The sequence below is a fragment of the Tachyglossus aculeatus genome, chromosome 21 (genome assembly GCF_015852505.1).
Source record: "Tachyglossus aculeatus isolate mTacAcu1 chromosome 21, mTacAcu1.pri, whole genome shotgun sequence".
Lineage (NCBI taxonomy): Eukaryota > Metazoa > Chordata > Mammalia > Monotremata > Tachyglossidae > Tachyglossus > Tachyglossus aculeatus.
Window position 1 is genome coordinate 23588316 of NC_052086.1, and position 72089 is coordinate 23660404.

At 45.0% G+C, this 72089-nt stretch overlaps 1 protein-coding gene across 1 annotated transcript; it reads right to left on the reverse strand.

The window, feature by feature from the left end:
* Positions 1 to 214: 214 nt before the first annotated feature.
* ANAPC5 (anaphase promoting complex subunit 5) lies at positions 215 to 50860 on the reverse strand. Its single transcript, XM_038763697.1, has 17 exons — positions 50644 to 50860; positions 39093 to 39172; positions 35494 to 35603; positions 33355 to 33550; positions 25787 to 25853; positions 20619 to 20720; positions 19053 to 19243; positions 16370 to 16451; positions 15609 to 15698; positions 14888 to 15069; positions 13691 to 13826; positions 7818 to 7892; positions 5545 to 5666; positions 4749 to 4856; positions 3941 to 4088; positions 997 to 1159; positions 215 to 581 (listed from the first exon to the last, which is right to left on the reverse strand). Exons 1-17 carry the CDS (start codon positions 50851 to 50853, stop codon positions 370 to 372), a joined length of 2274 nt encoding a protein of 757 aa, XP_038619625.1. The 5' UTR covers positions 50854 to 50860; the 3' UTR covers positions 215 to 369.
* Between the last annotated feature and the right edge of the window lie 21229 nt (positions 50861 to 72089).

Consider the following 72089-nt stretch of genomic DNA (forward strand, 5'->3'; position numbering starts at 1 on the left):
AACGCTAGTTTCATAAGGCTGAATTTACAGAACCGTTTATGTAGCTGTGCACAATTTCCACTAAGTTTCTGAAATTTATGCTCAGTGAGAAGGCACCCTTCAGCACTTGCCACGCACAGTAACTTTCTAACAGTGCAGATGGTCAAAAAAAATCTAACTATTTTTAAACAGCACAAAACAGGCTGCAAGAAAAAAAACAAACTTTCCAAAAATCAAGAAATGAGAAACCTGTGCTACAGATTCGTTTATTGATAATCAGGTTTTTAGATTTGCACAAGTGAAATATCAGAGCAAACGCATTACTGAAAGTTGGAGGCAGCCAGGGAGATCAAAACTCTGACATAGAGGGGCCAGGTTGACCTTTTTCTCTTAAAGCTGGTTAATTAAGGGGACCCCGTGGGAGGGAAGCTCTTGATGTAACTGCCGAAAGAGCATTGCACACTTGTTTCTTTCTTGGTTCCTTCCCAGGGTGTGGTATAACCTGGCCTGAAAGTAAAGAATGTCTCGGATTTGCTCTTTGCAGTCCACTTTAGCAAAGTAACTCTTAGCTTCGTTAAGGTTCAGGATGGCCGACTCCAGGGCTGAGAAAAAGAAAAGACAAACCCATAGCGTTTAACTCAGGGAAACTTAAATGTACAGTCCCTTAGGTGATCCTGTCCCGATACCAGATATTATTTGCTTGAAGAGCATTATTTCACTAAATACATCTCACTCTTCTCGAAAATAAACTTGTTAAAGAAGCATGTCTTCTCTGTGCCTGAAAACATTTATGGCTGCAGGCTCTGGAAGGATACACAGCCAACCATCTGCTTCCGACCCCCAGACACGAGCTTTTGTGCGTGCACTCCCAATTTTGCTTTCAACACGCAACGGAAATTTTTGAAGGCTGGTGGTTCAATAAGTCAAAGTGGCAGCACAAAGCTAATTGTCTGTCTTCTGCTGATACAGACAAGAGTCGACTTGAAGGGTTTTCAAGTGAAGATTTTTAGCTCTTACCTTCTGCTTTCTTCGGGGGAGCATAGGAAGCGGCAGAAGCAACTTGGCATTTAGCCACCAAAAACATGGCCCGGCCCTTGTCCAGAACAGCCCCATCGGCCAAGATAGGTTCGATGGCCATGTGCAGGATATTCAAGGCCTGTTCGGGGACTCCGAGGATGAGCTGGAAGAGAAATAGATTGTCCTGGGCATCTCTAAGCAACGGTTTTGTGTGCATGCTCCTGGCCCACCACGGCACTACCTTCCCTCTCCTTGCCGAAAGCGGTAGTGGTATTTATTAGACTCCTCTGAGCTTCACTAGAGTGGGACCCCAGCACCACCCACTCAGCCAGAACCCAGAATGCAGTCGAAGACAGACAGGTCTGATTTAGAATCCCAAATTCCCCTCCCTCTAGTCCTACCTGAGCATTGGGGTTACCCTTCACCCCCTTGGAGAGCCGGAGAAGGGAACGCCATCAGTCCCAAGGCCCTGGGGAAACAGGCTGGCCCCACTTAAATGGCGACATGCTAATGGGACCTCCCAAAGCATCTCCTCCCAGGTTTTCCACTGTAGTTGACAACACTGCCAACATCCCCATCTCTCAAGACTATTACCTTGACATTATCCTTGACTCCTCCCTCTCTCTCTTTCAGTCACCAAACCCTTTTGGTTTTTTTCTTCACGGCACCTTCAATATCAGCCCCTTTAATTCCACCCAAACTGCTACCAGGCTGTTCCAAGCACTTGTCACATCCTGACTGACTTCTGCATCAGTCTCCCCATAGACCATTTGCCTCTAGTCTCTGCCCTCTCCGGTCCATACTTCATTCTGCTGTCCAGATAAGCCTTTTAGAACACTACTCTGAGCACGTCTCTCCACTCCTTATACATCTCACCCTTTTATCCCTCCCAGCGCTTAGAACAGTGCTTTGCACGTAGTAAGCGCTTAATAAATGCCATCATTATTATTAACAAATGCCATTACTATTATTACTATCATTATTATTATCTCCAGTGGCTGCCCGTTCCTCTCTACAAGCAGAAACTCCTGACCACTGGCTTTAAGGCACTCCATCGGCCTTCTCTCCCCTCTGCATCACACCCCAGCTTGCACGCTTCGCTCCTCTCAAACCAATGTACGCACTGGCCCTTATTCTCATCTCTCTCGCTCTTGCTCACGTGCTCCTTTCTGCCTCTCTCCCTGTTCTCATCTGGCAGCCCACTGCTCTCCACATCTTTCAACGCCCTTCTGAAATCACATCTCCAGGAGACTTTCTCTGAATAATCTCTCATCTCCCCACTCCTATCCAACCTCCTCCACTACCACTTCAACACTTAGACATCACCAAAGAAGCACTTGGATATTCACCCTCCCCCGCTGCCAGAGCACTTATGTACATATCTTGAAACTCTACTTCTTCCCTTTGCCCATCATTTCAGTGTCTGACTACTCCACTACATTGTAAGCTCCTGGAGGACAGAGATTGAATCTATTAATGCTATAGTACTCGCTTAAGCATTCATTAAGGCGCTCTTCACAGCATAAACACTCAAATACTACTGAAGGATGGCTGGATGAGGAGGTCCCAAGTTCTAAACCCATAGAGAGGTGCAGTTTCTTGCAGTCCATTGTCCACTCTCAAGCACTTAATACAGTGCCCTGCACATAATAGGCATTCAGTAGCATTTTTTGAGCATCTTCTATGTGCAAAGCACTGTACTAATCACTTGGGAGAGTACATCAGAATTAGTAGACATAATCCTACCTTTAAGAGGTTTATAAATACTACCAATTGATTCGTAGGATCCCAATGACTATTTGTTTCTTGACCCTTAAGCCCCTAAAGGGCTTCCTTTCTGTGGCTCAAAAAGGCTACTATCGGCACATCCTCATCAACCCGTTCCTCCACTTAGAGGCACAGGCTATAAAGAAAAGCCAAAGAACTCACGCACTTTTTTTTTTAATGGAGTTTAAGCACTTACTATATGCCAGGCAATGTACTGAGTGTTGGGGTACATACAAGCTACTCAGGTTGGACACAGTCCATGTCCCACATGCGGCTCACAGCTTTAATCCCCATTTTACAGGTGAGGAAACTGAGGCACAGAACTGTTAAATGACTTGCCCAAGGTAACACAGCAGACAAGTGGCAGAGGCAGGATTAGGTCCTCGGAATTTCAGATAGGCCACGCTGTTTTTTCTATAACAGAAGTGTCACATGCCCACTTACAAACTGCAAGTATATACTTTCTGAGATGTTTTGAAATATGTTAGTAATAATTTATGGTACTTATTAAGCACTTAATATGGGTCAAGCACTGTTCTAAGCGTTGAGTAGAAGCAAGTTAATCAGGTCAGACACAGTCCCTGTCATCATCATCAATCGTATTTATTGAGCGCTTACTATGTGCAGAGCACTGTACTAAGCGCCTTGGGAAGTACAAATTGGCAACATATAGAGACAGTCCCTACCCAACAGTGGGCTCACAGTCTAAAAGGGGGAGACAGAGAACAAAACCAAACATACTAACAAAATAAAATAAATAGGATAGATATGTACAGGTAAAATAAATAAATAGGGTAATAAATATGTACAAACATATATCCATATATACAGGTGCTGTGGGGAAGGGAAGGAGGTAAGATGGGGGGGATGGAGAGGGGGACGAGGGGGAGAGGAAGGAAGGGGATCCCACATGGGAATGAAGTGTCCCACATGGGGATCACAGTCTAAGTAGGAGGGAGAACAGGTACTGAATCCCCATTTTACAGTTGAGGAAACAAAGGCCCAAAGAAGTTAAGTGACTTGACGAAGGTCACCACAGTAGGCAAGTATGGAGCACTGGTCCTCTGAGTCCCAGGCCTGTGCTCTTTCCATTGGGCCACGCTTCTTCCCAGGCTAATCGATCTGAGCACCAGTTCCACTGCACAAGTATGTGCTCCACAAATAGAAATGAGCTTACCTGAGAGAAGGCCAAATTGAGCACCGTTTCGGAGGCCAGGTACTGTAAGCGGTATTCCCGAGACAAAGCCAGGGCCTGCAGGAGGACGGGCAGTGCAATGGTGTGACAGCAGGCCCTCCAGTACAGCTCAGCGGTAGACAGGAGAACACTAACCAGAGGAAACAGCGCTACGATGAGCAGAAAAAGTAACAGCCAAAAAATCCTACAACAGTCACTTCAACTCACCAAATCCCACCCCTCTAAGATCAGAATTCCTCTGACCACTCTTCTTACTGTTATCACACATCTGAGTTTTAAAATTAATTTTTTTCCCCTCCCCTTTAGACTTAAAGCTCGTGGTCTACCATCTCTGTTGTATTGTACTCTCCCAAGTGGCTTAAGTACTCTCCAAACGGTAAGCCCTCAGTGCTCAATAAATACTACTGACTCCCTCTCACAGACCACTGGATTTGCAAATTGAATTGTTTTTATTTCACATGATTTCTTTTTTGCGGGTATTGTAAATGAGCTGGACTCCATTTCAAGTCCTGCTTTGCCCATCTGAGGGGGAATAAAGATTCTGCAATTTCTAATGTAACCATTTTCACTTTAAAACAAATTTACGCTCAAAAGTATGGAATCTCAGCTCACAACCCCTAATGTTTAAGCTCTTGGGAGTCTGTCACACAATTTTCAATCAAACAACTGATTTCCTAATTGAGAGATAAGCAACTACTTGACTGAATCCCAACACAAGCTTCACTGTGATTTATATCATCATAATGCAGCTTTAACATTGTCAAACTCCTGAAAAGACTCACAGTCTTACCTAATGACCATTTCTGTATTCTTAATTTTCTGACACTGAATCAACAATTTCTGCAGGAGTTTATGAGCCTCTGACATTTGGTTCTGAGCTTTCAATACAACTGCTTTTCTGGAAAAAAAACAACACATGTATATTTACAGTATATGCTTTAAAAACAGAAATCCTCCACCACAAATATGCAGTATGAAGAGATAAAGTTTGCAAATAAGTGTTAAAAACTAGAAAACAAATGAGATTTGGAGGGTTCAGTGTTGCAAACACTCTCCCCCTCGTTCCCCTCTCCATCCCCCCCATCTTACCTTCTTCCCTTCCCCACAGCACCTGTATATATGTATATATGTTTGTACATATTTATTACTCTATTTATTTATTTATTTTACTTGTACATATCTATTCTATTTATTTTATTTTGTTAGTATGTTTGGTTTTGTTCTCTGTCTCCCCCTTTTAGACTGTGAGCCCATTGTTGGGTAGAGACTGTCTCTATATGTTGCCAACTTGTACTTCCCAAGCGCTTAGTACAGTGCTCTGCACACGGTAAGCGCTCAATAAATACGATTGATTGTAAAAAGACATTAGAAAAATATTTAACACAGGTGCTGGAATTCATTTAGCAGGTGGGATTATACGAGTTACATAAGTAAATCCAATTCAGATTGAGTTTCAATGTAATGAACTGAAGTTAAATGCATTATAAACTGATCATCCAAAAACACATTATCTCAAATGAAGATGTAGCCAGAAATGTTCTGCCCAAGTCCCCAATAATGAGCTTGGGGATTTCAATATTTCTTACCTGTATACACCCTCTATGCTATTAAGGGCGGTAATTCCTGCCACAAGGGAATCTGCAACATGATATTTGCCATCGTTCATAGCTCTATCAAACTGTATCTTCTGATCACACAGCATCCACAACTAAAGAAAAAGAATTCAACAAATTGATTGAACAGAAAAGGCTGATAATGATTTGGCTGGTAATCTAGTGAGATTCAGAGATGGGGCTTTTTTTCAACAGGATGTCAGTGATTCATACGCATGAGGAATTCAAGGGCCGGTACCAGTATAGCGTGTATTGGCGAAGCATCACGGAGCTCTCCAATTTTGGACTCTCCCACAAACATCGGGAGTAAACTGGAGAGGGCAAGGAAGAAAGAGCAGCACCCCTGAGCATGACTTTATTGGCATCGATTGAGGTGTGCAGCAGTGGAAAGGGGAATGGAGGGTTCTGGTGCTAACCTAAAGCTCATTCCCTACCTAGAGAATATATGGAAAAGTTTTTAGGGAAAGGTTAGTGACTTTCCCCGCTGGTGGGCAGGGAAAAGGGAGTAGTTGCTGAGGAGCAAGACCTCTTGGTTTCTGTTATCCAGCTCTCAGGAACTGCATCCACTACGTTTTAACTACCAGTCAATCATATTTATTGAGCACTTACTGTGTGCAGAGTCAAACGTACTGTACTAAGTGCTTGGGAGAGTACAGTTTAACACTATAATAGATACATTCCCTGCCCATAATGAACTTAGTCTAGAGGGGGAGACAGACATTAATATAAATAGGTGCCCGACTCCTAAAGCCATAGTAGACCCCTGCCTCTCATAGCAGCTCTAAAGCTGAACTCTTACCTCTCAAAGGCCTTCTCCTACTTCTAAAGTTTCCATCCTCCCTTCTGGCATATTCTCTGTCCTGCCCACTCTCCCTATTAGCAAACTTGGGATCATCTCATCTTCAGCAGCAGCAACAACAGCCCTTCACTGAGCACCTAAACCTTTGGCTCTTATCTCATTTAGCCTTGACAACCGGTTTGTCCCAAGTGCTGATGATTTCTCCTTCTGAATATTTTATAGCTTCATCTGTTCCTCTCCACTCTGCCTGCAACAGTCCTAATCAGTTCTCAACTTGATGACTGTAACAACCTCCCGGTCCCAGTCCCATTTCTAGGCCTTTCCCCACTCGACTACCCTACAAATCACATCCCGTCATTCCCTTCCTCTACAGCATAAAATGGCTCCCAATGACAACTTGCACCCAGAGTGCAATTATCTCAGTCAAAACTCTAGATCCACTGGCTCCCTCCCTCATTCCAGATGATCTGCTCTCCAGCCACACCCAGCTCATACTCTATTGTAATTAAGCAAATTGACTTTCCCCATCTTCAAAACCCTGTTTATACTATCCCCCCCAGGCTGGATACCCTATCACTCTGATGCTCCCCACTGTGCCCTCCTTCAAAGCCCAATCAATCAATGGTTTTTATTAAGCTGTTACTGTTTGCAGAGCACCACAGTAACTGCTTGGGAGACTACAATATAACAGTGGTGGCAGACACATTCCTTGCCTACAACGAGTTTGCAGTCTTTAGGGGGATATAGACAATATAAATACTTTATGATATATAATTTAAAAAGTCCACTTCCTGGGTGAAGCCATCTCTGATCAATTTGATAGGCCTAATCAATACAACTTCCTCAGCTTTATACTCCCATAAATGATGAACACATTCTTGCCATTTGTGTTCTTTTTACTTTCTCTAGTTGAATATTCATGTTTGTTTGTCTCCCCTTTCATCAAACTGTACATACCTCAATTATTCTTTTAGTATGCCTACTACAATACAGAACAAATAATGTAGAAGAGGATAATAAATCCTCAGATGGAAAAATAATAATAATAATAATGATGGCATTTGTTAAGCGCTTACTATGTGCAAAGCACTGTTCTAAGCGCTAGGTTATCTCATTTCAAGAAGAGAAATTAAATGTTCCCATTTTCATTGGAAGAACAAGAACTTCTCTCTCTGAATTTGCTAGAATTTTATCATGTTTTCATGAATTTCACACCTGCTGATGCCCCTGACCTATCACTGTGTCCTACCTGATTATCATGTATTTATCCCAGTGCTTAGCTTGGCATGTAGCAAGCACTAAACAAACAGCACAATTATCTCCAAGTGAATTGTTTTGGATAGCTAGTAGAAATATAGTCTACGTAAGCCTGGCTAGTTTTGAAAACCTAGAAAGCATTTAGCATTGTATACTGTACCGTTTGTTTAAACTTCTCACGACAGATTACCTGGGCATGCTGGCTGTTGGGTGGGAATCTCTCCTTTAAATGTTTCAGGATTTCTGACGCAGCAGCAAAGCAGCCCTGAAATATAAAGGTACCATTTGATCAGCGTATCAGTCTCTAAAACCATGACACTGCTGCAGAGCTGAATTACAGATAAGAAGGTCTGACAGTCACCCATTCTAGGGCAACCCTCTTGATCACCCCTAGAGAATGACAAGCCTCTTCTCTCGGATGACAAAAGTTCCTTTCAGTTGTCCATCCAGACCTTTAGCTGGGGGACTAGAGGATAAACATCTTCAGTCGATAATAAAAGACTTTAATTTATCATGAGCACTGGACAGAATCTAGGGCAGGAGGTACCTGTGGGACAGTCAATCTACAAAGGGACTACAACTCAATAATTAAGCGTTCTTGCTAGGGGAGGGCGAGGGGAAGAGGCCAAAAAATAAACCACACAATACAAGCATATTTAATGTTATTCATTCACTCATTCATTCAATCAAATGTATTGAGCACGTACTGAGTGCACAGCACTGTACTAAGAGCTTGGGAAAATTCAATACAACAATAAACTGACACATTCCCTGCCCATAACACGCTTATAGCCTAGAGGGGGTAAAAAGACATCAACCCAAACAAATGAATTACAGATATATACATAAGTGCTGTGGAGCTGGGAGGGGAGAAGAACAAGGGGAAGAAATCAGGGCGATGCAGAAGGGACTGGGAAAAGAGGAAAGGTGAGGGGGGCCAAGTCTGAGAAGGCCTCTTGGAGGAGATGTGCCTTCAATAAGGCTTTGAAGGGAGGAGAGTAACTGTAATTTTAGAGAGTGAAACTTTGAAAAGCTGTGGACCTCAGTAAAAAAAAATTTGAAAAGAGTGGTCTAAGTGACTTGCTGGAAGCCTAAAAACTTTTAGCAACATTTAGCAACATTTTAGAGGCTCAAAAAGCAACATTTTAGAGGCTCAAATAATATGGGGCGCCACAAACACAGCAGGCATCTAAACAAACTTTGTATGACTAACTGACAGAAGGAAAAGGTCATTTGAGAGAAAAGTGGTAAAAAATAGAAAGTTCAACCAACTGAAAATTGATGAAGAGTGGGAGGCCAGGCATAAACAGGAAATTAAGTGAGCCAAAAACATGTTAAAGAGCACCCAGAAAGAATGCCAAACCTAAAACAAGGGACTCTTCAGGGAATGTATCTACAAACTCTGTTGTACTGTATTCTCCCAAGTGCTTAATACAGTGCTCTGCACCCAGGAGGTGCTCAATAAATATCATTGATAGATTATAACCATCAGGCTTTAGACCAAGGGAATCAAATGGGGCCACTTTCATTCATTCATTCAATCGTATTTATTGAGCACTTTGTGCACAACACTGTACTAAGCACTTGAGAAATACAAGTTGGCAACATATAGATACGGTCCCTAACCAACAATGGGCTCACAGTCTAGAAGGGGGAGACAGACAACAAAACAAAACATGTGGTCAGGTGTCAAGTCATCAGAATAAATAGAAGTAAAGCTAGATGCACATCACTGACAAAATAAATAGAATAGTAAATATGTACAAGTAAAATAGATAGAGTAATAAATCTGTACAAACATATATTCAGGTGCTGTGGGGAAGGGAAGGAGGTAAGATGGGGGGATGGAGAGGGGGACGAGGGGGAGAGGAAGGAAGGGGCTCAGTGTGGGAAGGCCTCCTGGAGGAGGTGAGCTCTCAGTAGGGTCTTGAAGGGAGGAAGAGAGCTAGCTTGGCAGATGGGTGGAGGGAGGGCATTCCAGGCCAGAGGGACAATTGCAGGATGGCAAGTGGAAAGAGCATGGGGCTAGGAATCAGAAGGACCTGGATTCGAATCCCAGCTCCACCACTTGTCTGCTGTGTGACCTTGGGCAGCCAATTTATTGAGTGCTTACTGTGTGGAGAGCACTTAACTAAGCACTTGGAAGAAGACAATATAGCAGAATTGGTAGACAAGTTCCTCCCCACAAAAAGCTTACTTAACTTCTCTGTGCCCTAATTTTCTCATCTGTAAAATGGAGTTAAAATCCTATTCCCTCCTAGTTAAGGCTGTGAGCTCCATGTGGGGAAGGAACTTTGTCCAATTTAATTGTCTTGTATCTAATCCGCCAAGCTAGCTCTCTTCCTCCCTTCAAGGCCCTATTGAGAGCTCACCTCCTCCAGGAGGCCTTCCCAGACTGAGTCCCTTCCTTCCTCTCCCCCTCATCCCCCTCTCCATCCCCCCATCTTACCTCCTTCCTTTCCCCACAGCACCTGTATATATGGATATATGTTTGTACATATCTATTACTCTAATTATTTATTTATTTATTTTACTTGTACATATCTATTCTATTTATTTTATTTTGTTAGTATGTTTGGTTTTGTCTCCCCCTTTTAGACTGTGAGCCCACTGCTGGGTAGGGACTGTCTCTATATGTTGCCAATGTGTACTTCCCAAGCGCTTAGTACAGTGCTCTGCACACAGTAAGCGCTCAATAAATACGATTGATGATGATGATGAGGATACTACTTACCAAGTACCATTTTTTATTTTATTTATGGATTTTGAATTTTTCATCAAATTGAAAGGATGTTTGGTTTTTCAGCCTTTTAAATTTGCAGGAATCACTCTGCAACTAAGCAGAAGAGGCAAATGAATTGCATTTCCCAGGAAGGGTTGAACTGAAATTCAAACAGCCACAGAAGCATCACCATCATCATCAATGGTATCTATTGAGTGCTTACTTTGTGCCGAGCACTATACTAAGTGCCCGGGAGGGTACAATACAACAGAGTTGGCAGACACAGTCCCTGCCCACAATGAGGTTACAGTCTAGAGCACTGCACTGAATACATTTGCTAGAGACTTCCCCTGTACCATTCTTGTCTTGACAAATTGCCTCTGGAACTGTTTCTGTAGCTGCTGCTACGCTAAACACTAAAGCACTAAACACAAGAAAAGTTTCACTGCTGAAGTTCTGCTGGATGAATTGGATGGGAACTGATATTTTTAATAGCTTTTCAAGTAGGAAAAAAGAAAAGATATTTTTTCCACACTGCGTAACTCGAAAAAAGGCTGAAATGGCAGAGATTTTGCTCTTCTAATTAAGAGGGTGGGGGCAGGGGGATGGCAGCCCAGCTTTCTTAAAGCTGGAGGGAACTTTAAACCAAAAATCTGAATGAAGCTTTCATGAACACATTTACCATCACAAAAGCCGTAATTAACGGTATGGCACCAGGAGAAAGTCAATGGAGAGGCAGGCATAAGGCAGTCTAACAAATGGATCTCATATAATACCCTCAGGAGCTCTCACTGGTGATGAGGGGACACATCACCTCTTCACTATAGTAAGTATAAGAGTGTGGTAGCAGCATCCTGAGGGATTTGAGTGACTCCTTCTCAGGTTTTTTCTGGCACTAAATAAGCAACAAAACTCCAGTAAAACAAGGTTAAGGTATGAAAGTGAATAAATGAGCAAGATGAGATTTTTATGCCTAAGCTATCTTTTCCATACTGAATAGTTTATATATCAAAAGGGCTACAGGAAATGTGGCACAGAACATGACAACCTGCACTATTACTCTGAGGTTTCCTGCTTCTCCCATCTCTGCCGGCCTTCCAAGTCCATCAAGTCATACGAGGGGCTCCCACTCTTCCCAATCCTCCCCGGCCTTCATCTGGGAAGGTAGTAGGGACACGTAGCCGAGGGTGCTTTCAACTATGGTGACTGTAAGCTCGCTGTAGGCAGGGAATGTGTCTGTTATACTGTAGTCTCTCAAGCGCTTAGTACAGTGTTCTGCAAACATCATCTGTTTAATAAAAATGATTTGACTGGAAGGAAGACAGGAGAAGGATGAGGTGCGGGGAGGACAGTGCTTAGAACAGTGCTTGGCACATTGTAAATGGTTAAGAGATACTACAGTTACATATATACACCTGTATATATGTATATATGTTTGTACATATTACTTTATTTATTTATTTATTTTACTTGTACATATCTATTCTATTTATTTTATTTTGTTAGTATGTTTGGTTTTGTTTTCTGTCTCCCCCTTTTGGACTGTGAGCCCACTGTTGGGTAGGGACTGTATATGTTGCCATCTTGTACTTCCCAAGTGCTTAGTACAGTGCTCTGCACACAGTAAGTGCTCAATAAATACAACTGATTGATTGATTGATTGATTTGACTGACTAGTAGCAAAATCACCAGACCAGTCCTTTTCTGGGTTTGGCACCCTTGCCAAAAAAAGTTAAAGGTTTAACACTGACATCTTGTCATATAGTCCACTCTAGCATTTCTTAGCTCTTAGGCTATTTATACTCTCAAATTCAACATTTTGTGAAAGGAATTTTCTTCCTTTGAAGAAAAAGTGGGGTGGAGGGAAGAAAGGAAGACATGAAAACCAATAGGCCACATGATACTTTCCCTTTGGGTTGTGAATGAACACTCCAGGAGTCCCGGATAAGGAGTTGTCAGGTAATAGGGCCAGTGGGTTGTTTATTCAAACCCAGAGCCAGAAAAAGAGTGAAGTAGCTGGAAGCCTTCAAACTGCATGACTCCTTTATATAATCATTTTAATTTACTCCCAGAACAACTCAGCAGAGCCTTTCACAATAAGCACTAAACACAAGAAAAGTTTTACTGCTGAAGTTCTGCTGGATGAATTGGATGGGAACTGGTATTTTTAATAGCTTTTCAAGTAGGAAAAAAACCTGATATTTTTTCCACACTGCGTAACTCAAAAATAGGCTGAAATGGTAGAGATTTTGCTCTCCTCATTAAGAGGGTGGGGGCAGGGGGAAGGCAGCCCAGCTTTCTTAAAGCTGGAGAGAACTTTAAACCAAAAATCTGAATGAAGCTTTCATGAACACATTTACCATCACAAAAGCCGTAATTAACGGTATGGCACCAGGAGAAAGAAAGCCACTTTGAAGATGTTTAAGTGCCATAAGGGGAGAAAAAGGAAATGAAAAGAATGTCTGACATCCATTACAAATGTTCATGGGGGAAAATAAAAAGACACACTCCCAGCTGGTTTGATGGTTTAATGCTAGAAAGCTTGGGAGCGCTTCTCTTGGTCTGGAAAATAGCTGGAGAGAGCACATGTGGAAGCCATCAGCTAATAACTCACCCCACATCTCTTCCAACCCCTTTGTTTTATAAAACAGTTTGAATGATTGTAGAAAGCCAAAAAAATGCTTTTAAAACAGAGAGATGCATCTGCAGACTTCCTAAAGGAGTGGAAGCCACCCAAAGTTCTTTAGGCCACAGATCAGGATAAATTGAGTGTCATGAAACATTCTGTCTAATGAGGATGCAAACCACAGAAAAATGGCAGAGAATAACACGGTCTGTTAGTTGAAGAGAGCATTTAGAGCAAAAGAAGTGTTGACTGGGTTAGGGAGGCCAAGACAAAAGTGTTTCCCTGTACAGAAAAATGTTTCTGGAGTTTCAGATTTCCTATTCTGTCATAACATGGAAAATTACCACCAGGAGAAATTAGATGCACATCCTATAATCAAAACCAGGTCACTCTCACTTTTAGGCTTGAGGCTAAACGTCTCCTTCCTAGTCTTCAGCAACCCCCCTCTTTGAAAGGAAGACAACCCGTTAACGGAGGCTCCGAAGAGAATGAGAACCCCACCCCCTTCTGTGAACTGGGGAACCGTGAAGTTCATTTTTCCCATTTATTTTCTTGTTAGTTTTCAGCACTTAGAGCGCTTAGAACAGTGCTCTGCACATAGTAAGCGCTTAACAAATGCCATCATTATTATTATTATTATTATTATTTTCCCTGCTGGGATTCTGATCTCTTGCCTTCGCACTCTCAACGGTGGCGGGTCTTGACCCCCACTCACCTGTCCTGCATGCAGCTCTGCAAGGTGGCACAGCACAACAGCGAATGACTCGGTGTTATTCTGCTGCACGCCTACGTTCACGGCTTCCAGGCTGTTCATGCTCAGCAGCATCTGGGCTTGCTGAAGTGCCATTGTGCTAAGGAAGAGAAGGACGTGATTGATCTCCATTCAGAAAATCCTACATGTGCCTTTTCTAAGTTCTAAACTTAATACAGTAGGCGGGAACAGTCAAATGCCTCTCCTGGCTTTGTTTAGCGATCAGCTGCTCCCCGAGACCTGAGGGCAGTGAAAACAAACTGTTCCTTGAGTAATACGGCTAAACTGGAATTTCAAGTCACCACGGTATAGGTGGGCCATTCTGTCCTAGGAAACTTCAATCCTTTCAATCTAGACCCCCAATTTGCAGTTCGATCTCAGTAGTTTAATGACTGTTAAACGGAAACGCAAACACAATTGTCTTCGGCCACAGGTTAGTCCAGCTAGGGTAGAGATCTCTGGTGTCTGCAACTCCTACACATGAAAGAGACCATCTAAGATAAAAATTACACTCGTTTCCCCTAGTGTGGATGTCTTTGAAAATGAGTGAATTGACATGGGAGGGAGCTAGAGGAAGGCCAGGGTCTGCAAGGCCTATAGATTTAAAGACGAATCCCAGAGTCTCACTTACATGCAGGAGGCTGTGGGTTTGGCTGACGGAAAACCAAGTGATAGGGTCTAACGCTCCACCAGGCAACAACCTACCTGGGAAAAAAAAGTTGCCTCCCCCTTTCAGAATAGGATGGGAAACAGAATGAACTCAGCAGTGAGATCGATCAATCGGTCAGTCAGTGGTATTTACTGAATGATTACTCTGTGCAAAGCACTGAACTCAGCGTTTGGGAGAGGACAGTACAAAGGAATTAGCAGTTACATTCTCTGTCCACAACGAGCTTACTAAATTTCAATGCAGTCTACCACTAGGGTAAAACAAATTTTGGTTTTTTTATACCCCCAATAGGAAATAGGGTCACTTTCTTTAATCCACTGCATAGAGATCCTAACTTCACTGAAAAAAATAAAAGTCTCTTGCTAGCCTTTCATCTCCACAATTTGGTAGCTCTGCCTGTGTCAAATTGGAGGAAAGAAAGCTTGATTTCCAGAGGAAGTTTGAACATTTACAAGTTAGCCTAACCAATATCTGCTTCAAGAAAAATCTACCTGCGCCCATAGAGTCTCCAGATTGCTGTCTTCTGTGCGATGCTAATATCAATTAGCTCTGACAGGCTGTGTTTCCAGTGCAAGAGGTCTGAGTCCTTTAAGGCATCCATTAACTTATTTGCAGTCTTCCCAGCAAAAGCCCTTTGTTGAACTAAAGATTGTATTCCTAAGGATGCTAAATACTGGGGAAATGTACATATAAAACAGTTACATTACAGAGTCATTTTCACTACAAGAGATGTGGCACATTAATTAATCACTCAATCGTATTTATTAAATGCTTACTATGGGCAGAGGACTGTACTAAGCACTTGGGAGACTATGATATAACAGAGTTGGTAGCCCTGTTCTCTGCCCACCATGAGCTTACAGACTAGACAGTCTAAATTTCAACCATAACCCAACTTTAGGGCTACAAAAACATAATCCTTAAGTTCTGCTTTAAAAACCACAAGTGAAACTTCCTCTGGCCTTAGCAGGATCAGAGGATAGTGGCAGGGCATGATAAGCAAAACCTGGTAGTTTAATTATTTCTTCATGTCATAAGAAAACAACAGGGGACTAAAATGAAACATCCAAGTTTCCATTCTAAATCTGTGGTTTGTGTGATCTCATAGTGGGTGGAAGTATATACAAAGATGCAGGGCTTTTTAATGGGAAACAAACAAAAAAAGCCTCACAGGCTGTGGGGCTTTTGGGCTGTACTGAAGAAGATGCTTACCGGTAACCCAAAATGCACAGCTTTCTTCACAGAATGTTCCAAAAGGACACAGCTATCTGATCGCTTCTGCTCCAGAATATAAAGCCAACTCTGGTAAGAGAATCATTGAAATATATCATTGCAAAGATAATGGCTAATGTTCTCCTGAAGTATCATTGTGTGGCCATAAAAAAGAATTAACAGGGGACAAAATAAATCCTCTAAAATACTCTTTCAGAAACCATAAACCAAAATGAAACCTGTGTGACACATTGAAACTGTCAGATTGGAATAAATGGCCCACTGATCTTTATCAGGATACCATCTCCAATAGCAACCAGTGGTGGATGATCCAGAGGAAAGTGTAAAGCCCCTACATGGCCCCTAACTGGGGAAATAAGAGTCTCAGATGCTTGTTAAATGAGATTTGTGTTCTGCTACTGCTTTCTTGCTGATTATGGGTCTTGGAGGACAAAGTTGGAGCACAGAATGCCTATTTTATCTAACTTCTAGGCCTGACATATGTTCCTGTTCATATTTGAGAGGCCGATGCTAACTGGGGTTGTTAAAGGTGCATCTCTGGTTCCACAGGCAAGGTTAACTATGTAGTTCAAGAAGCCACGAAGGTGGAGTAGGGGGTCCCAAATGAAGACCTGTCGATGCCATCCTCCTGCCGATAACAGTTTACCCATTATCACTCCTCCCGCTTAAAGCACCCCAGCAGGTAACAAGGGCAAAATCGGGGAGGAAAAAATACTCCTGGCACAGTCAGGCTGCCTTACCAAGCAGTGTTGGAGGCACACATGATCATTCGATTCCTGAGCAATCCTAATTGCTTCCTGCAGGGCCAGCTCTGCCTGTTGACTAATGACAAACTGAATGTTAATTTCCCATTAACACCAACAAACACATAAACAAACAAACACTCCCAGGATATCCTTCCTAGCCTTGTCTTCTGGTGCCCTGTCCTACAGGAAACTCTCCCCACCACCCACCCCCAGCAGCAGATTTACACTTCACTTGGTTACAGTGGTGACATGTTCGAGGGCAGATTTCCTCTTCTCAGACAGGGAAAGTCAGCTTTCCTTCAACTCCGTTTCTAAGGAGAGTTTATTCAAGATTTGGCCTTGTTGGTGGTACTGAGACTGCCAATTCAGAAAACTGGCTAAAGTTCTATTTTTTTAAAAAGCTCCGGGGAAAACTTTAACAAGGATACGCCGCACGCTGGCAAGAGTCCTGCATGTCTTGTTTCAACCAATCCAAACTAGATTGGGGCTGAGTGGCTCCTATGTTACAACTAATTGAATAAAAGACCAGATACATTTATCTGCCTAGCAGCCAGCTTAGAGAAAACAGAGCACATAGCTGGATCTTAAAATGTAACCACAGGGAAGGATTTTAGGTCATCCGAGCAGAGAGTGAGTACATCAATTAACGGAACTTGGTACAGTGTGTGTTTCTCTGTGCTATGGGAACCAAGAAAATTGAAACATCACTGTTGATGGGTGGATCCTTGACTGCTTAGAGAACACACCAGGGAATTTGGTGTGATGTAATGCGGCCAGTCAAATGTGATGCCTTAAAAGAACAGGCCATTTGCGTTCTTGGCAGTACTCCGGCAGAAAGCTCCAAGGGACTCAAGCAGTAATAAAGGTTCTCTCACGAGCGCTTCATCTCCAATTAGCTGAGCCTAGCAAATCAGTTCGTAAGACCTGGGCCAGAGAGAAATTAGGCTGGACAGAAAAGAAATCAGTCATTTGCCGGGGAGAGGGGTGAGGGAAGGGGAGGAGGGAGAAAAGAGGGAAGGAAATGAGCATATTCACATAAAGAAAAAATATGAACTACAACACTAAATCTCGACTTCTTAAATCACTTGTATTCACTGCCGTACAAAATCTCCCCAGAAAGGGCTCAGGAAAATTCTGCCTAACAGATAAAGATACAAACTTGGGTGGAAAGCTGCATTAGCATTTTCAAGTTGTTTTTTTTTTAGAAGTCATTTTAACCTTAGAATAGACTATCGAAGTCTTCTCTGGTAAAATATTAAGGATTAAGCGGAAAATAATATGATCTCATTAGACCCCAACATAAACTAGGCTGGGCAGGAAACCCAAGCGTCAGGCTAGGTTCAGATCTCTTGGCCCCCTTCAGTCACTATCACTTTGGTCAGAGAAATAATAATAATAATAATAATAATAATAATAATAATAATGGATTTATTAAGCGCTTACTATGTGCAAAGCACTGTTCTAAGCACTGGGGGGATACAAGGTTGTCCCACGTGGGGCTCACAGTCTTCATCCCCATTTTACAGATGGGGGAACTGAGGCCCAGAGAAATGAAGTGACTTGCCCAAAGTCACACAGCTGACAAGTGGCGGAGCCGGGATTTGAACCCATGACCTCTGACTCCAAAGCCCGGGCTCTTTCCCACTGAGCCACGCTGCTTAGGAGGCACAGCAACTGAGATGCTGACAAACTAAAAGAAAGCAGTGCCCGAAGTGAAAGCGCTCCAAGGATTTGGGGAATTAGCAGACCTCTACTGAGTCTGGCTTGACACTGACACCAGTTCACTGCATGAATCAGACTGTAAGATCCTTGAGGGGAGGGATCATGTCTTATAATTATTAGAAATTTGATATTTGTCAAGCGCTTACTATATGACATATACTGTTTTACGCACTGAGAGAGATACAAGTTAATCAGATTGGATTAAGTCCCTGTCCCACACGGGGCTCCCAGTTTAAGTAGGAGGGAGAGCAGGTATTTCATTCCCATTTTACAGATAAGGAAACAGTCACAGAATTGTTAAATGATTTGCCCTGCCCAAGTGCCAGGGACAGGATTAGAACCCAGGTCCTCTGACTCCTAAATCCAAGTCTTTCCCCTGGGCCATTCTGCTTCCCTCTAACTATACTGTATTCTCCCAAGTGCTTTATTACAGTGCTCAGCACACAGCAGGCCCTCGGTAAATACTACCAATGGAGACGCAGCGTGGCTCAGTGGAAAGAGCCCGGGCTTTGGAGTCAGAGGTCATGGGTTCAAATCCTGACTCCGTCGATTGTCAGCTGTGTGACTTTGGGCAAGTCACTTAACTTCTCTGTACCTCCGTTCCCACACCTGTAAAATGGGGATTAAGACTGTGAGCCCCACTTGGGACAATTTGATCACCTTGCATCCCCCCAGTGCTTGGAACAGTGCATTGTACATAGTAAGCGCTTAACAAATACCATTATTATTATTATTATTTAGTCAGGTAGTTAAAAAAAAAAAAGAAAAAGCACATAAACTGACACTAATCCTAAAAAGACCCACCAGGGGCCAGACTAGCCAGGCTGAGGGCTCCAGTTTCTTTCCAAGCCCAGAGCTTCCCAATAAGACACTTTTTTTGGAGTGGCTAACGGAGGGGAACGAATAGCAATTTGATTTCCTCAATTCTCACAGCAGTCAAGATGCATGAACTTACTAGTGGCCAAATCGGCAGTGTAAGGCTGCTAAATTCAGGGCGGCATATCTCAGACTCCGCCCATAGCCTTCGTCTCCGTTGCTTTTACTCTCGGCTCCAGTGAGAATCAACCGGTCGAAATAGTGGAGGAGGCTGTGAGTTGAACTGAAAACGTCCTGCACCCGAAGGCTATTCAAGTAGCTTAAATAATGCTAAAATAAAAGACAAAGGTTCACTGCAAACAAATGCAATCATCAGTAACTTCCCCCTTTAAGACCATGAGCTCGTTGTGGGCAAGGAATGTGTCTGTTGTACTCTCCCAAGCGTTTAATAATTCTTTTAGACTGTGAGCCCACTGTTGGGTGGGGACTGTCTCTATATGTTGCCAACTTGTACTTCCCAAGTGCTTAGTACAGTGCTCTGCACACAGTAAGCGCTCAATAAATACGATTGATTGATTAATACAGTGCTTTGCACATAGTAAGTGGTCGATAAATACAATTGAATGAATATAAGCTCCTTGTGGGCAGGGAATCTGTCACTCAGGACTCTGTGCTTCTGAAGCATCAAGTCTAGTCCAGTGCACCGTATTCATTCATTGTCATATTTATTGTGTGCTTACTGTGTGCAGAGCACTGTATTAAGCGCTTGAAAAGTACAGTTCAGCAATATATTCCCTATCCAACCATGTAAATGCTGCTGCTACTACTAGTATTACCAATACATTCTAAAACTGCATTTTTCTAAAATTGGGCTTTGAGTTTGAGTCAGATCATGTCTGGAGGATGCCTTTACTTCTAAATACCAATCTCTAGATATACCTTACTGCTCTACGATTCTCATATTCAGTCCTGAATTTTCCCCTCACGTGGACAAAGTTGTATAGCAATGGTCATGTTCAGCCCAGTCCCCAGGCAGGGATCTTCAAGAATCCCCCGTGAAGCTGGATGAAATTTCGCACTAAAATGTACCCCAGGCCGAAGAAATTCAGTCACAGTAGAATGCCGACTACCCAAGCTACTTGGGACAGATAATTCTTTTGGAAATTGAAAGATGGCAAGGATTGTAGGCAGAGGCAAATCTCGGGCCAACCTCCCAATCTGCTCCACTGATAGGCTCAAAGAGCTACCCCGCTAAATAATTTCAGAGTCCTCTCTTTCCTCTCAACTCCTAGCACACTCCTTTGTCAGAACCCCCGGGTTCTGACTCTCTCTCTCTCAAACACCCACTGTTTTACAGTGGCTTTTCCAGGTTTTGGAAACCATTCAAAATAGTTCTGAGATGCCAAATGATGAAAGACTGCAGGATAATCATCATTAAGGGAAACTGGCCTGCCAATAGTTAAGTATCTTCCAACCCATTAAAACTTTGGCCTGACAACTTTCACTCCTGCATTCTCCATTTCCACTAGTGTCACAGTGATGAGGCTTCTGATGCCAAGAGCTAAAGAAATACAGACCTGATAACTAGTGTTTGTGCACACCTTTCCCAGTCAACATTATGATTTAATTTCACCCTGGTTCTTTGGGCCAGTACAAGGCTAGTATAGTTTAAACGGTCTTCATTATGTTTTCGGAAAATACTTACCGCCTCAGCAAAATCAGGATTAAATTTCAGCAAGTTGTTCAGTTCTTTCTGTAAAGATGCTGGAGTGAGAGCTCTAGTTTCATCATTCTTTAATAAAGAAGCCTGAAATGAAAATGACAGATTAGGATCAAGAAATCAATCAATCAATCAATCGTATTTATTGAGCGCTTACTGTGTGCAGAGCACTGTACTAAGCGCTTGGGAAGTACAAGTTGGCAACATCTAGAGACGGTCCCTACCCAACAGTGGGTTCACAGTCTAGAAGGGGGAGACAGACAACAAGGAAAAATGCCGAATAGGCAAAGAAATTGTATTTTTTTGTGGATAGAGGGGTCCGGTATACGCTTCTCCAGTCCGACAGGAGTATTTAGTGAACATCCACTGTTGCTTATTCTAGGCTACTGTACTCTCCCAAGCACTCAGTACAGTGCTGTGCACATGGTAAGCACTCAATGAATATGGTTGATTAACTGGAGGGGTGGAGTTACAAAGTAAGCATATTACATGGTCCCCAACCTCAAGAAACTTACATTCTTATGGAGACCCTAGACGGGCGGCTCAGGAAAAACCCTAATACAAAACAACCAGCTGAGAACCATGAAACATTCATGGGATATAATAATAATAATGATAACAATAATGGCATTTGTTAAGCACTTACTATGTGCCAGGCACTGTACTAAGTGCTGGGGTGAACACAAGCAAATCAGGTTGGACATAGCCCCTGTCCCACTGGGGCTCACCGTCTTAATCCCCATTTTACAGATGAGGGAACTGAAACCCGGAGAAGTGAAGTGACTTGCCCAGCAGACAAGTGGCAGCGCAGGAATTAGAACCCATGCCCTTCTGAATCCCAGACCCATGCTCTATCCGCTACGCCATCCTGCTCCCCCTCTCTTCCATCAATCGTTATTTATTGAGCGCTTATAGGGTACGAGCACTGTATTAAGCACTTGGGAGAGTACAATGTAACAGAGTTGGTAGACATGTTCCCTGCTCACAAGGAGCTTACAATCTCCCCCTTTTAGACTGTGAGCCCACTGTTGGGTACGGACTGTCTCTGTGAGCCCACTGTTGGGTAGGGACTGTCTCTATGTGTTGCCAACTTGTACTTCCCAAGCGCTTAGTACAGTGCTCTGCACACAGTAAGCGCTCAATAAATACGATTGATTGATTGATTGGAGGGGGATCTTACAGTCTAGAGTCTCTTCCCATCTCCCCTAATTTCCCCCCAGCTGGGCCACCACTACTTTTCCCCCATTTCTCTCTCCCTCCCTCCCACTCACTCTCCCTCTCTCCTCCTATCTCCTTCTGTTCTTCCCACTCCATCCCAGTGGGAAGAACAGAAGCAGCTGCACAGTCCTAAGGCTCCCAATCCAGCAGTTGGCCAAACCATCGTGTCACTTACTCCCGGTCCCCAAATCCCACCTTGTCATCCTGACCTGCCTGGCTCCTGGTTCATTTGTTCATTCAATCGTATTTATTGAGCACTTACTGTGTGCAGAGCACTGTATTAAGCGCTTGGGAAGTACAAGTTGGCAACATATAGAGACGGTCCCCACCCAACAACGGGCTCACAGTCTAGAGGGGGGAGACGGACAACAAAACAAAACATGTGGACAGGTGTCAAGTCATCAGAATAAATAGAAGTAAAGCTAGAGGCACATCATTAACAAAATAAATAGAATAGTAAATATGTACAAGTAAAATAAATAGAGTAATAAATATGTACAAACATATACAGGTGCTGTGGGGAGGGGAAGGAGGTAGGGAGGGGGAGAGGAAGGAGGGGGCTCAGTCTGGGAAGGCCTCCTGGAGGAGGTGAGCTCTCAGTAGGGCTTTGAAGGAGGGAAGTGAGCTAGTTTGGCGGATGGGTGGAGGGAGGGCATTCCAGGCCAGGGGGAGGACGTGGGCCGGGGGTCGCAGCGGGAAGGACAAGAAGCAGCACAGCACACGCCGCCACCACAAAACGTCAAATACCGGACAAAGCTCCAGTCATGGCTCTAACTCTGGCTGCGACTTGTAGCCGGAGTCATGAAAACCCCGAAGCTCAGCTCTTCTATCCATAGTATCTTGTGGCTTTTATTTCACTTTTGTATTTAGCCCTTGCTTCATCAAGCAGACTGGCATCTAGGAACCAAACCTCAGCGTCTCCTCAGCAAGATGAGCCAAACTGAAACTAAACACTTTTGGGGAGCTTAATATAAAACAAAGCAGAGGAGAAAGAACCAAACAACTCCCTTTTTTTCCAGCAAGTGCTTCAAATCGCTGAAGGGAGCTATTTTTTTTTTTAAATGGTATTTGTTAAGCGCTTATTATGTGCAGGTACTGTTCTAAGGTAATCAATGAATCGTATTTATTGAGCGCTAATAATAAATAATAATGGCATTTGTTAAGTGCTTACTATGTGCAGAGCACTGTTCTAAGCGCTGGGGGTGGATACAAGGTGATCAGGTTGTCCCACATGGGGCTCCCAGTCTTAATCCCCATTTTACAGATGAGGTAACTGAGGCTCAGAGAAGTTAAGTGACTTGCCCAAGGTCACACAGCAGACATGTGGTGGAGCCGGCATTCGAACCCATGACCTCAGACTCCAAAGCCCGTGCTCTTCTCCACTGAGCCACGCTGCTCCTCTGTGTGCACAGCACCGTACTAAGCGCTTATCTGATTGAACATGGTCCCTGTGCCATATAGGGCTCAGTCTTAATCCCCATTTTACAGATGAGGCACACCTCAGGCATAGAGAAGTGTCCAAATAGTCTCAACTGATAAAAGAGCAAGTCAACTTGGGAAAACATAATGGCCTATTTAGGGGGGATACCGAAAGCCAAAGCTTATTTGCATTAAGGCCTACTCGGGCTAGCTTGGACCCCTTCTAGACTGTGAGCCCGTTGTTGGGTAGGGACCGTCTCTATATGTTGCCGGCTTGTACTTCCCAAGCGCTTAGTACAGTCCTCTGCACACAGTAAGCGCTCAATAAATACGACTGAATGAATGAACGAATGACGCCTGCCCCTGTTCCTGTGAGCCCACTGTTGGGTAGGGACTGTCTCTGTGTGTTGCCAATTTGTACTTCCCAAGCGCTTAGTACAGTGCTCTGCACATAGTAAGCGCTCAATAAATACGATTGATTGATTGATTGATTGATTGCCCCTGGGTGGGTTCTTTCCCAGCTGCCGGCCAGAGATTTGAGGTAGAGGCAGCTCAGCATTCCGGTCATTCCCTGGAGAGGCTGACGGAGGGCAGGAGCAAGGGAATCAAAAGAGAGATGGGGGGAAATCATGGGATGAGGGTAATGGGAATGCACAGGACAAAAGACACAGCACAGCACCGCAGCACCTGTATATATGTATATATGTTTGTACATATTTACTACTCCATTTATTTATTTATTTTACTTGTACACGTCTATTCTATTTATTTTATTTTGTTAGTATGTTTGGTTTTGTTCTCTGTCTTCCCCTTTCAGACTGTGAGCCCACTGTTGGGTAGGGACTGTCTCTAGATGTTGCCAGTTTGTACTTCCCAAGCGCTTAGTACAGTGCTCTGCACATAGTGAGCGCTCAATAAATACGATTGATGATGATGAAAAGACAACAGGATGCTTCCAATCTCTCCAGTCCCATTCACGTTTTAAATACTAAATAAATATCACTGACTGATCGATAAGTGCTTACTGCGTGCAGAGCACTGTACTAAGTGCTCGGGAAAGTACCATCCGGAGTTGGGAGACATGATCCCTGCCCACAAGGATTAAGACTGCAAGCCTTATGTGGGACAGGGGCTGAGTCCAACATGATTATTTTGTATCTACCCCCCAACTTAGTACAGTGCCTGGCACCTAGAAATCACTTAAATACCATTACCCCGGCCCACGTCCTTCCCCTGGCCCGGAATGCCCTCCCTCCACACATCCGCCAAACTAGCTCTCTTCCTCCCTTTTTTTTTTTTTTAAATGGCATTTGTTAAGCGCTTACTATGTGCAAAGCACTGTTCTAAGCGCTGGGGGGATACAATGTGATCAAGTTGTCCCACGTGGGGCTCACAGTCTTAATCCCCATTTTTACAGATGAGGTAACTGAGGCTCAGAGAAGTTAAGTGACTTGTGCAAGGTCACACAGCAGACTTGTGGCGGAGCCGGGATTCGAACCCACGACCTTTGACTCCAAAGCCCATGCTCTTCCCACTGAGCCACGCTGAGAGCTCACCTCCTCCAGGAGGCCTTCCCAGACTGAGACCATTTTTTCCCTCTCCTCCTCCTCCCCATCACCCCCCAGCCCTACCTCCTTCCACTCCCCGCAGCACTTGTATACATTTGTACAGATTACTCTGTTTCTTTTATTTGTACATATTTACTACTCTAATTATGTGCATATAGCTATAATACTATTTATTCTGACGGTTTTGACACCTGTCTACATGTTTTGTTGCCTGTCTCCCCCTTCTAGACTGTGAGTCCATTGCTGGGTAGGGACCGTCTCTATATGTTGCCGGCCTGTACTTCCCAAGTGCTTAGTACTACTCATGGCATTTATTAAGCGCTTACTATGTGCAAAGCACTGTTCTAAGCGCTGGGGGAGGTTACAAGGTGATCAGGTTGTCCCACGGGGGGCTCACAGTCTTCATCCCCATTTTACAGACGAGGTAACAGGCATAGAGAAGTGAAGTGACTTGCCCAGTGTCACACAGCTGGCATTTGGCAGCGCCGGGATTTGAACCCATGACCTCTGACTCCAAAGCCCGGGCTCTTTCCACTGAGCCACGCTGCTTCTCTAGTACACAGTAAGCGCTCAATAGATACAACTGAATGAATGAACTTAAAAAAATTAAGAAGCTAAAAGTGTACAGGAGGAGGCAGACCTTAAAATAAATGACAGATAGGGTAAATGGGAGATAGAGTATAAATACAGTACTTAATGCTCTCTTTTCACTAATGTATGAAAAATATGAGTGCCTATTTTCCAGGGAATCAGTGGTTCCTGAGAAAAAAACCCAATGCTTTCTAAAACCTCAGATATAGTCTTCTGTGAAGCTTTATTCTAACGGTAAGGCTTACAGTTGTACACATTACGATTACTGTGGAAGAGAAGGGAAATATTGACATCATTTACAGGTCCCCTTTACACAGTAAAGAGGGCAGTCAAGGCAATACTTTGAAATTGACATACCTGCTGAGAAAGAAAATATTCTGCTTGTTTTTGGGAAAGAGGGCCACTGCATGATATCTCCTCTTCCCTAGAAAAAAAAAGTTTAAAAAGCATAGGTTAGAGAATTTCCCTATCTCAAAACCAGTAACTCCACAACAGCACAGCGTTTGCCATCAGAAGATCTGAAAGCTCTTAAAGTCAGTTTTCTTTGTCTTACACGGAGATAAGAAGAAAGACGCTGAATAACTCACAAAGTTCACAGATGGAAAAAAAAAATCACAGGCAGGAGTCAAAACTTCTCACTCCCACTAGCCACTAGACGGTATTTACCAGAAGTGGGATTTGAAAAGACCAAAAAATATCTTAGGGTCTGGTGCTGTACCGTGTGTTGTCAAAATAAACTTGCAAGCCCACAGCAAGAATAACATAATTGTTTTCCTCTGAAACCACTGAAACCCTGGAATTAAAGCAAGCCCCGTAAAAATCGGTGCAATTCTTATTATTACTATGGTATTTGTTAAGCACTACCATGTGCCAAGCACTGTTCTAAGCACTGGAATAAATACAAGTTAATCATGTTGGACTCAGTCCCTGCCCCACTTGGGGCTTACAGTCGAAGGAGGAGGAGAACGGGTACTGAACCCTCATTTTACAGTTGAGGAAACTGAGGCACAGAGAAGTGACTTGCCCAAGGTCACACAGCAAGCAGTTGGCAGAGCTGGGATTAGAACTCAGGTCCTCCGACTCCTAGGCCAGTGCTCTTTCCATACAGTACATAGCAAAATGGCCCAAAATATTTAGTTTATTTAATTAACCACACAAACATATCTATTATTTTTTGAGTAGTATGACAACCAACTTTCTCTTCCATATGTCTTCATCACTTTCACTGAAGCCTACACTGCTTTCCCCATCCCCTCTCAACCACACCACCCCGCCACAACACCCAGATGAACGTTAATCTCCTCAAACTTACTTCTCAGAGTAGAGGTATGTAATTCTCTGAGAATAAAATGACTTTGGAGATTGAACTAACTAAATTCAGAATCCCTCCGGCTTTTACAAAAAGGGACCTGGATCCAGTTCAGGAAATCCGGGCCTTTTTCAATAGTTGCTTGACATTCTAAAATCTGCACAAGAATGGTTTTTTCTTCCTAGAGAGGATCTTTGAATTTTCAATTATCTGCATGATGGCACCCCTCCATCAGAGCAGGAAATTGAAAATATACAATACTTGCTTAAATTGGGATTTTATAGAAACCTTTTACTTTTTACAGCTAAAAATAGAGCCGGGGGGGGGGGAAGTTGGCTTGTTTCCAGAGCAATGCAATACCTAAATCCTAGCTTTTAGAAATAAGAAAAATAAAAATGCAAGGGTCTACAGTTAATGGTGAGGAGAAATATTATTGCTGTAAATTATAGGGTAGCTCAGAAGGGTCTCAAAAGTCCCAGCATTTAGGCTACAACCTGTTACTAACAATCCAGTTGGAAACCTCTAAAAAAGATCATCGTCCCTGCCATTACCTATCAATACTCATTGAGAACTTTTGGGGATGGTGTTGGGGAAAAGGTGAATAAGAAGAAAAATCATGGTATCTATTGAGTCAAAAGCAGTGTGACCTACTGAAAAGAACACAGGTCTAGGAGTCAGAGGATCTGGGTTCTAATCCCGCCACTTTTCTGCGGTGTGACCTTGGGCAAGTCACTTAAATTCCCTGTGACTCAGGTGCTTCATCTGAAAATGGGGATTAAAATCATGAGACCTAAGTACGACAGGAACTGTGTCCAACCTGATTATCTTACACCTACCCCACTGCTTGGTACAGTGCCTGGCACATAGTAAGTGCTTAAAGAAATACCACAGAAACAAACAAAAAAAAGTGCTTCGTGTACGACAAGGCACTGTGCTAAGCACTGAAGTAGATAGAATTAATCAGTATCAGTGTGAACACAACTCTGTCCTTCACAGGAATCACAGTCTAAGACGTTGGGAAAGCAAGTATCTTACCCCATTTTACAAGTGAGAAAATTGAAGCTCAGAGAGATTAGGCACCTTGCCGAAGGTCACACAGCAGGTTATAGGCAGAGCTGAGGCTCTCCTGATCCCCAGTCCGATGCTTTTTCTACTAGAATATGCTTCCTATTAAAATTAAAACAATCATTAACTGTTTCTTTTCCAACTGGATTTTTTTGCTTAGATGTCATCAAACTGCTTAAGGTCACACAGCAGGTTATAGGCAGAGCTGGGGCTCTCCTGACCCCCAGTCCGATGCTTTTTCTGCTAGAATATGCTGCCTATTAAAATTAAAACAATCATTAACTGTTTCTTTTTCAACTGGATTTTTTTGCTTAGATGTCATCAAACTGCTTAAGGTCACACAGCAGGTTATAGGCAGAGCTGGGGCTCTCCTGACCCCCAGTCCTATGCTTTTTCTACTAGAATATGCTGCCTATTAAAATTAAAACAATCATTAACTGTTTCTTTTCCAACTGGATTTTTTTGCTTAGATGTCATCAAACTGCTTAAGGTCACACAGCAGGTTATAGGCAGAGCTGGGGCTCTCCTGACCCCCAGTCCGATGCTTTTTCTACTAGAATATGCTGCCTATTAAAATTAAAACAATCATTAACTGTTTCTTTTTCAACTGGATTTTTTTTGCTTAGATGTCATCAAACTGCTCAGCCTGGTCACCTGAATCACCACATGAAAAGTCTCACATATGCAAAACTGCTTTATTAAGGAATCACATTAAAAAAACTGGATGGCCTTCCCAGACTTCCTTCCTCTCCCCCTCGTCCCCCTCTCCATCCCCCCATCTTACCTCCTTCCCTTCCCCACAGCACATGTATATATGTTTGTACATATTTATTACTCTATTTATTTACTTATTTCATTTGTACATATCTATTCTATTTATTTTATTTTGTTAGTATGTTTGGTTTTGTTCTCTGTCTCCCCCTTTAAGACTGTGAGCCCACTGTTGGGTAGGGACTGTTTCTATATGTTGCCAATTTGTACTTCCCAAGCGCTTAGTACAGTGCTCTGCACATAGTAAGCGCTCAATAAATACGATTGATGATGATGATGACGAAAAAACTGGATGCTTCTTAAGCTGCAGCTGCTTTCTTGTTTACGAAGCTTGTTTTTGCTGCTGCCCCAGAGGTTCTGAAAGAATCAGTATTTGCTGAAGAAAGGCTTGGGGTGCAAGGCTACTTTATTTGGGGTATTGCACTGGAGAAGCAGTGTGGCCCAGTGGAAAGAGCCGGTGCTTTGGAGTCAGAGTTCATGGGTTCAAATCCAAGCTCCGCCAATTGTCAGCTGTGTGACTTTGGGCAAGTCACAACTTCTCTGTGCCTCAGTTACCTCATCTGTAAAATGGGGATTAAGACTGTGAGCTCCCCGTGGGACAACCTGATCACCTGGTAACCTTCCCAGCACTTAGAACAGTGCTTTGCAGCACTTAATAAATACCATCATTAGATAGAGAGTGTGTGTTTGTTTTATTCGTTTTTGTTTTGTTTTTAAAGTCCTAAGCCCTGTAGGAAAGCTCCTAGTTTGGGCCAATATCAAAATGAAGGTTTTGATTGACACCAAACAAAAAGACTGACTGCTTTTGTCCTCTCACACAAAAGGGTACAATTATGTGTGTGATCGGTCAGTTAAGTGACAGACTCGGAAATGTAATCCTCCCTTTTCCAGTCATCAGATCTCAGGGAAACTGATGTGACTGTGAATAATTACTTTCACTTTAAATTACATTGTTCTTGAAAACCTGCAGCTTCAATTTAGGCATTTGTATACTCCTTTCACTCCAAGAAACTCAGGACCCTGTGACAGCCCCTGTAACTGTACAATCAAGAACAAAGCTAAATTCCAACTGGCCCAAGCCAAGAGCCAAATTAGAGTAAAGGCCGGCCCACAGCAAAGAAAGGAGTTAAAAAGATTTGGGTCCAAAATCTCAGTTGCCAAAAAACTGAGGAAAGCACTTGGGCACAAAAAGCAAAAACTATTCTTATTGAAGATTGTTTAAATTTCAGACATCCCCTATACATTTCCATAGGTCCTGGAACAGAAAGAAATTAAGGTGGGCATAAAAGAAAACAGACCGTGGAAAAGTTGGTAAAAATTAAACTGAGCAACACAGAGAAGCAGCGTGATCTAGTGGAAAGAGCACAGGAAAGAGTCAGAGGACCTGGGTTCTAATCCCAGCTCCGGTACTTGTCTGCTGTGTGACTTTGGGCAAGTCACTTAACTTCTCGGTGCCTCGGTTACCTCATCTGTAAAAATGGAGATTAAGACTGTGAGCCTCTTGTGGGACAGGAACTGAATCCAACTGAATCGTCTTGAATCTACCCCAGCTCTTAGTACGGTACCTGACACATACTAAGCACTTAAACACCACAGTTATTATTATATTAACGATAATCATCATCATCACAGCACAGGTACAATACTTCTTTGAGCCACAGACTCATTCTCATGTGACCCTCCACTATGGCATAGGAAAGTGATGAAAATTTTATAGGTTGAATGGATTAGGTAAAATGAAGAGTACATTCAGTCAGAGGAGGGATTATCTTCAGTGTTTCCTTATTCCCCAGGTGGCTCAAGAGCTTTATCTGCCTGTATGGGGAAAAACAAGTACAATTCCAAGTAAGTCCGTAAAATTTGTTTAACTCTGGGGAAAAATAAAAGAGTTGTTATACTTTTGCTATAGCGATTCAGTTGCTCTATTTTACCTGATGTTTCCATGTTCTGACATTTTAATGATGGATCTGTCCCCTCCCTTCTCCTACTTTAGAGGGTGTGAGCTGTTTGTCAGGGACTCTAGCTGAATCAATGCCCAAGTATTCTTCCCACCAGTTAGCACAATGCAAGCATCTGAAAAATGCTACGAATATAACCACGTACTACATCCGACTTCATCAGCAATGTTTAATTCATTCAACCATATTTATTGAGCGCTTACTGTGTGCAGAGCACTGGACTAAGCGCTTGGGAAGTACAAGCTGGCAACACACTAGGGAGGCACCGTGGCCTGGTGGAAAGAGCACCGGGCTGGGAGGCAGAGGACCTGGGTTCCAATCCCGGCTCTGCCGATCGCTTGATGTGTGACCTTGGGCAAGACACTCAACTTCCTGGTGCCTCAGTTTACTCAACTGTAAAATGTGGACTAAATACCTGTTCTCATTCATTCAATAATATTTATTGAGCGCTTACTGTGTGCAGACCACTGTACTAAGCTCTCCCTTCGTGATCCCAGTGCAGGACCGCCTCCAACCCAATGATCATGTACCTACCCCAGCGTTTAGGACAGTGTTTGACGCATAGTCTGCACTTAACAAGGACCATTAAAAAAAAAATTGTACAAGAGTACTGCTTTCTCTCACCTCTGAGGCACTGATCTGCTACCGCTGCTTAGTTTTTGGCCTCATGAGCTGCCAAACGTTAATGCCACTGGATTATTTTATATCTCTTCCAGTGCTTAGTTCAGTCCTTGGCACATAGTAAGTGCTTAATTATCATTATTATTATTACTACTACTTCTGAGGCTTCCTGCCCTTTCGGAGCCTCCATTTTTCGGCTTTTTGGCCTCTTTGAGCAGCACCCCTTCCTCTGATTTCTCAGTTGAAGTTGGTCTCTCCCACAGTTCCTTCCCTGCAGCCCAGACATTGCAAAGATATTAGGACAGGGTGATAATAATAATAATAATAATGATGATGGCATTTGTTAAGCGCTTACTATGTGCAAAGCACTGTTCTAAGCACTGGGGAGGATACAAGGTGATCAGGTTGTCCCACGTGGGGCTCACAGTCTTAACCCCCATTTTACAGATGAGGAAACTGAGGCCCAGAGAAGTTAAGTGACTTGCCCAAAGTCACACAGCTGGCATGTGGCAGAGCTGGGATTTGAACCCATGACCTCTGACTCCAAAGTCCGTGCTATTTCCACTGAGCCATGCTGCTTCTGGTGATGGCTGATGACAGAGTGTGAAGTGATTATTCATAATAGCCCAGCCTGATAGAAGCACCTTTCTTCTCTGGACCTAAAGAGCTTTCACATCTCTGATTTCCCTTTATCCTCAACCGATCTTAGGAAGTAAGGCATGAGAGGGAGAATATTATCCCCATTTTTCAGGTGACAAAACTGAGGCCTAGAGTGGTGAAGGGATTTGCCCGATGTTGCATAATGAGTCGACAGCATTCTCTCTCTTAAAACAACCCGCAAAGATACTGGGAGTTGGGATTCAAAGAGAAGGTTGTAGCACGGACTTTTAGAAATCAGAAGTGCTATATTTTTTTCCTCTTTTAAGTCAAAGAGGCTTTTTATCACTACAGAATTGCTCAGTACTCGAGTTGACTGTAAATCCGACCCAACCAGCAGAGAGGAGTATGCTCTGTCGATTTATATGGTAACACATTAGATGGGAGCAGAATTGCTTATGGCATATTGCAGGATACAAATGCTTCCATTTAGAGATAATGGGCAACTAAAATCTGCCATTCCCATTATTAAATATCACAAGTCCAAGTCTCCCCGCTTGTGCTTGCAGAGAGGGAATAACCATCATCTTTTTATCTTCCTTCCCACGGTGACATTTAGTGCCCATTTCACCGAGAGGGACTGTTGAAGTTCTGGAATAAGAAATCTTCAAAATTTCATAATAGGATTGCTGAATGGATTTGTCATTGCATTCTAGTTTTAATAAGGTTTGTTAGTGCAAGAAAAATGATCCCTTTGAAGGGCTTCTGCTTTTAGAGTTGGTTTTTTTTTTAAAGTGAGAAGCAGGATGGCCTAGTGTAAAGAGCATGGGCCTGGGTCCAGAGGACCTGAGTTTTGATCCCAGCTCTGCTGCCTGTCTGCTGTAACCTTGGGCAAGTCACTTCATTACTTGGTGCCTCAGTTTCCTCATCTGAAAAATGAGGATTCAATACCTGTTCTCCCTCCTACTTAGACCGTTAATCCCAGTCTGATTATCTTGTATCTACCCCAGGGCTCGGTATACACTAAGTGCTTAACACTATCATTATTATTATTATTTGTTAACTGAGAAAGTTTCCATTGGGAAGTAAAATTCTGCATAAAACCTCGGGGAGTAGAAAATAAAAATGTTCTAGTTCCAAGAGGTGCCTGGTTAGAGAGTGATGACAACAAGCGGTACAATTTTTTTTTAAATTGTGAATCAAAAACTGTAAAGACTGTACTACTAAGAAAACTATTTGGCAGTTAGAGAATTAAACTGTGGTATGATTCAGAGTACAGAAGAGTCTGGAATGACAATTTTATGCCCTAATGCCTACAAAGCAGCCTAAGTTACATTCAAAACCTGAAAGAAAAAAAAATACATATATATATATATATACACACACACAGTACTATATAAATATATGTATACATTTATTTATATATATATATACACGTACACAGTACTTAAAATATTGTTTCCAAGGAAAAGGTAACATTTAATGACTGTCTCTATATGTTGCCAATTTGTACTTCCCAAGCGCTCAGTACAGTGCTCTGCACATAGTAAGCGCTCAATAAATACGATTGATGATGATGATGATTTAATGGAGACACAGTTTACCTTAAAGGACCATCAAGTTCTTCTTTTTCCATTTTTCCTCCAAGTTCCTCTGGGTTAGTCAGCTCCATATCTGTCTCTTCCACTGTTGCCTTTTTCTCACTGTCCTTAAAGTACTGCTGAAGGGCTGTGTATAACTTATAGACCTGGCTGAAAGAGAGCTTGTTGTAGGCCAAGATCATGTGACGAAGAAATAAGCCTACAAACAGGAAGAATGGTGTTATATTGCTAGTGAGAGAGAGAGAGAGAGAGGTTTACAGTACAAAAATGACACTTCCAGATTTTACCAGGAATTATCAACTGCCATTCATTGGGTATCTTTGGCATAAGATGCCAGCCACACTGGGAAATAAACCGGCCTAGCCGGGGCCTGCGAGTTGGAGAACCTGGGATCCGGTTCTGGCTCCGCCACTTGCCTGCTGTCTGACCCTGGGCAACATTTAACTTATCTTTGTCTCAGTTTCCTCATCTGTAAAATGGGGATTCAAAACCTATTCTTTCCCTCCCACTTAGACCGCGAGCCCCACGTGGAACAGGAACTGAGTCCGTCCTGATTATCCTGTATCTACCCCAGTATCTGGTACAGTGCTTGGCACATCGTAAGCGTTTAACATATACCATTATGATCACCACATTCCTATTACTTTATACGTGAGAAAAGCAAAAGTAATAACGTAAAATTGTCTACAAGGAAAGTTGTGAATCTTATTGAAATCTGAAAGGATTAGAAACCTATCTGGCCAGGCTGAAAGAGTGTTATTGGATGGATAGGAAATTTGTGTAGAACAGAAACTAAAAGCCATTAATCTGATGAACAAACCAGTCCACTATCTCTTCAAAGGGAGTAAAGATAACTTCACCAGTTATTCTGTGTAACCTTTCAAGTGCTTATTTTGTAATGAAAAAAGTGTCGGGGCTGACACGATTATGTAATTCTCCATTTTAAATCTATAATGATTTCAAAGCCCTGAAGTGCTACTACTACTACTAATAATAATAATATTTGGCATTTATTAAGCGCTTACTATGTGCAAAGCACTGTTCTAAGCGCTGGGGAGGATACAGGGTGATCAGGTTGTCCCACGTGGGGCTCACAGTCTTAATCCCCATTTTACAGATGAGGTAACTGAGGCCCAGAGAAGTTACGTGACTTGCCCAAGATCACACAGCAGACATGTGGCGGAGACGGGATTCGAACCCATGACCTCTGACTCCAAAGCCCGTGCTCTTTCCACTGAGCCACGCTGCTTCTCTGAACTAATATGAACTGCCAACAAAATTCTGTTGTTTTTCATGACCATGGCGTTTTTGATTAGCTCACTTTGCTTATAAAGTCAAAAACTGGCATCTGAAAAAGATGGTCAAGACAGAATCTTAGACCTTGTGCAACGCAAGGTTTCACTTAGGCACCATCACAGAGTTCTATAAAATCAGTGAATTCTCAAGCTTCACCAGACACGAATAAAGAAAACAATTCTGATGGAAGAGACCACTGTAATAATGTTGCAAAAACTGGCTCCACCTGCTGTGTGACCTTGGGCAAGTCACTTCACTTCTCTGTGACTCAGTTACTTCATCCGTAAAATGGGGATTAAGACTGTGAGCCCCTTGTGGGACAGGGATTGAGTCTAACCCCATATGCTTGTATCCACCCCAGCACTTAGTACAGTGCCAGGCATATAGTAAGCACTTAAATACCACAATTATTATCATTCATAATTACATCTCACAGAAAAATGGATTGTTGTTTTCATGCTTAACGTATAACTAATATTTCTTCTTTTAAAAAAACTAGTGCAATTGAGTGGAATGCTCTCTGAGGCCCAACCACATCCATCTCTGTGATGTTATATTTTAAGGTGTTTCCTCTTAACCCCCACATAAGAGCAACATACAGAAAAGTGATTAGAATTATGGTTTTTCTATTCTCCTTCACATGAACATGAATGAGGAAGCCGGTACCCTAACCATCCGTGATTAAGTTTGTAAACTGGCCGTGGCTAACTAAAAATAAAACGAACAAGTCAGATACTAGAGGTTCAATGGTGGTGTATTAGATTCAGCATATTCAACATTCCTGTCATACCCATAATTTCCATTCAGTAACAGTTAGGATTTTGTCCTCCTTGGAGAGATTCATACCTATTACACTTGTTTTGTGAACTTCTGGTTCAGTTCCAGTAAATGAATCTGAAAGGTCATCAAAAAATTGTTCCATATCCTTTAGTTCTCCTTCTGCCATCAATTTGATCCTGAATGAGAAAATTGAAATAGTTTTTTTAAAATTCCGTTCACATCCATCCTACCTGTTTGGTGAGTCCTAAGTCATTTTCCACAATAAATCTGAGAAAAATGAAAAAAAAAACCTATTCAAACAATGGGCCAAAACACTATTTCTATATGCATTAGCGCAAAGAGCTGCCCTTCAGGTCAAAGGTGTGCTGCCAATGGTGAGAAAATATTCCTCACGTATCTCTGACAGAGAACATCTTGCACTCTGTCCACAAAAGAACATTATATCAAGAGGCAAACAAGCAGGTAGTTTTTTTGAAGGAAAATGGGACTACATCCCCATAAACACCCAAAGTACCCACAATGAAAACTTTCTCAGTTAACAAATAATAATAATAATGATGATAGCGTTACGCACTTAGTGTATACCGAGCCCTGGGGTAGATACAAGATAATCAGACTGGGATTAACAGTCTAAGTAGGAGGGAGAACAGGTATTGAATCCTAAATTGGGATATTTATTTTGATGATTTGACACCTGTTCGCATGTTTTCTTTTGTTGTCCGTCTCCCCCCTCTAAATTGTGAGCCCGTTGTTGGGTAGGGACCGTCTCTACATGTTGCCAACCTGTACTTCCCAAGCACTTAATACAGTGCTTTGCACACAGTAAGCGCTCAATAAATACGATTGAATGAATGAATGAATTTGACACCAAGAATTTTCACACCTTACTCTACTTCTAGACTGTGGCACATAATTTGGGGCTTAAAAAATAACTGCTAAAAAGGAGACATCAGACATTCCCCCCCACTTTAGGGATCTGATAGAATATTAACTGATACAAAAGTATCAACCTACTCTAATATTGAAATCTGGGGAAACTTGAAAATGAATTATTTTCCATGTCCACATGGTCTTTTCACCGCATCCCACACAGTAATAGTGGGAATCGTAGTAATACTTATTTAGCCCTCACGTGGTGTAATACACCATACTAAGTGTTTGGGAAGTATAAAAAGAAGTGACATGTTCCCTGCCCACACGAGCAAACACACTAATAAGTGAGACAGACATATAAATGTTTGTAAATCGTCATGATAAATAGCTGAAAAAGCATACATACCACAGTGTATACGCTGGGTATAAAATAAGGTCATGAGTGCTAGAGATGGCTGATGGGTTTATATGACTTGAGATACTGAGAATGAAGAGAGTTGTTGGGAGAGATGGGATTTTGGAAGGGGCTATCAATGAGGGGAGAGCTATGATCTGTCAAATTTGGGGAGAGATGGGTTGTCCAGACAGGGGAAACAGTGTGAGCAAGGAGAAAGAGGCAGGAGAGTTAAGCACGATGTACGGTTAGAAAGTTGGCTTAGGAGGAACAACAAGAGTTGGGGAATAGCAGGTGAAGGAAGCAGAACGATAAACTGGGCCAAATCGGTGGAAAGCCCCAAAGTCGACTGAAAGGAGTTTTTATCTGATGCATAGGAACAACAGAGGCCAGTGAAGGGTTTTGAAGAGAGGATGTCCAAGACTGAACTCCTTATCTTCCCTCCCAAACCCTGCCCTCTCCCTGACTTTCCCATCTCTGTTGACGGCACTATCATCCTTCTCGTCTCACAAGCCCGCAACCTTGGTGTCATCCTCGACTCCGCTCTCTCATTCACCCCCCACGTCCAACCCGTCACCAAAACCTGCCGGTCTCACGTCCACAACATCACCAAGATCCTCTCTTTCCTCTCCATCCAAACCGTTACCTTGCTGGTTCAAGCTCTCATCTTATCCCAACTGGATTACTGCATCAGCCTCCTCTCCGATCTCCCATCCTCGTGTCTCTCCCCACTTCAATCTATACTTCATGCTGCTGCCCGGATCATCTTTCTGCAGAAACGCTCTGGGCATGTTACTCCCCTCCTCAAAAATCTCCAGTGGCTACCAATCAACCTACGCATCAGGCAAAAAATCCTCACTCTTGGCTTCAAGGCTGTCCATCACCTCGCCCCCTCCTACCTCGCCTCCCTTCTTTCCTTCTCCAGCCCAGCCCGCACCCTCCGCTCCTCTGCTGCCGCTAACCTCCTCACCGTACCTCGTTCTCGCCTGTCCCACCGTCGACCCCCGGCCCCCGTCCTCCCCCGGGCCTGGAATGCCCTCCCTCGGCCCATCCGCCAAGCTAGCTCTCTCCCTCCCTTCAAAGCCCTACTGAGAGCTCACCTCCTCCAGGAGGCCTTCCCACACTGAGCCCCTTCTTCCTCTCCCCCTCCTCCCCAACCCCATCCCCCCTCCTTACCTCCTTCCCCTCCCCACAGCACCTGTATATATGTTTGTACATATTTATTACTCTATTTTACTTGTACATATTTACTATTCTATTTATTTTATTTTGTTAATATGTTTTGTTGTCTGTCTCCCCCTTCTAGACTGTGAGCCTGCTGCTGGGTAGGGACCGCCTCTATATGTTGCCGACTTGTACTTCCCAAGTGCTTAGTCCAGTGCTCTGCACACAGTAAGCGCTCAATAAATACGATTGAATGAATGAATGAATGAATGAGAGATGTTAGCCAAGCAAAGTTTTAAGAAGATGATCCGTGCAACAGTGCATTGTGTAGATAAGCACTTAGTACAGTGCTCTGCACACAGTAAGCGCTCAATAGCTCTGAGTAAGCGCTCAGAGAAGCAGCGTGGCTCAGTGGAAAGAGCACGGGCTTTGGAGTCAGAGGTCATGGGTTCAAATCCTGATTCCGCCAATTGTCAGCTGTGTGACTTTGGGCAAGTCACTTCAATCAATCAATCGTATTTATTGAGCGCTTACTGTGTGCAGAGCACTGTACTAAGCGCTTGGGAAGTACAAGCTGGCAACATATAGAGACAGTCCCTACCCAACAGTGGGCTGTGTGGGACAGAGAATGTGACTCAGTGGAAAGAGCCCGGGCTTAGGAGTCACTGGTCATGGGTTCAAATCCCAGCTCTGCCAATTGTCAGCTGCGTGACTTTGGGTAAGTCACTTCACTTCTCTCGGCCTCAGTTACCTCATCTGTAAAATGGGGATGAAGACTGTGAGCCCCCCGTGGGACAACCTGATCACCTTGTTACTTCCCCGGTGCTTAGAACAGTGCTTTGCACATAGTAAGCGCTTAATAAACGCCATAAAAAATAAATAATAAATAAGACAATGAATGAATGGGAGCAGCGAGAGGCTTGGAGCCCATGATACAAACAAAGAATTTGTTTAACCACAATCTGACCATCAACATAAATTGTTACTCCTTGGTACCAATTTTAAAATTCCTAAAACGCTGTATACGGTTCTCTTTTAAAAGCTCAAAATCATAAGAGCAGACAATGCATTGGAATCACAAGGCACTGGAACGTTGCATCTCACAAAAAATGATTTCTGTGCGCCTTAGGGTCATTTCTCAAGTGCTTGGTACAGCGCTTTGCGCACGGTAAGCGCTCAGTGAATACGGCTGAATGGATTTTCCCAACTTTTGGTAGGGAATGATGAGCTTTACCTGATTTGTACGGAATTTCCCAGCTGGGGACAGGCCTCCTCGATTGCCTTGTGTAGTCGTGACAACGTCATATCTGGACCCTAAGTAACATTTGGAAAGAAAATGTGGTTGGAGGATGATGAGAAAGAAAAATTGGACGTTTTGTTCACTGCCAATGAGTTAATGTATTAATCCCGGCTCCGCAGTCCCTACACCCTGCCCGCACGTTTAGCTCTTCTAATACTAATCTATTCACTGTCCGTCGCTCTCGCCTCACCTTGCGCCAACCCCTTGCTTCCACCCTCCCTCCTTCCTGGAATTCCCCCTACCTACCTGACAGATGGGTACTCTCCCCCATTTTCAAAATCCTGCTAAAACCGTATCTCCTCCAGGAAGCAGCGTGGCCCCCTGGAAAGAGCCCGGGCTTTGGAGTCAGAGGTCGTGGGTTCAAATCCCGACTCCGCCAATGGTCAGCTGTGTGACTTTGGGCAAGCCACTTCGCTTCTCTGGGCCTCAGTTCCCTCATCTGGAAAATGGGGATTAAGACTGTGAGCACCACGAGGGACAACCTGACTACCTTGTAAATGCCCCAGCGCTTAGAACAGTGCTTTGCACATAGTAAGTGCTTAATAAATGCCATAATAATAATAATTATTATTATTTGGAGTCAGAGGTCGTGGGGTCAAATCCTGACTCTGCCAATTGTCAGCTGTGTGACTTTGGGTAAGTCACTTACCTTCTCTGTGCCTCAGTTCCCTCATCTGTAAAATCGGGATTAAGACTGCGAGCCCCCTGTGGGACAACCTGATCGCCCTGTAACCTCCCCAGTGCTTAGAACAGTGCTTGGCACATAGTAAGCGCCTAATAAATGCCATAATAATAATAATTATTATTATTACTTGGAGTCAGAGGTCATGGGTTCAAATCCTGACTCTGCCAATTGTCAGCTGTGCGACTTTGGGCAAGTCACTTACTGTGCCTCAGTTACCTCATCTGTAAAATGGGGATTAAGACTGCGGCCCCCTGTGGGACAACCTGATCACCTTGTAATCTCCCCAGTGCTTAGAACAGTGCTTGGCACGTAGTAAGCGCTTAATAAATGCCATTATTGTTATTATCTGTAAAATGGAGATTGAGACTGTGAGCCCCCATGTAGGACATGTACTGTGTCCAACCTGATTATTTTATATCTACCCCAGTCTTAATCCCCATTTTACAGATGAGGTGCCTGAGGCACAGAGAAATTAAGTGACTGTCCCAAGGTCCCACAGCAGACAAGTGGCGGAGCTGGGATTGGAACCCATGACTTTCTGACCCCCGGACCCGTTCCATACTGCTTCTCTGCTGGTACAGTGCCTGGCACAAAGCAAGTGCTTAACATATATCATCATCATCATCAATCGTATTTATTGAGCGCTTCCTAGGTGCAGAGCACTGTACTAAGCGCTTGGGAAGTACAAATTGGCAACATATATCATGAGAAGGAAGCCTTTCCCGCCCAGGCTTTCATTCTTCCTTCCTTCCCCTTCCTTCCTCTCCCCCTCATCCCCCTCTCCATCCCCCCATCTTACCTCCCTCCCTTCCCCACAGCACCTGTATATATGTATATATGTTTGTACATATTTTTTTTACTCTATTTATTTAATTGATTTGTACATATCTATTCTATTTTATTTTGTTCGTATGTTTGGTTTTGTTCTCTGTCTCCCCCTTTTAGACTGTGAGCCCACTGTTGGGTAGGGACCGTCTCTCTATGTTGCCAATTTGTACTTCCCAAGCGCTTAGTACAGTGCTCTGCACATAGTAAGCGCTCAATAAATACGATTGATGATGATGATGATTCTCACCTACCTAATTTTCCTCCCCTGCCTAATTCTTGCACTTAATCGATGGTATCTGAGGGTCTACTATGTGCAGAGCACTGTACTAAGCACTTGGGAGAGTACAAAAGAGTTTATCAGACACTTTACCATTAGAGTTCCTCTTCTTGCCCAGCACTACGATACTCATCCCACACCCACAGCATTTATGGACAATAAGCACTCAATAAATATCATCGATTGAATGACCGGCCCCTTCCCCAATACAAGAGAGTGTAGTAGACACTTTCCCTGCACACAATGAGTTTACAGTTGGAGTTTCTCCCCACTCCCAGCAAATACGGCATAGCGGATTGAGCCGGGGCCTGAGGGTCGGTAGGCCACGGATTCCAATCCCAACTCCTCCACCTGTCTGCCTTGTGGCCTTGGGCAAGCCACTTCACTTCTGTGTGCCTCAGTGCCCTCATCTGTAAAATGGGGATTAAGACTGTGCGCCCCATGTGGGGCAGGGACTGTGTCCAACCCCATTTGCGTTGTATCCACCCCAGAGCTTAGTACAGTGCCTGGCACATAGTAAGCACTTAACAGATACCATTATTATAATATTATTTATCCCACCCCCGCACAGCACTTATGGACGATAAGCGCTCAGTAAATGACGATGGTATCTGTTAAGCGCTTACTTTATGCCATACTCTATTTTTTACTTGTACATATCTATTCTATTTATTTTATTTTGTTAATATGTTTGGTTTTGTTCTCTGTCTCCCCCTTCTAGACTGTGAGCCCACTGTTGGGTAGGGACTGTCTCTATATGTTGCCAACTTGGACTTCCCAAGCGCTTAGTACAGTGCTCTGCACACAGTAAGCACTCAATAAATACAATTGATTGATTCTAAGCGCTGGGGTAATAATAATAAATTATGGTATTTGTTAAGCACTTACTATGTGCAAAGCACTGTTCTGAGCACTGGGGTAGACACAAGGCTATCAGATTGTCCCTCGTGGGGCTCACAGTCTTCATCCCCATTTTACAGATGAGGTAACTGGCACAGGGAAGTTAAGTGACTTGCCCAAAGTCACACAGCTGACAATTGGCAGGTAGATACAAGGTTATCAGTTTGTCCCACGTGGGGCTCACAGTCTTAATCCCCATTTTACAGAGGAGGTAAATGAGGCACAGGGAATAATAATATGGTATTTGTTAAGCACTTACTATGTGCAAATTTATTTATTATTTATTTATTTATTTATTTTACTTGTACATATCTATTCTATTTATTTTATTTTGTGAGTATGTTTGGTTTTGTTCTCTGTCTCCCCCTTTTAGACTGTGAGCCCACTGTTGGGTAGGGACTGTCTCTATATGTTGCCAATTTGTACTTCCCAAGCGCTTAGTACAGTGCTCTGCACATAGTAAGCGCTCAATAAATACAATTGATGATGATGATGATGATGCAAAGCGCTGTTCTAAAAGCTGGGGGGGATACAAGGTGATCAGGTTGTCCCACGTGGGGCTCACAGACTTCATCCCCATTTTCCAGATGAGGTCACACGGCTGACAAGTGGCGGAGTCGGGATTAGAACCCATGACCGCTGACTCCCAAGCCCGGGCTCTTTCCACTGAGCCGTGCTGCCAAGTCTTCAGCCCCATTTTCCAGATGAGGTAAGTGAGGCCCAGAGAAGGGAAGCGACTTGCCCCAAGTCACACAGCTGACAAGTGGGAGGAATAGAACTCACGACCTCTGACTCCCAAGCCTGGGCTCTTTCCACTGAGACACGCTGCCTCATAAGTTCATTCAATCATATTTCTTGATCAATCAATCAATCAATCGTATTTATTGAGCGCCATCGATGTGCAGAGCACTGGACTAAACGCTTGGAAAGTCCAGTTGGGCAGCAGATAGAGAAGGTCCCTGCCCAACAACGGGCTCACAGGCTAGAAAATTCATTCATTCATTCATTCAATTGTATTTATTGAGCGCTTACTGTGTGCAGAGCACTGGACTAAGCGCTTGGGAAGTACAAGTTGGCAACATATAGAGACGGTCCCTACCCAACAACGGGCTCAGTCTAGAATAAGTTAGAGACGTCTAGAACTTAGAGAAGCAGCATGGCTCATTGGAAAGAGCAGGGGCTTTGAAGTCAGAGGTCATGGGTTCAAATCCTGGCTCCGCCAATTGTCAGCTGTGTGACTCTGGGTAAGGCACTTCTCTGGGCCTCAGTTACCTCATCTGTAAAATGGGGGTGAAGACTGTGAACCCTCCGTGGGGCAACCTGATCACCTTGTAACCTCCCCAGCACTTAGAACAGTGCTTTGCACATGGTAAGTGCTTAATGCCATCATTATTATTATTCTCGGTGCCTCAGTTACCACATCTGTAAAATGGGGATGAAGACTGTGAGTCCCCCGGGGGACAACCTGATCACCTTGTAACCTCCCCAGCGCTTAGAACAGTGCTTTGCACATGGTATGCGCTTAACGCCATCATTATTTTAGACTGTGAGCCCACTGTTGGGTAGGGACTGTCTCTATATGTTCCCAATTTGTACTTCCCAAGCGCTTAGTACAGTGCTCTGCACACAGTAAGCGCTCAATAAATATGATTGATGATTATTATTATTCTCTGTGCCTCAGTTACCACATCTGTAAAATGGGGATGAAGACTGTGAGCCCCCCCCCGCGGGGCAAGCTGATCACCTTGTAACCTCCCCAGCGCTTAGAACGGTGCTTTGCACATGGTAAGCACTTAATAAATGCCATCATTATTATTATTCTCTGTGCCTCAGTTCCCTCATCTGTAAAATAGGGATGAAGACTGTGAACCCCCCGTGGGGCAACCTGATCACCTTGTAAGCACCCCAGCACTTAGAACAGTGCTTTGCACATGGTAAGCGCTTAATAAATGCCATCATTATTATTATTATCTGTACCTGTTACCACATCTGTAAAATGGGGGTGAAGACTGTGAGCTCCCCGTGGGACAACCTGATCACCCTGTAGCTGTGTGACTTTGGGCAAGTCACTTCACTTCTCTGGGCCTCCGTTCCCTCATCTGTAAAATGGGGATGAAGACTGGAAGCCCCCCGTGGGACAACCTGATCACCTTGTAACCTCCCCAGCGCTTAGAACAGTGCTTAGCATGTAATAAATACCATTATTAATAATCATGGCATTTGTTAAGCGCTTACTATGTGCAGAGCACTGTTCTAAGCGCTGGGGTGGATACAAGGTGATCAAGTTGCCCCACGTTGGGCTCACATTCTTAATCCCCATTTTACAGATGACGTAACTGGGGCTCAGAGAAGTTAAGTGACTTGCCCAAGGTCACACAGCAGTCATGTGGCGGAGCCAGGATTTGAACCCATGACCTCTGACTCCAAAGCCCGGGCTCTTTCCACTGAGCCACGCTGCTTCTCTATTATTATTATTATTAATATTATTATTATTATTATTATTATTGTAACCTCCCCAGTGCTTAGAACAGTGCTTTGCACATGGTAAGCGCTTGATAAATGCCATCGTTATTATTATTCTCTGTGCCTCAATTACCATATCTGTAAAATGGGGGTGAAGACTGTGAGCCACCCGTGGGACAAGCTTATCACCTTGTAACCTCCCCAGAGCTTAGAACAGTGCTTTGCACATGGTAAGCGCTTAATAAATGCCATCATTATTATTATATATGTATATCCTGTATATATATATATATATATACATATATGTTTGTACATATTTATTACTCTATTTATTTATTTATTTTATTTGTATATATCTATTCTATTTATTTTATTTTGTTAGTATGTTTGGTTTTGTTCTCTGTCTCCCCATTTTTAGACTGTGAGCCCACTGTTGGGTAGGGACTGTCTCTATATGTTGCCAATTTGTACTTCCCAAGCGCTTAGTACAGTGCTCTGTACATAGTAAGTGCTCAATAAATACAATTGATGATGATGATGATTATTCTCTGTGCCTCGGTTACCACATCTGCAAAATGGGGATGAAGACTGTGAGCCCCCCGTGGGACAACCTGATCACCTTGTAACCTCCCCTGCGTTTAGAACAGTGCTTGGCATAGTAAGCGCTTAATAAATGCCATCATTATTATTATTATTGTAACCTCCCCAGCGCTTAGAACAGTGCTTTGCACATGGTAAGCGCTTAATAAATGCCATCATTATTATTATTCTCTGTGCCTCAGTTACCAGACTGTGGGCCCCCCGTGGGGCAACCTGATCACCTTGTAACCTCCCCTGCGTTTAGAACAGTGCTCGGCACATAGTAAGCGCTTAATAAATGCCATCATCATTATTATTATCAGAAGGGGGAGACAGACAACAAAACCAAACAGGGCGCAAACGGCACAACCTGATCACCTTGTAACTTCCCCTGCGTTTAGAACAGTGCTTGGCACATAGTAAGCGCTTCATAAATGCCATCATCATTATTATTATAAGAAGGGGGAGACAGACAGCAAAAGTAAACACGAAGCAAACGGCATGGCCTGCTGGGTTGTAGCCCAAGCTGATAATAATAATAATAATGATGGCATTTATTAAGCGCTTACTATGTGCAAAACACTGTTCTAAGCGCTGGGGAGGATACAAGGTGATCAGGTTGTCCCACTTGGGGCTCACAGTCTTCATCCCCATTTTACAGATGAGGTAACTGAGGCACAGAGAAGTTAAGTGACTTGCCCAAAGTCACACAGCTAATTGGCAGAGCCGGGATTTGAACCCGTGACCTCTGACTCCAAAGCCCGGGCTCTTTTCCACTGAGCCACGCTGCTTCTCTTGATCGCCTTGTAACCTCCCCTGCGTTTAGAACAGTGCTTGGCACATAGTAAGTGCTTAATAAATGCCACCATCGTTATTATTATTATCAAAAGGGGGAGACAGACAACAAAACCAAACAAACGGCACGGCCCGCTGGGTTGTGGCACAAGCTGATCACCTTGTAACCTCCCCTGCGTTTAGAACAGTGCTTGGCACATAGTAAGCGCTTCATAAATGCCATCATCAAAGTCACACAGCTGACAAGTGGCGGAGTCAGGATTCGAACCCACAGCCTCTGACTCCAAAACCCGGGCTCTTTCTACTGGGCCACGCTGCTTCCCAATACTTCCCAAGGGCTTAGTCCAGTGCTCTGCGCACAGTAAGCGCTCAATAAATACGATGGAACGAATGAATAAATTTGTCTATTTTGATGGTATTGACCCCATCTACTTGTTTTGTTGTCTGTCTCCCCGATTCTAGACTGTGTGAGCCCGTCGTTGGGTAGGGCCAGCTGTGTGACTTTGGGCAAGTCACTTAACTTCTCTGTGCCTCAGCTCCCTCATCTGTAAAATGGGGATGAAGACTGTGAGCCCCTCCGTGGGACAACCTGATTACCCTGTAACCTCCCCGGCGCTTAGAACAGTGCTTTGCACATAGTAAGCGCTTAATAAATACCATTGGTATTATTATTATTATTGTCTGTCTCCCTGATTCTAGACTGCGAGCCAGTTGTTGGGTAGGGACCGTCTCTATCTGTTGCCCATTTGGACTTCCCAAGTGCTTAGTCCAGTGCTCTGCACACAGTAAGCGCTCACTAAATACGATTGAACGAATGAATTTATCTATTTTGATGGTATTGACCCTGTCTACTTGTTTTGTTGTCTGTCTCCCCGATTCTAGACTGTGTGAGCCCGTCGTTGGGTAGGGACTGTCTCTATATGTTGCCAGCTTGTACTTCCCAAGCGCTTAGTCCAGTGCTCTGCACACAGTAAGCGCTCAATAAATACGACTGAACAAATGAATTTATCTATTTTGATGGTATTGACCCTGTCTACTTGTTTCGTTGAGAAGCAGCGTGGCTCAGTGGAAAGAGCCCGGGCTTTGGAGTCGGAGGTCATGGGTTCGAATCCCGGCTCCGCCAACTGTCAGCTGTGTGGCTTTGGGCAAGTCACTTAACTTCTCTGGGCCTCAGTTTCCTCATCTGTAAAATGGGGATGAAGACTGTGAGCCCCCCGTGGGACAACCCGATCACCTTGTAACCTCCCCAGCGCTTAGAACAGTGCTTTGCACATAGTAAGCGCTTAAGAAATGCCATCATTATTATGCTCTGCCTCAGTTACCTCATCTGTAAAATGGGGATTAAGACTGTGAGCCCCCCGCGGGACAACCTGATCACCTTGTAACCTCCCCAGCGCTTAGAACAGTGCTTTGCACATAGTAAGCGCTTAACAAACGCCATTATCATCATCATCATTAACTTATCGCGTGGCTCAGCGGAAAGAGCCTGGGCTTTGGAGTCAGAGGTCATGGGTTCGAATACCGGCTCCGCCACTTGTCAGCTGTGTGACTTTGGGCAAGTCACTTCACTTCTCTGGGCCTCAGTTCCCTCATCTGTAAAATGGGGATGAAGACTGTGAGCCCCCCCGCGGGACAACCCGATCACCTTGTAACCTCCCCAGCGCTTAGAACAGTGCTTTGCACATAGTAAGCGCTTAAGTAATGCCATCATTATTATGCTCTGCCTCAGTTACCTCATCTGTAAAATGGGGATGAAGACTGTGAGCCCCCCGTGGGACAACTCGATCACCTTGTAACCACCCCAGCGCTTAGAACAGTGCTTTGCACACAGTAAGCGCTTAATAAATGCCATTATTATGATTGTCTGTCTCCCCGATTCTAGACTGTGTGAGCCCGTCGTTGGGTAGGGACCATCTCTATCTGTTGCCCATTTGGACTTCCCAAGCGCTTAGTCCAGTGCTCTGCACACAGTAAGCGCTCAATAAATACGACTGAACGAATGAATCGAATGAGAAGCAGCGTGGCTCAGTGGAAAGAGCATGGGCTATGGAGTCAGAGGTCACGGGTTCGAATTCTGGCTCTGCCACACGTCTGCTGTGTGACCTTGGGCAAGTCACTTAATCAGTCAATCAATCGTATTTATTGAGCGCTTACTGTGTGCAGAGCACTGGACTAAGCGCTTGGGAAGTCCAAGTTGGCAACATCTAGAGACAGTCCCTACCCAACAGTGGGCTCACAGTCTAAAAGGAGGAGACAGAGAACAAAACCAAACATACTAACAATATAAAATAAATAGAATAGATATGTACAAGTAAAATAGAGTAATAAATATGTACAAACATACATACAGTACATATATATTTAACTTCTCTGAGCCTCAGTTCCCTCCTCTGTAAAATGGGGATGAAGACTCTGAGCCCCCCGTGGGACAACCTGATCACCTTGTATCCCCCCCGCCAGCACTTAGAACAGTGCTTTGCTCATAGTAAGCGCTTAACGAATGCCATTATCATCATCATCATGAATTTATCTATTTTGATGGCACTGACCCCGTCTACTTGTTTTGCTGTCCGTCTCCCCGATTCTAGACTGTGTGAGCCTGTCGTTGGGTAGGGACCGTCTCTATATGTTGCCAACTTGTACTTCCCAAGCGCTTAGTCCAGTGCTCTGCACACAGTAAGCGCTCAATAAATACGATTGAATGAATGAATTTATCTATTTTGATGGTATTGACCCTGTCTACTTCTTTTGTTGAGAAGCAGCGTGGCTCAGTGGAAAGAGCCCGGGCTTTGGAGTCGGAGATCATGGGTTTGAATCCCGGCTCCGCCAGCTGTCAGCTGTGTGGCTTTGGGCAAGTCACTTAACTTCTCTGGGCCTCAGTTTCCTCATCTGTAAAATGGGGATGAAGACTGTGAGCCCCCCGTGGGACAACCCGATCACCTTGTAACCTCCCCAGCGCTTAGAACAGTGCTTTGCACATAGTAAGCGCTTAAGAAATGCCATCATTATTATGCTCTGCCTCAGTGACCTCATCTGTAAAATGGGGATGAAGACTGTGAGCCCCCCGTGGGACAACCTGATCACCTTGTAACCTCCCCAGCGCTTAGAACAGTACTTTGCACACAGTAAGCGCTTAATAAATGCCATTATTATGATTGTCTGTCTCCCCGATTCTAGACTGTGTGAGCCCGTCGTTGGGTAGGGACCGTCTCTATCTGTTGCCCATTTGGACTTCCCAAGCGCTTAGTCCAGTGCCCTGCACACAGTAGGCGCTCACTAAATACGATTGAACGAATGCATTTATCTATTTTGATGGCATTGACGCCTACTTGTTTTGTTGTCTGTTTCCCCGTTTCTGGACTGTGTGAGCCCGTCGTTGGGTAGGGACTGTCTCTATCTACTTGTACCTATCTATTCTCTTTATTTTATATTGTTAGTATGCTTGGTTTTGTTCTCTGTCTCCCCCTTCTAGACTGTGAGCCCACTGTTGGGTCGGGACCGCCTCTAGATGTTGCCAACTTGGGCTTCCCAAGCGCTTAGTCCAGTGCTCTGCACACAGTAGGCACTCAATAAATACGATTGATTGATCAACAAATACGATTGAATGAATGAATGAATGAATGTTCACATGTTTTGTTTTGCTGCCTGTCTCCCCCTTCTAGACTGTGAGCCCACTGTTGGGTAGGGACCGCCTCTAGATGTTGCCAACTTGGGCTTCCCAAGCGCTTAGTCCAGTGCTCTGCACACAGTAAGCGCTCAATAAATACGATTGAATGAATGAATGAGTGTCTACATGTTTTGTTTTGCTGTCTGTCTCCCCCTTCTAGACTGTGAGCCCACTGTTGGGTAGGGACTGTCTAGATGTTGCCAACTTGTACTTTCCAAGCGCTTAGTCCAGTGCTCTGCACACAGTAAGCGCTCAATAAATACGATTGATTGATCAATAAATACGACTGAATGAATGAATGAATGAATGTCCACATGTGTTGTTTTGCTGTCTGTCTCCCCCTTCTAGACTGCGAGCCCGTTGTTGGGTAGGGACCGTCTCTGTATGTTGCCAACTTGGGCTTCCCAAGCGCTTAGTCCAGTGCTCTGGACACAGTAAGCGCTCAATAAATACGACTGATTGACTGATCAATAAATACAATTGAATGAATGAATGAATGAATGTCCACATGTTTGGTTTTGCTGTCTGTCTCCCCCTTCTAGAGTGTGAGCCCGCTGTTGGGTAGGGCCTGTCTCTGTATGTTGCCAACTTGGGCTTCCCAAGCGCTTAGTACAGTGCTCTGCACACAGTAAGCGCTCAATAAATACGACTGATTGATTGATCAATAAATACGACTGAATGAATGAATGAATGTCCACATGTTTTGTTTTGCTGTCTGTCTCCCCCTTCTAGACTGTGAGCCCACTGTTGGGTAGGGACTGTCTCTAGATGTTGCCAACTTGTACTTTCCAAGTGCTTAGTCCAGTGCTCTGCACACAGTAAGCGCTCAATAAATACGATTGATTGATTGATCAATAAATACGATTGAATGAATGAATGAATGAATGTCCACGTGTTTTGTTTTGCTGTCTGTCTCCCCCTTCTAGACTGTGAGCCTGCTGTTGGGTAGGGACCGTCTCTAGATGTTGCCAACTTGGGCTTCCCAAGCGCTTAGTCCAGTGCTCTGCGCACAGTAGGCACTCAATAAATACGATTGATTGATTGATCAATAAATACGAATGAATGAATGAATGTCCACATGTTTTGTTTTGCTGTCTGTCCCCCCCTTCTAGACTGTGAGCCCGCTGTTGGGTAGGGACTGTCTCTGTATGTCGCCAACTTGGACTTCCCAAGCGCTTAGTCCAGTGCTCTGCACACAGTAGGCGCTCAATAAATACGACTGAATGAATGAATGAGTGAATGAATGAATGAATGGTGCGTTGCGGCGCCCCTTGGTGTCGGGTCCCGTCACCTGCAGCAGGGGCAGGAGGAGCCGGTTGAGGCGGCGGCGGTGCAGCAGGCTGACGGCGGGGGAGCTCCCGGCGCGGCCCATCTCGCTCAGCAGCACCAGCACGGAGATCTTGTACGGCGTCACCCAGTCCTTGATGCCGAAAACGTTGGCGTGCACCACGCCGTTCGTCATCATGGGGTTGAAGTACAGGCTCTCGTGGACGCTCGCCATGGCGGGCGGGCGGGCGGACGGACGGGCTGACGGGCGGCCGCCTCAGATCGCCTCAGGCCGCCGGGGCCCGGGAAACCAGCCGCTTCCGCCCGCCCCGCGCCCCGGCGGCCAATCAGAGAGGCCGAAAGGGGCCCCGCCCAGAGACAGCAGCCAATCAGAAGGAAGGGGGGCGGGACCGTGGCGCGCGGCCGAGCGGCCGCCTCAGGCCGCCGGGAAACCAGCCGCTTCCGCCCGCCCCGCGCCGCGGCGGCCAATCAGAGAGGCCGACGGGGGGGGCCCGCCCAGAGAAACCAGCCAATCAGAAGGACGGATGGGGCGGGCCCATGGCGCGCGGCCGCCGAGGCCCGGGAACCCAGTCGCTTCCGCCCGCCCCGCGCCCCGGCGTCCAATCAGAGAGGCCGAAAGGGGCCCCGCCCAGAGAAAGCAGCCAATCAGAAGGAAGGATGGGGGCGGGCCCATGGCGCGCGGGCGAGGGGCCGCCTCCGCCAGGTAAACCAGCCAATTCCGCCCGCCCCGCGCCCCGGCGGCCAATCAGAGAGGCCGAAAGGGCCCCGCCCAGAGACAGCAGCCAATCAGAAGGAAGGGGGGCGGGACCGTGGCGCGCGGCCGAGCGGCCGCCTCAGGCCGCCGGGAAACCAGCCGCTTCCGCCCGCCCCGCGCCGCGGCGGCCAATCAGAGAGGCCGATGGGGGCCCGCCCAGAGAAAACAGCCAATCAGAAGGAAGGATGGGGGCGGGCCCATGGCGCGCGGCCGCCGAGGCCCGGGAACCCAGCCGCTTCCGCCCGCCCCGCGCCGCGGCGGCCAATCAGAGAGCCCGAAAGGGGCCCCGCCCAGAGAAAGCAGCCAATCAGAAGGAAGGGGGGCGGGACCGTGGCGCGCGGCCGAGCGGCCCCCTCAGGCTCGGGAAACCAGCCGCTTCCGCCCGCCCCGCGCCGCGGCGGCCAATCAGAGAGGCCGACGGGGGGAGGCCGCCCAGAGAAAGCAGCCAATCAGAAGGAAGGATGGAGGGCGGGACAGTAGCGCGCGGGCGAGCGGCCGCCTCAGGCAGCCGGGGCCCGGGAATCCAGCCGCTTCCGCCCGCCCCGTGCCGCGGCGGCCAATCAGAGAGGCCGAAAGGGGGCCCGCCCAGAGACAGCAGCCAATCAGAAGGAGAGGGCGGGACCGTGGCCGCCTCAGACCGCCGGGAAACCAGCCGCTTCCGCCCGCCCCGCGCCCCAGCGGCCAATCAGAGAGGCCGATAGGGGGCCCGCCCAGAGAAAGCAGCCAATCAGAAGGAAGGATGGGGGCGGGCCCATGGCGCGCGGCCTCCGAGGCCCGGGAACCCAGCCGCTTCCGCCCGCCCCGGGTCCCGGCGGCCAATCAGAGAGGCCGAAAGGGGGGGCCCGCCCCAGAGAAAGCAGCCAATCAGAAGGAAGGATGGGGGCGGGAGGGCGAACGGCCGCCTCAGGCCGCCGAGGCCCGGGAAACCAGTCGCTTCCGCCCGCCCCGCGCCCCGGCGGCCAATCAGAGAGGCCGAAAGGGGCGCCCGCCCAGAGAAAGCAGCCAATCAGAAGGACGGATGGGGGGCGGGCGAACGGCCGCCTCAGGCCGCCGGGGCCCGGGAACCCAGTCGCTTCCGCCCGCCCCGCGCCGCGGAGGCCAATCAGAGAGGCCGAAAGGGGACCCGCCCAGAAAAAGCAGCCAATCAATCAGAAGGAAGGATGGGGGCGGGCGAACGGCCGCCTCAGGCCACCCCAGGCCGCCGGGGCCCGGGAACCCAGTCGCTTCCGCCCGCCCCGCGCCCCGGCGGCCAATCAGAGAGGCCGGAAGGGGGCCCGCCCAAAGAAAGCAGTCAATCAGAAGGAACAGTACAGTGCTCTGCACATAGTAAGCGCTCAATAAATACGATTGATTGATTGATAAGGATGGAGGGCGGGTCCATGGCGGGCGAGCGGCCGCCTCAGACCACCTTAGGCCGCCCCAGGCCGCTGGGGCCCGGCAAACCGGCCGCTTCCGCCCGACCAGCGGCGGCCAATCAGAGAGGCCTAAAGGGGGCCCGCCCAGAGAAAGCAGCCAATCAGGAGGAAGGATGGAGGGCGGGCCCATGGCGCGCGGGCGAGCGGCCGCCTCAGGCAGCCGGGGCCCAGGAATCCAGCCGCTTCCGCCCGCCGCGCGCCGCGACGACCAATCAGAGAGGCCGAAAGGGGGCCCGCCCACAGAAAGCAGCCAATCAGAAGGAAGGATGGGGGCGGGAGGGCGAACGGCCGCCTCAGGCCGTCGGGGCCCAGGAATCCAGCCGCTTCCGCCCGTCCCGCGCCGCGGCGGCCAATCAGAGAGACCGAAAGGGGCCCCGCCCAGAGAAAGCAGCCAATCAGAAGGAAGGATGGGGGCGGGCCCATGGCGCGCGGCCTCCGAGGCCCGGGAACCCAGCCGCTTCCGCCCGCCCCGCGCCCCGGCGGCCAATCAGAGAGGCCGAAAGGGGCCCGCCTAGAGAAAGCAGCCAATCAGAAGGACGGATGGGGGAGCGGGCGAACGGCCGCTTCAGGCCGCCGGGGCCCGGGAATCCAGCCGCTTCCGCCCGCCCCTCGCCGCGCCGGCCAATCAGAGAGGCCGAAAGGGGCCCCGCCCAGAGAAAGCAGCCAATCAGAAGGAAGGGTGGAGGGCGGGCCCGGCGTCGAGGCGCCCCAAATCCCACCTCTGCCGTAAAGAAAAAAAATGGGCGGGGGAGCCGACGGGCGCCGTATAGCTTTTCCTCAGCAAGGGGAAGTCGAAAAAAGACAGTGGTCGAATAGTAATCATTCATTCAATCGTATTTATTGAGCGCTTACTATGTGCGGAGCACTGTACTAAGCGCTTGGGAAGTCCAAGTTGGCAACATCTAGAGACAGTCCCTACCCAACAGTGGGCTCACAGTCTAAAAGGGGGAGACAGACAACAAAACATAGTAACAAAATAAAATTAATAGAATAAATATGTACAAATAAAATAGAGTAATAAATACGTACAAACATATATACAGGTGCTGTGGGGAGCACTGTGTGCTATCATCATCATCAGCAATCGTATTGAGCGCTTACTATGTGCAGAGCACTGTACTAAGCACTTGGGAAGTCCAAGTTGGCAACATATAGAGACGGTCCCTACCCAATAGTGGGCTCACAGTCTAAAAGGGGGAGCCGATCAATCAATCAATCAATCAATCGTATTTATTGAGCACTTACTATGTGCAGAGCACTGTACTAAGCGCTTGGGAAGTCCAAGTTGGCAACATATAGAGACAGTCCCTACCCAACAGTGGGTTCACAGTGTAAAAGGGAGAGATAGAGAACAAAACCAAACATACTAACAAAATAAAATAAATAAAATAGATATGCACAAGTAAAATAAATAAATAGAGTGATAAATATGTACAAACATATATCCATATATACAGGTGCTGTGGGGAAGGGAAGGAGGTAAGATGGGGGGGATGGAGAAGAGGACGAGGGGGAGAGGAAGGAAGAGGCTCAGTCTGGGAAGGCCTCCTGGAGGAGGTGAGCTCTCAGTAGGGCCTTGAAGGGAGGAAGCGCTTAATAAATGCCGTCATTATTATTATTATTTATCCCCATTTTCCAGATGAGGTCACTGAGGCCTAGAGATGAGAAGTGACTTGCCCAAAGTCCCACAGCAAAGTGATGGCCTGACACCTGTCCACGTGTCCCCTTCTAGACTGGGAGCCCGCTGTTGGGTAGGGACCGTCTCTAGATGTTGCCAGCTTGTACTTCCCGAGCGCTTAGTCCAGTGCTCTGCACACAGAAAGCGCTCAATAAATACGATTGAATGAATGAATGAATGTTTTGTTTTGTTGTCTGTCTCCCCCTTCTAGACTGTGAGCCCGTTAGTGGTTTGGGATCGTCTCTCTATGTTGGAGCTTGTACTTCCCAAGCGCTTAGTCCAGTGCTCTGCACAAAGTAAGCGCTCAATAAATACGATTGAGTGAATGAATGTTTTGTTTTGTTGCCTGTCTCCCCTTTCTAGACTGTGAGCCTGTTGGTGGCTAGGGACCGTCTCTAAATGTTGCCAGCTTGTACTCCCCGAGCGCTTAGTCCAGTGCTCTGCACACAGTAAGCGCTCAATAAATACGATTGAATGAATGAACGTTTTGTTTTGTTTCGTCGTCCGTTTCCCCCTTCTAGACTGTGAGCCCGTTAGTGGTTAGGGATTGTCTCTCTATGTTGCCAGCTTGTACTTCCCAAGCGCTTAGTACAGTGCTCTGCACACAGTAAGCGCTCAATAAATACGATTGAATGAATGAATGAGGGGGAGAGGAAGGAGGGGGCTCAGTCTGGGGTACCAATAATAATAGTGGTATTTAGTGAAGCAGCGTGACTCAGTGGAAAGAGCCTGGGCTTGGGAGCCAGAGGTCATGGGTTCTAATCTCTCTGCCACTTGTCAGCTGTGTGATTTTGGGCATTTAACTTCTCTGGGCCTCAGCTCCCTCATCTGTAAAATGGGGATTAAAACTGTGAACCCCCTGTGGGACAACCTGATCACCTTATATCCCCCCCAGCGCTTAGAACAGCACTTCACACATAGTGAGCGCTTAACAAATGCCATTATTATTATTTGGTAAGCACTTAGTATGTGCCAGGCACTGTACTAAACCCAGGGTGAAGATAAGCAAATAATAATGATGATGGTATTTGTTAAGCGCTTACTATGTGCGAAGCACTGTTCTAAGCGCTGGGTTGGAGCCAGTCCCCATCCCACGCCGGGCTCACAGTCTCAATCCCCATTTTACAGATGAGGGAACTGAGGCCCAGGGAAGTGAAGTGACTTGCCCAAGGTCAAAGGAGCTCGGGCTTGGGAGTCAGAGGGTGTGGATTCTAATCCTGGCTCATCGGTTGTGTGACTTTGGGCAACTCACGTAACTTCTCTGTGCCTCAGTTACCTCATCTGGAAAATGGGATTTAAGACAATGAGCCCCACATGGGACAACTTGATTACCTTGTATCCACCTCAGCGCTTAGAACAGGGCTTGGCGCGTAGTAAGCGCTTAACAAATACCATCATCATCATCATCGGTATGAGAAGCAGCATGGCTCAGTGGAAAGAGCACGAGCTTTGGAGTCAGAGGTCATGGGTTCGAATCACAGCTCCGCCAATTCATTCATTCATTCGATCGTATTTATTGAGCGCTTCCTGTGTGCAGAGCACTGTACTAAGCGCTTGGGAAGTACAAGTTGGCAACATATAGAGACGGTCCCTACCCAACAGCGGGCTCACAGTCTAGAAGGGGGAGACAGACAACAAAACAAAGCATATTAACAAAACAAAATAAATAGAATAAATATGTACAAATAAAATAAATAGAGTAATAAATACGTACAAACATATATACATATATACAGGTGCTGTGGGGAGGGGAAGGAGGTAAGGCGGGGGTCTGTCTCCCCCTCTAGACTGTGAGCTTGTTGTGGGCAGGGAATGTGTCTGTTGTTATATTATACTCTCCGAAGCACTTGGTATGATGCTTTGCACCCCCTTTTATCATCATCATCAATCGTATTTATTGAGCGCTTACTATGTGCAGAGCACTGTACTAAGACTGTGAGCCCACTGGTGGGTAGGGACTGTCTCTATATGTTGCCAACTTGTACTTCCCAAGCGCTTAGTACAGTGCTCTGCACACAGTAAGCGCTCAATAAATACGATTGATGATGATGAAGTGCTCAATAAATACAGTTGAATGAATGGCTGAGTGTCAGATTTGAGGGAAAACCGTGAGAAGCAGCAGATTTGAAAAGCAGCATGGACTAGTGGCTAGAGCATGGGCCTGGCTCCACCACTTGCCTGCTGTGTAACCTGAGGCAAGTCACTTTACTTCTCTGTGCCTCAGTCACCTCAGCTGTGTAATGAGGATTAAGGCTACGAGCCCCCTGTGGGACATGGATTGTGTCCAGCCTGATTAGCTTGAACTAGTACAGTATTAGTACTATTTATTTATTTATTTTATTTGTACATATCTATTCTATTTATTTTATTTTATTTTATTTTGTTAGTATGTTTGGTTTTGTTCTCTGTCTCCCCCTTTTAGACTGTGAGCCCACTGTTGGGTAGGGACTGTCTCTAGATGTTGCCAATTTGTACTTCCCAAGCGCTTAGTACAGTGCTCTGCACATAGTAAGCGCTCAAAAAATACGATTGATGATGATGATGATAGTACAGTGTACAAGTAAGCACATATTAAGTGCTTAACAACTACCATAAAAAAAGAGGAGCTGGGCAATAATAATAATATTTGTTAAGCACTCACACTCAAAATCTGGTAATCCTACTGCAGAAGAGAACAGGTAAGATTACCAGATTTTGGGAGTTCAAAAAAGGGACAGTTGGACCAAGATTTGTAGATGCAGTAAGTGATTAATGCCTATTTTATTTCTCTGAAGTTAGATATGACAGAGGTAAAGAACAAGGAAAAAATGCTACAAACATAGGGCATTACCCACTTAAAGTAGCACTTCACTGTAGAATTTGTTCTTCTCAGTCTTTTGTTTAGCACCATATTTTGAAACTGTTACCCCCTTCAAAATTGTCCCTGTTTTTGCTTGTGGGAAAACTGAGGACAAATCCATAAGTGAATGTGTCCACATAAGATATGGGGGAAGTTTTCTTTTGAAAATATTGCTTCTGCCTATCTCTAAGCACTAACTTTCAATAGCAGTTTCAGTCATGTAGGCAAAACAAACAAATAAGGCATGAAGCTTTCCCAAATTAAGCCTCTGAATACTGTGATCATACTATCCACTCAAGCACTTATTTTCATAAATTCATCAGATGCATTTCAGCACTTCCGTAAGTTTTTCTGTTATGCTTTTAAGTTGTATGCCTTAGACACACATACTTCTTATCTAATTTTTAGCTTGCATTTCTGTCGTATATCTCATCTAGTATACTGTAAATTTAGCAGGGGCAAGGATTACATGATGTTGTGCATTTCCCTTGTTATTCGTATTTTAATTCATTGCTCTCGACAAAGCAGGTGACCAGAAGATAATTTTGAGGATGATAGTAGGCAGGCATGTAGTACACAATCAATGCTGTTTATTGAGTTCCCACAGTGTGTAAAGCACTTGGGAAAATTCAACAGAGTTAAGTAACCTTGCTCTCAAGGAATCTACAATTTAGTGGGAGAGGCAGACATTCTAAGAAATTATAAGAAGAGGAAGAAATCGAGCATAAGGAAATGAACAGAAGTGCTGTGGGTAGGGATGGGGTGAGTATCAAAGTGTTTGGGGATTAGGACTAAGGGCATGGGTGATGCAGAAAGAAAGGAAAATAGAAAAGAGAAATGAGGCTTCAGAGCCTCACAGGAGGCTTCCTGGAGATGAGAATTTGGTAGGAAAGTGGAGGACTGTCAGAAAAGAAGGGGGAAGGAGTTCAGTCAGAAAGGAGGGTATTAGCAAGAAATTGACCTCAATAGAATTGAGTGAGGAATAGAGAGTAGGTTGGTATTAGAGGTGCAAAGTATGTGGGCTGGGTTGTAATGGGAAAGGAACAAGAATAGTTGAAGTGAGAGCTGACTGCCTTAAAGCTTTGGGTTAGAAGTTTCTGCGTAATACCTTCCCCTGATGCACCAATTAATGCACTCAACCCCACCCTCTCTACTGAACACAACTCACTCCCTGATCCCTTCACCAACTGCATAGTGCTAACCCACAGCCCTGGATCACCTCCACAGTACACTTCCTTCACTCCTATGCAGGAGCTGCAGCAAGCTGCTGGCATAAAAGCAGATATATGGCCACTCTCATCCATCAGAATTTCTCTGCCTTGTCCTATGCATGGCAACATTATTTCTCCATCTTTAGTGACTCATATTCCTCCTCGGAATTCCTGTACCTCTGCTCCAACCCCCAATCTCTTGTCCCTAATGACCTGGCCACATATTGTACTGAGAAAACTGAAACCATCAAGCATGATCTCCCTAAAATCACTCCTGCTCCTGTCGGGTCCCTCCCTCCTCCGACTCTCCCATCTTTCCCAGAAGTATCTCAAGAGGAGATCTCCCACCTCTTCTCAAAATCTACCCTCTCCACCTGCACCTCAGACTCCATCCCTTCCCATCTTAACAAAACACGTGCCCCTTCCCTTTTCCCTCTCTGGCCTCCATCAACTGTTCACTCTCTAATGGCTTCTTTCCCACTGCTTTCAAAGATGCTCATGTCTCCTCTATCCTAAAGAACCCCTCTCTTTAGGCCACAGTTCCCTCCTACCATTCCTTTCCAAATTCCTTGAAAGAGTTGTCTACACCCACTACCTCCACTTTCTCTCTTCCAATTTTCTCTTTCTTGCCAATCTCCTCTCCAATCTGGTTTCTGCCTCCTTCCCTTAGCAAAAACTACCCTCTCAAAGGTCACCAGTGATCTCTTTCTTGCCAAATCCAACAGCCTTTACCCCATCAATCGTATTTATTGAGCGCTTACTGTGTGCAGAGCACTGTAATCCTTCTCACCCCCTCAGCTGATTTTGCCACTACTGACAAAATGTGCTGGAAGGAATGTTTCCCTTCTCCTGGAAACATTACTAGAGCCACAGAATTTTTGATTTGTTCATTTTTCACTTTCCAGCCTCCCTCTTCCCTGCCAACCTTGGTGACCTCGGGGCAGTCCCCAGGATTCAGTTGGCATCAGGATGAGGTGGGGAGGGAGGGCAAGGCCATCATCATTCCTGGACAGCAGTTGCTAATCAGATATACCCTCGGATCAAACAGGAGGTTTGCAAAAATCTCAGCAAAAATACCATTTGCAATCTTACCCAACATTTTCCAGCCTGACTGAGCCAAACTGTAAAACTAATTATCAGGTATTATTCATTAGGTTAAAAACAGGCTTGCTACCGTGGCACTGTTTTAATAAACTATAGGGTCTCTGTTAATTTTGAATTTTCTTTAAAATGCATTCAATTTGCTTTGCGTAACCCTCTCTGTGATTCTCTGACAGGATTCTTCCAACTCCGACTCTTTGAAGTTCTGAGGTGAGAAATCTGGGATGATTTTTTCTGGCAAGCTGTAGAGTGCAAGCCCAAAATCTTTTTGACGTGATGAAGGGAAGACTTCGGCCTTGGTCCTCTAGAATTGAGAACCTGGCCTTCCCTTTGACATACCCCCATGACTACGTAGTTGGGATCTCCTTTTCCTCGTAAAAATGTGTGAGTTGGAAGGGGTTCTTCTTAAGATTTTGGTAACTGCCACCTCAGCCGCTACAGGAATAGTCTCTTTCACATGCCCCTGGTGTCTTTTTCCCAGTCCTATTACTGTTATTAGTAGCAATAACAATAATATTTGCGGTATTATTTAATGGGGTAGATAAAAAATGATGATGGTATTTGTTAAGTGCTTCCTATGTGCCAGGCACTGTACTAAGCTCTGGGGTAGATACAAGCTAATCAAGTCCCACATGGAGCTCACCGTCTAAGTAGAATGGAGAACAGGTGTTGAATCCGTATTTTGTAGATGAGGGAACTGAGGTCCAGAGAAATTGTGTCTTGTCGCAAAGTCACACAAGCGGTGGAGCAGGATTAGAACCCAGATCCTCTGAATCTTCTCCCTAATTTTTCTATTAGGGGTAGAAACCTGGCCCTGGAGCTGGGTTGAGCCCAAGAATTTTAAAAGTATCCTAATGCCCATTTGCTCTCCGCTACCGTTCAAAGAGCTGGAAGAGCAGAGATTTGTGTTGTTCAACTGAATGGAGAATGTCACACTCAACGTAGGCTGTTTTGAGTGCAGCGGATAAAGAGGGACTGGACAATTGTGAAAAGGTACATCATAAATACTTGAACTCTTTTTGGAGAAGGGTTTATATAGATCTAGGTGCTCGCAGTTCAGTTATATTTACACAAAAACTGCTCTTCGTATGAAAGGGGGAAAATCTGATACGAGTGAGAGGCTCTGATGTTTATTTAAATCACCTCTTCCTCTTTACAATGTTTATTTTTCACATCCTCCCTAATTAGCAATGGAAAGCATTGCTAAAATTGGGTAACTGTCACACTCTGAGATCCAATATTTTTCCACATGTGGGTAGATAACATAAGCCAGACAAAGAGAGCAAATGGGTTGAAAAGTGAGCCTTTTTTCACTAGTAATAAAGTCCTAGTGAAAACACTGCCTACTTAGAAAAAAAGCACTTTACTTGATCCGCAAATCTCTGCCTGAGCAGAGTCTTCCGTCTACGTGTATCTCGTTTTATCAAAAATAAATATCACCAAAATCCAAAGACTATCGTGTTTCTAAAATTACTGAGGTAGAGTGGATAGAACTGCTTCCAAGCCCTCAGAGTACCGAGGTACCTGAAGCCTAGAGCTCAGGCAGAGTTGGGCCGGGTGGGTATTGTCTGCTGTGTGACCTTGGGCAAGCCACTTAACCTCTCTGTGCCTCAGTTACCTCATCTGGAAAATGGGGATTAAGACTCTGAGCCCCACATGGGACAACCTGATTACCTTGTATCTACTCCAGCACTTAACAAATATCATAATCATTATTATTATTGGGGGGGGTGTAGGAAAAGACAAGGAAGTGGCAGTGTTGCTGGCACGTGGATCCATGTGAGAACCAGGAAAATAATGTTGGCAGTGGGAAGATACCATCTGGTAGGGCCTGGCCAGCAGCTCTTGTCCCCTGGAAGAGTATTCAGTCAGTCGATCGTATTTATTGAGTGCTTACTGTGCGGAAAGCAGTATACTAAGTGCTTGGGGGAGTATAATATAACAATAGAACAGATACGTTCCCTGCCCAAAACGAACTTATAGTCTAGAGGGGGAGACAGTCATTAATATAAATAAATTACAGATAGTACATAAGTGCTCTGGAGCTGGGAGAAAATCAGGACAAAGCAGAAGGGAGAGGGAGAAGAGGTAGGAGAACGTAGTCAGGGAAGACCTCTTGGAGGAGAAACACCTTCAATAAGGCTTTGAAGGAGAGGAGAGTAATTGTCCGTCAGATATGAGGATGGAGGGTGTTCCAGGCCAGAGGCAGGATGTGAGACTTCTCGACTGTGAGCCCGCTGTTGGGTAGGGACCGTCTCTATATGTTGCCAGCTTGTACTTCCAAAGTGCTTAGTACAGTGCTCTGCACACAGTAAGCACTCAATCAATACGATTGAATGAATGAATGAATGACGTGGGTGAGAGGTCGGCGGCAAACAGTAGGACAGGACTCAGTGCCTCCTCAAAAATCTCCAGTGGCTACCAATCAATCTGCGCATCAGGCAGAAACTCCTCACCCTGGGCTTCAAGGCTGTCCATCACCTCGCCCCCTCCTACCTCACCTCCCTTCTCTCCTTCTCCAGCCCACCCCGCACCCTCCGCTCCTCCACCGCTGATCTCCTCACCGTACCTCGCTCTCGCCTGTCCCGCCATCGACCCCCGGCCCACGTCCTCCCCCGGGCCTGGAATGCCCTCCCTCTGCCCATCCGCCAAGCTAGCTCTCTTCCTCCCTTCAAGGCCCTGCTGAGAGCTCACCTCCTCCAGGAGGCCTTCCCAGACTGAGCCCCTTCCTTCCTCTCCCCCTCGTCCCCCTCTCCACCCCCACATCTTACCTCCTTCCCTTCCCCACAGCACCTGTATATATGTATATATGTTTGTACATATTTTTTTTTACTCTATTTATTTATTTATTTATTTTATTTGTACATATCTATTCTATTTATTTTATTTTGTTAGTATGTTTGGTTTTGTTCTCTGTCTCCCCCTTTTAGACTGTGAGCCCACTGTTGGGTAGGGACTGTCTCTATATGTTGCCAATTTGTACTTCCCAAGCGCTTAGTACAGTGCTCTGCACATAGTAAGCGCTCAATAAATACGATTGATGATGATGATGATGACAGGTGACCCAAATCACTCAGCAGCACTTTCTCCAGTGGCTTTACGCTGAAAATTCTTGCTGGCTTTCTAGTTGGCACAAAGGAGCACCTGGAGACGGTAGCTAGACAAGAACCGTTTTGTGGGTGCCATCGTGGCAAAGAGGTAGTCTTTTGGCTTTATCTTTTTCCCTTTAAACTCTCCTCTGCTTCCTTTGTTTTACTTCCTGTTTTCCATCTTCAGTCTTTTTTCTTTAACCTCTGCATCTTTCACTGCCTGCCTCTGCTGCCATTTGCCTGCGGATGACCCTGTGGGGAAATGGTTTAACTTCTCCTGTGGCTGTTTCCTCACCTTAAAATGGGGATTCAATACCTGTTCTCCCTCCACCTTGGGCTGTGAGCCTGTGGAACAGGGAGTGTGTCCAGTCTGATTTAGTACAGTGCTTCACACATAGTAAATGCTTAGCAAATATCATCATCCCTCTCCTTTTGACCTATCCCATTTCTTTCTTAAGAACGATAGCCAATATTCTAAAACATAACAAAACTTGTTCTTTTTTAAGGTGCACATATGTGAATTCCTACTGCCACCCTCTTAATAATAATAATAATAATAATAATAATGGTATTTGTTAAGCACTTACTATGTGTAAAGCACTGTTCTAAGCGCTGGGGAGTTTACAAGGTGATCAGGTGGTCCCACAGGGGGGCTCACAGTTTTAATCCCCATTTTACGGATGAGGTAACTGAGGCCCAGATAAGTTAAGTGACTTGCCCAAAGTCACACAGCTGACAGTTGGCAGAGTCGCGATTTGAACCCATGACCTCTGACTCCAAAGCCCGTGCTTTTTCCACTGAGCCAAAGTGCTTCTCTTGCATTTTGGAAGAAAAAAAATTGTCTTGTTTCTATTGTTAAAATAGATACGTATCACAAGTGCTAAGCCCCTATCTTTCTTTTTAATGGTATTTGTTAACCGCTCACAATATGTCAAGCACTGTAATAATAATAATAATAATAATAATTAATAATAATTATTATTATTATTACAGTATTTGTTGAGCGCTATGTGCCAGGCACTGTTCTAAGCACTGCACTAAGCACTGGGGAAGACAGATATAAGCTAATCAGGTTGCATACAGTCATTGTTCTTCATGGGGCTCAAAGTCTTAATCCCCATTTTACAGATGTGGTAACAGGCACAGAGAAGTGATGTGATTTGCCCAAGGTCATACAGCAGAAAAGTGTTGGAGCTGGGATTAGAACCCAGGTCCGATTGACACCCAAGCCTGTGCTCCATCTACTAAGCAACATGACTTCTCAATTTTTCCCTTTAGTTAAGTTTAGTCTCCTTTAGTTTACTTATTTTCAGTACTAGCACAGCATCCTGCACAAAGGTAATTAATAGACGACAAATACAATTTAATGAATTCTACAGTGATTCTGAGAACCGGATGAGAATTAGTGATTTTTGCATAAGCCACTGAGAAGTGTGCATACTAAGTACAGAGTTTTGCCACAGTTAATTTTTCTCATCCCTCATTAGGCAGTTGTTCACCAATAGCCAAGTGTTTATATGATGCCTACAGTTCCCACAGCAGATGGGAAAGTCAGCAGTGTTGCACAATTCATGCATTACCTGCTGTTGATATCAGCATCATATAATCTAATACTTCTGAAAATTACAAACTCTAGCCACGGTTGTTGTGCAATTCTAGACAACACGTTAGGGAAAAGAGATAATTGCTTGGATAGCTCTAAACATGAATTACTCAACTGAGGTTTTTCCAAGGAAAACATCGTGTGTAAACTAATTCTCCTGTGAACATGCATAAACAAACTCTCTGAATATTCCAAAAAAATACTAGACTACATAGAAACCTGGCCTAGAGCAGAAAGGGGGACTTTTGTATAAAGTTTGCACCAACTTAAGAGGATGTTGAGAAGTCTCATGATTCAATCAATTTAGGAAGTCCTGAGGGATGAAATGAGCTGCTGGAGAAACTTGATCCGTACCCTGACAAGCACCGCTAAGTATTTCCAGACGCGAGGTAACATTCCAGCCTTACGGCCCATGAAGTGATTTGAGCTCATTCCCCAGGAAAGAAAGAAAAGTTTCTGCCTTCTTGTCCATCTGGTGTAGACACTCACTTTGAAACTGTGAGCTGTGTGTCTAAAATTACAACCGATATGAACGAGTACCTCATCCCTTTCACAAACACGCTTCAACCTCCGTTTCTTTGGATAATGCTGACCAAATAGGACCCCAGGTTGGGCCCACAGTGAGAAAACACCAGAATTTTAGAATTCATTTTAGCATCCCCCTCTAGATTGTACCAACCAACCCATTCCTCTAGAGCCTACCTACTCTGTTGTACCATATTCTCCCAAACACTTAGTACAGTAAGAGCTCAGTAAATACCACTGTCTACCTTCTTAAATAAATAGACAAATGGACTAAACTTAACTCTGTCATATTTAAGCCCCCTTTTCTTTTCTGCCTTTCTCCCCGCCCCTCAACTGCCTTACTTCTATTGGAAACATCTGAGGGAAAGGATTGTTTCAAACAGCAGATGTCAGTCAGACCTCTCCAGGTCTCAATTTGCAGAGTTACTAAGACTAATCAAAACTAATTGAAAACACCTTCAGCGCTAGTTTACCTAGTCATTACAAAACACCCCTGCTTCTACCCATGCACAGATGGTAGGATATACTCCATTTAAGTCCCAAACCTGCTTAGGGTGGGCAAACACAGAACCCTCTGCAAAGCAGTTCCATAAGAAGAACCAAAGCGGTTTCATATGACGAGTGGATGCAGGACATATTTCAAACGAAGGACTGCAGCTTCGAGACATCTCAAAATTGGCTGTTCCTTTTGTTCTTTATGGGCACACTCTAATTAGCCTTGTCTAAGAGAAGAGATCCAGTTGCTGAAGAAATTCGCTAACATCCTGTTCACTTTCATGTCCTTATATTATTACTACTAATGTTCTAAGTTTAGATGTTTTATTCACTGGCTTTTTTGGGTAAGGTCATTTGGGAGGCATGGGGAAAGGAAAAGATTAGTCAGACCTCCATTTGTGGCACTGAACATATAGGCCAATTGGATATTTAGAAGTCGTAGGAGTGGGTCAATGCATTTATAATGTTCTGTTCTCTCTCACTGCCCTCATTCCAACTTGGAAAGACTCAACCTTCACATCTTTATTACTCTATTTATTTATTTATTTTGCTTGTACATATCTATTCTATTTATTTTATTTTGTTAGTATGTTTGGTTTTGTTCTCTGTCTCCCCCTTTTAGACTGTGAGCCCACTGTTGGGTAGGGACTGTCTCTATATGTTGCCAACTTGTACTTCCCAAGTGCTTAGTACAGTGCTCTGCACACAGTAAGTGCTCAATAAATATGATTGATTGATCTACAAAAAGAGAATTTATCAATACTTTAGTACAGATAATCCCCAATGACTTGATCAGCCATACAAAGAGTTGGCTTTGCACTATTTCAGCTCAAAGCAATGGTACTAGGAATGCATGTAGTGAAAACTCAATTCCTAGGTCTGCCGAAAGATTGAATCAAGTTCTGAAACAAGCTTATAGGAAAACTGCAAAGCTCAGGGAGCCCTCACACAGTCAATCAATCAATGGAATTTATGAAGCGTTTACTGTGTGCAGAGCATTGTATTAAGTGCTTGGGAGAGTACATTACAAGACTGGGTAGACACGTTCCCTGCCCACAGGTAAGGGATCAGTCGCTTATCAACAGGACAAGAGAGAAGCTCATGAATAAGTCAGTGAAAAGTAGATTTTTTGTAGTTTAGGGTCAAGTCAGGCATTAGAAGTTGATACTCCTGAGATTCTGAAGTTCGTGAATTGCTACCTCCTCATACGGACACAGATGATTCTCCGATACAGATGGCTCACAGAATTCTGGGCCATATAAAGGGTAATCCCAGGAGCCCATTTCCATTTCCTCCGTCCTTCACATTCTTTTTATCAAGGCATTTCCACCCTCTCATTCATTCACTGCTCCTGACTTTGCTGGGTTTCCTTTCTGGAAAAGATGTGGGGGGTGGGGTGGAAATGAGAAAATACAGGTTACACTGCACAGACCGCTAGAATCAATTCCTTTTCTCAGGTTCTCAGTCCCAAAGTTATAGCATCAAGCTTTGTTCATTGTTCTTGATGGGAAACTCCATCATCAGAGCCGTTGCTATATCAGTCACCTCTCACATTTAGAGTCAGGGTTTCTCAGTATGTAAACTACATTCTGGGAAGCAGCATGTCCTATGAGTAGAGGCTGGGCCTGGGAGTTAGAGGACGTGGGGTCTAATCCTGGCTCCACCATTTGTCATCTGAGTGACCTTGGGTGAGTCACTTAACTTATCTGAGCCTCAGTTGCCTCATCTGTAAAATAGGGATTTCTACTACTATCATCATCATCATCATCATCATCAATCGTATTTATTGAGCGCTTACTATGTGCAGAGCACTGTACTAAGCGCTTGGGAAGTACAAATTGGCAACATATAGAGACAGTCCCTACCCAACAGTGGGCTCACAGTCTAAAAGGGGAAGACAGAGAACAAAACCAAACATACTAACAAAATAAAATAAATAGAATAGATATGTACAAATAAAATAAATAAATAGAGTAAAAAATATGTACAAACATATATACATATATACAGGTGCTGTGGGGAAGGGAAGGAGGTAAGATGGGGGGATGGAGAGGGGGGCGAGGGGGAGAGGAAGGAAGGGGTTCAGTCTGGGAAGGCCTCCTGGAGGAGGTGAGCTCTCAGCAGGGCCTTGAAGGGAGGAAGAGAGCTAGCTTGGCGGAGGGGCAGAGGGAGGGCATTCCAGGCCCGGGGGAGGACGTGGGCCGGGGGTCGATGGCGGGACAGGCGAGAGCGAGGTACAGTGAGGAGATCAGCGGTGGAGGAGCGGAGGGTGCGGGCTGGGCTGTAGAAGGAGAGAAGGGAGGTGAGGTAGGAGGGGGCGAGGGGATGGACAGCCTTGAAGCCCAGGGTGAGGAGTTTCTACTACCACTACTAATGGTATTTGTTAAGCACTTAGTATGTGCCAAGCATTGTTCTAAGCACTGGGAGAGATACAAGGTAATTAGGTTGTCAAATATGGAGCTCACAGTCTTAATCCCTGTTTTACAGATGAGGTAACTGAGGCACAGAGAAGTGAAGTGACTTGCCCAAAGTCACACAGCTGACAAGTAGCAGAGCCAGGATTAGAACCCACAACCTGTGACTCCCAAGCCCGCGCTCTTGCCGCTAAGCCACGCTGACTGTGAGCTCTACGTGGAACTTGGATTGTGACCAACCTGGTTAGCTTGCACCTACCTCAGCACTTAGCACAGTGCCCGCACATAGTAAGCACTTATATACCATTAAAAAAGATGATAGGTCCCTTTGGAAGCTACAGGATTTCAGGCCATTAGGGCAGTGTTTTCTATCCTTACAACTTGGAGGTACATCCAATGTTCAGCTGATTGGTGCATCGCATCCATAGGCCAACTAAGGGCAATATCCTTGGGCCCCACGTTCAGGAGAACGGGATTTCAGAGAGATCCTGCATAGGGCGGCCGAGGGAACAGGGGAACAGTGACTTATTGGACCTTTGGCAACTTCCCCCTTCCCCCTGGTGCAGCCTCCGGGAGTCCCACTTGGCAGAAGGGGTGGGGCTGGCTGAGCCTGGAGAAGCAGTGGAATAGTATTTATGAGTATTGGCTTATCCACTGGAGAAATGGGAAGAACAGCTTATACCTATTAATACCTATTAATCACCCTCTGGGAAGGGTCCCCCATTGGGTTGCTTACCCCGGGCTTCACACCACTGTAAGGTACGCATACACCTCCCCTCATAAGATGTCCATCCAAGGGTGGCAGGACACCGGCACATGAGCAAGTGCAAATCAAAGATGGCAGAGTGTCACCTTTCTCAGGATCTACTTGGTAAAATAATAATAATAATAATAATGGCATTTATTAAGCGCTTACTATGTGCAAAGCACTGTTCTAAGCGCTGGGGATGGCATTTATTAAGCGCTTACTATGTGCAAAGCACTGTTCTAAGCGCTGGGGAGGTTGCAAGGAGATCAGGTTGTCCCACGGGGGGCTCACAGTCTCCATCCCCATTTTCCAGATGAGGGAACTGAGGCCCAGAGAAGTGAAGTGACTCGCCCAAAGTCACCCAGCTGGCAAGTGGCAGAGCCGGGATTCGAGAAGCGCTTGGGAAGTCCAAGTTGGCAACAGATAGAGACAGTCCCTCCCCAACAGCGGGCTCCCAGGCTAGAAGATGTATTTCCGAATGGGTTTGAAACCATTTCCCTCGAGACTGTAAGCTCCCTCCAGATTGTATGCTTGTTTTTAGACTGTGAGCCCACTGTTGGGTAGGGACTGTCTCTATATGTCACCAACTTGTACTTCCCAAGCGCTTAGTACAGTGCTCTGCACACAGTAAGCGCTCAATAAATACGATTGATTGATTGAGGGCACGGAATATGTCCACCAACCGACTCTATTATGCTGTACTTTCCCAAGCACTTAAAACAGTGCTCCGCACATAGTAAGCGCTCAATAAATATGATTGGTGATCATTCTGAGCCTCAGGTTTGCACCTGACTTTAAAAAAAAAAATTCCAAGGCTATCCAATTAATCATGCCATTTTAATGAACCTCTTTTCAGCATAATAAATAAACTGGGACCATTGGGAAGCAGCGTGGCTCAGCGAAAGGAGCCCGGGCTTTGGAGTCAGAGGTCATGGGTTCGAATCCTGGCTCCGCCACTTGTCAGCCGGGTGACTTTGGGCAAGTCACTTTACTTCTCTGTGCCTCAGTGACCTCATCTGGAAAATGGGGATTAAAACTGTGAGCCCCCCGTGGGACAACCTGATCATCTTGTAACCTCCCCAGCTCTTAGAACGGTGCTTTGCACATAGTGAGTGCTTAATAAATGCTATCATCATCATTATTATTATAAATCATAGCTATTTCAAAAATTTTCACAGTGGCTTGGGCTACTCCTATTAGAAGATACGTATTTATTATGTAACCATTACAAATCTTTAGATTTCTTAGAGGTTGCAGTCCGGTTAAAGATAAGATCTTTAGACTGTGAGCCCACTGTTGGGTAGGGACTGTCTCTATATGTTGCCAATTTGTACTTCCCAAGCGCTTAGTACGGTGCTCTGCACACAGTAAGCGCTCAATAAATACGATTGATGATGGGGAGTTTACAAGGTGATCAGGTTGTCCCACGTGGGGCTCACAGTCTTAATCCCCATTTTACAGATGAGGGAACTGAGGCACAGAGAAGTTAAGTGACCTGCCCAAAGTCACACAGCTGACAGGTGGCGGGGCCGGGATTTGAACCGATGACCTCTGACTCCAAAGCCCGGGCTCTTTCCACTGAGCCACGCTGCTTCCCCAGAACACATTTGGTTGGGTAGCGCTGTGTTAGAATCCCATTTAGAAAATTATCGCGTCAATGGTTGGTGCAACAGAGCCAGTATTAGGACTGTTCTCAGTTAGTAAATTCAGGGATATGAAGGCTCTAGTTACTCAAGAAACCTAGGCCAGCTCCCAGATTGTGCCAACCCATCTGCTATCTTAAAATCTCCATCACGTCAGCCGGACGTGGGAGTCTTTCCCTGCCTTAAGCTGAATGTAGTGTTACTGTGCAATTTAGAAGGCAGCTGCCAGGTTTCACCTTAAAAGTAGAGTCATTTAAATAGTGGGTAACTCTTTAGGATGCTTGGAACCCCTTCTTTCTTGAAGGGAGCAAGAGATGGAAAAGTGGTCGATGGAAGCTGAGGTGAATACTTTGGAATGTTTCCCACAAAATCCCAAACTTATCACTGCTTCCCTTCCTCCTCTAAAATAAGAGCTTCAATCTGTCACTGCTATCCCTTCTCTGACACCTCCAAAGTACAATCCAAGTTGGATATTTACCCAATAATCTGGCCAAAGATTCATGGGAAGGAGATGAGCGCATTATATACCTTTAACCTTAAGAGCAGCTGCTACTCAGTGCTGGAGATCTTTTTTAAGAGACCATTTACTTGCCAGGTATGGGCTCTGTTCCATGAGCTGGAGTGAAAGCTATTTTGATTGTTGCCCACCTTTTAATGGAAGCCCTCACCTGGTTCCCAGAGCATATGAAGGTTATTTCTAAAGAAGTTTCACAGAATAAAAATAAAAACAGGTGAGAGCTTCCCTTCCACCTAGACTGTGAGCTCGTTGTGGGCAGGGAATGTGTCTGTTATACTGAACTCTCCTACGCGCTGAGTACGATATTTTGCACACAGTAAATGCTCAGCGAATATGATCGAATGAATCGGAGGCGGGGTGACAGAGTAGTTTTGTTGATGCTCGTATAAAATAGGTAAGTGTGGAACACAAACCTGCAGCAGAGCCATTCAGGAGAGGCAGCAAAACAAAGACATCATTTGAAATGGGGGAAAAGCAGACTTCTGGTTTGGACCAAAGAACTCTTCTATGAGTCAAGGAGGAAGTCTTTTGATTTTAATTGCAAACAGATTGCTGTCCAGTGTGTGCAGAAAGTTTGCTGGGGGAGGTGGTCTTCCATCTGTTGAAAAGCCAAACTGGAGGGGGATTTGTGCCTTGTTTTTACTGTGAAACGTAGACCCTCAAACTGGGCGCAATTTGAAGGAGAATTGTTTTCCTTCCTTCTCTCAGCACCTACTCTATCAGCTCTCACCCTGTCCTGTGGTGCTAGGGGAGAGTGACTTCAAACACTCCTCTCAAAAAGGGCTTTGGGAGAGATTCTTCGTGCTCTAATTTTTCTTTCCCTAGGAACCCAACAAGTCTTGGCAATGATGAGATGCCAGAGGTTCAAATAAGGGCTTGTAAACTAAGGTGAGGTTAGTAAAGCCCCCCGGGTGTTAGGGGCTTCCAAGAAACTTCCACCCTATGGAACTGAATTGAGTGGTGTGCGTCAGCAGGGGCTGCTCTGACCCAAAGGGAACAATCTCTGTAGTAGTTTCAATAGTAGTAGTAGTGCTAAAGAACAGCAGTATTAATTAATTCAATCGTATTTATTGAGCACTTACTGTGTGCAGAGCACTGTACCAAGCGCTTGGGAAGTACAAGTTGGCAACATATAGAGACGGTCCCTACCCAACAGCGGGCTCACGGTCTAGAAGGGGGAGACAGACAACAAAACATATTAACAAAATAAAGTAAATAGAATAGTAAATATGTGAAAGTAAAATAGAGTAATAAATCTGTACAAACATATATACAGGTGCTGTGGGGAGGGGAAGAAGGTGGGGCGGGGGGGGATGGGGAGGAAGAGAGGAAAAAGGGGGCTCAGTCTGGGAAGGCCTCTATCATCCTGTAGACTGGAAGCTCATTGCGGGCAGGGAATATGCCTGATTATTGTGATA

Coding starts and splice junctions, on each gene's coding strand:
- ANAPC5 (XM_038763697.1), bottom strand. CDS start 50,853: ATGGCGAGCGTCCACGAGAGCCTGTACTTCAACCCCATGATGACGAAC. Junction 20,721..25,786: donor AATATTTTCTTTCTCAGCAG/GTATGTCAATTT, acceptor TTTTCATTTCAG/GCTTCTTTATTAAAGAATGA. Junction 4,089..4,748: donor AATACAGAAATGGTCATTAG/GTAAGACTGTGA, acceptor TCCTCTGGTTAG/TGTTCTCCTGTCTACCGCTG.